Source organism: Lissotriton vulgaris, chromosome 2_1, assembly GCF_964263255.1.
Source record: "Lissotriton vulgaris chromosome 2_1, aLisVul1.2, whole genome shotgun sequence".
Classification (NCBI taxonomy): Eukaryota; Metazoa; Chordata; class Amphibia; order Caudata; family Salamandridae; genus Lissotriton; species Lissotriton vulgaris.
This window is the reverse complement of record NC_141687.1, coordinates 1,330,934,437-1,331,006,525: the sequence shown is the minus strand read 5'-3', so window position 1 is coordinate 1,331,006,525 and position 72,089 is coordinate 1,330,934,437.

The following is a 72,089-nucleotide window of genomic DNA, read 5'->3' as shown; positions in this document are numbered from 1 at the left end:
GGTTTAGATGAGTCTCTGGGTGTTGTTGAATATTGTCTCATCGCCTTCTTTTTTCTCCAACCTTGCTCCCCCATGCTTTTTCGCAGACTGACCTGAGCACATTTTTCAAAGAAACGAACATTCCCACCAACCAGCATCATCATCAGATGGTAAGTTACCCTCCAGGGACCCCTTGTGTGCCGGCTGTGTGGGGGCGGGGGTCTGATTTGCTGATGTAGCAGTGGGGTATGTTCAGCTGGATGTCACCACTGTTCCCCTCCCCCAGCCGCTGTCTGTGGTGTGGTGGAATGTCCACATGCTCTGTCTGCGCAGCGATGTTTGTGTTTTGATGCAGCCTGCAGTGGGGGAGGGCTCTCTGGCAGGAATGTGCTTTTGTGTTCAAGGCTGCTAGCCCTGGGAAAGCCATTTTGAGGCAGATGGAGCGCTCTCAGGCAGCAGCAGCAGACACTACAATCCCACAGCCAGAAATGGCAGCACGCCTCTACTTCCTCGTGTTCCTGTGATATGTGGCGGCGGGCCAGCGTCGTCCAGAATCGATGTTTTTCAAGTGAACATTGTTTCGCTGTTCACCAGCCGCACTTGGAGGGGTGACAATAAAAGAGTTCGTGAGAGACAGAAAGAGGAAACATGAGGATGAGAGAGAGTCTAGAGAAAGAGAATGAGAGAAAGAATCAAGGGGATAAGAATCCAATGAGATAGAGAACAAGAGAAGCAAATGAAGCAGAGAGGCGACTGAGGGAGAATGAGTGATAGACGGAGATGAGGAGAAGAGGAGAGGAGAGAGAGGAGGGAGAAGTGGGCAGAAAAAGAAAGGGAAATAATGAGAGTGTGATAGAGACACATTGACCTAAGTGCAAGAGATAGGACCTAATGAACGAGAGGATAACATTAAATAAATGCACGCACGGAGACAAAGTGAAATAATGCGTCACCAACACGTACCTGATAATGCAGAGCGGCCGGGAAACTGAAAGTACGGCCGGCCAGCCATGATTAATTAGGGGAGGAGAAGCCGCAGAGCGCACGCTGGGCGAAGCCCTTTGATGTGCTGTGCGGCTGTGAATGCGCGTGCTTGTTTGGTCAAGTGATTCACGTGAACTTAATGAAAACCGCACCAAGAAGCCCTTGGTTTGACGAGGATTTCGAGCACTTGAATTCTCGCTCCGCTCAATGCGCTTGCGCGCATTGATAGGTCGCGAGACCTAAAAACGTAATATGGGTGGACTTGTAAAAAGAACATTCCATTATAATATGACCTAATGTACAGTTCATATTTAAAAAAGCACTCCCATATGCACCCCGGCCTCATTTTCAAAATTCCCCAGGCAACTGGGTAAGGTATAGGAAACCATCCTCATGTCCCAGAGTGTTCGAGGTAAACCCTATTGAGGTTTTCCCCGAGATATTGTGGCAGCATATTATGGGCTAAGAAGTTTAAAAGGAAGACTCTGACACGCTTAATATTTTTTTAATACACATGCTTTATTTAATGGTTTATTGACAAACGTAATGCTTGTTATTATGCTTACATTATTGTTCAAATGCTTGCATTTGAATATGGGTTTAGATTCTATTTGGTTTAATGTTTAATCATAACATGATTGCTGTTTTATTATGAGGTTGACCCCTTGATTATTGATATGGTCACCCCCTGACACAGCCAAGAGGCTTGACTTCGTATAATGATGTGGTGAATTCTTGACAAAGCCAATAGGCTTGCCATGTATATTGATGCGGTCATCCCTTGGCAAATCAAATAGGCCTGCCTTGTTCATATCAATGTGGGGAGTCCTTGGCAAAGCCAGTCAATCTGCCTTATTTCAAATGCCACCCCTTTATATTGTGATGAGCTCTGTCATTGACTGCCTTTGCACAAGGGGAGTGTAGGGGTTAGCCGTCCCCGGTTGGCTTGGATGCTGAGCCTGTCTGCCCCAGGCCCGTGATGTTATAGTTAAGTATAGTAGTAAGATCATACTTTGCATAAAACCCTAGAAATTCACAGTAAAAAACAACAGTTACATAGTGATTTATAGTTAGGAAGCGCAAAAGGATCTTAATTTATGTTGAAAAAACTCAGAAATTCCCTGAAAAAACAAAGGTTAAAGTGACGTTATAGGTAGGTCTAGTTATAATATGTTTCTTTGATTTAAAAAAATGCTATACATTCACTGAAAAAGCAAAGGTAACAGCATTATAGTTGGGTGAAAATGTCAGTTATAACATACCATTTTGAACTAAAAAAACACTGACATTCACTAGTTGTGACCACACACATTACATCACTCATGACATGTTCAAAGACATCACTGATGACAGCTCAAATTATATCATACATAATGCGACAATAAGTTGAATGTCAAGAAAAACATTTTAAACAGGAGCAATAACCTCTTATTGTGAAAGGAATGGAAGCTCGCTTCAACAAGGCTTTAAACAAAAACTGAGCCGGCTCAGCGGACTAATGCATCCACATCAGAGGCCTGTGTTCGACCTCATGGTCACAGGTTCAAATCCTGGCGGGTCCACTCAGCCTTTCATCCATCTGAGGTCGATAAAATGAGTACCATTGAGTTGGGTAACAACAAACATCTGCTATTCAGCGCCAAGATACCCTTCTGGGTGAACCAGCGCTTTACAAATACACAAGTTATGTTATGTATCAGCACAGTAATAGCTTCTGCACGTGAGCAAGCAGATCCCTCCTAAACCACATAATTCTTAAATTCTATTATTTTCCAATGTGTTACTTGCAGGCAGATTCTGTTTTTGACTTCTTAGTGATTTGAGGAATTGCCACTCGAAACAGAGTTGTATGTCATTTCCCTATTTCCTCACTCCAGCAGTAGTAGTATGAATCAGCAAAGAGAAGAGTGTCTTCCATTTTGACATCAATTATGGGATTAGGTTCTGTGATAGCAGCAAATTAACAATATTAGCAGTTTCATGGCAGGGGCTCTCCTCCTGCGCCCTTCACCACAGCCTTGACCTTTCGCTTTGTCTTTAATCTCATGCCCAGAATAAAAGAGAATGCTCTGAGCACAAACGTGTGGAGGAAATCGGCAGTGGGGTACCTCTTTCTCTTTCTGCCATGTCCTGCATCCACAGACTTCACTCGATACTTTTGTCACTTACGTTTTCCCTGTTGCCAAATCCCGTTTACTGCACTGTTTCTTGTCATACCCCTGGCCTTGTCTCCGCCCCCTCCTGGTGCATATGTTGAATTGCTTTAGTATGTAGCAGCCCTGCGAACTCAACTGGAACTACGGAAAATTGACACAGCATTTGCAGCGACTACAAGTGGTAAAAGGTTTGGCATACACAGCCCTGCCAAGTGCCACGCATCACGAGTTAGACTAACACAAATCGTTCATCATTCCACATTCCCGCACTGGAACATTCTGTCACGCAGTTTGGAGAGTTGCTCTGCACTAGGAACTGACGTTTTTGTTTTTTGTGCCATGTATGTGAAAAGTTGTTTGTCAGCACGCTAAGAAAGGCTCCGAATTTCAGCATTTACCTGCTACCAGTGCCTGCAGCCAGGGCAGAAGAAAAAGGGTCAAGAAAAGAGTAACAGATGTCATGGTTAAACCTCGGGATAGTGTGCACTGTTTTAGGAGGCTGTTGGTGAGTGGTTCCTGCTCTCTGCAGACACAGATAACCTCAAATTCAATGGCAGTAAACCACCAGTGAGCGGCACTACCTCGGTGCAAATACATTTGAGTAAAAAGAGACACTTGCTTCTAGCCGAGTGGGGTAATTTCTGATATTTATTTTTACAGGGATTTTTCTACATGGTTTTAATCGCAATTAAGTTTTGCTCATACTGTCACACATAAAGCATGAAATGTCGCACATAAACATTTAATCCATGGTAGTATCACACAAGAAGCAATCTGAAACTTGGCATCTATGTGTTTAGGATCTACTAGTCTCGCACTTCCTTCCTAAAATAAAACATTTCCTACAGAGGAGTAAAGTGTGTCCAAAACGTTTAAGTATTGAGTAAGTATCACATGTTTTTACATTTATGGTGCGTGCAACAGGGCCATTAATGATGAAACAGGATGGCTATCTTTTGAAAGGCCAGTATCCAATCCAGCAAGAGAAAACATAAATGCTTCAATCAAAACGAGATTTAGCTCTGTCTTTTAAAGGTAATAAGCATTTAATCTGACAGGTTTTTCTAGCCTTGAGGTAAACCTGGTGCAATCTGCATACATTAGTCCTGTTACACTTCCTCAAAACACCAGCACCATGTAAGGTCAGGTCTGTACATTTTCCATTTTTAACATGTCACTCTTGGTTTTGAAGAATTTCTTCATGCATTACTTTAGAAAATTTAAACTCTGAAAGGGAGACACTTCAGAAAGAGAACTGGTCATTAATCTACATCTCCTGCTCTAGATTCCATGCAACCTATTGGTTCCTTTAATTCCATGTGTGACTTAACCTTCTGATCATTAAACAACCAACCGGTTCCCTCAGAGTGAAAACACTCTTTGATGCTCACAGAGGTCGCCACTGAACAATTTCATACAACTCAAATCTGAATAAAGTTGACTTGAATTTCTGTCCTGTCCCTCAGCTACCTTTCTTCTTTTACACTGTATTGCGAGTCACTATCACAAAAGTCTAACACACACAAGTCTTTTTTCGGTTATCCATTTTGTTCTCAAAATAGATGACAACACCTCTCCTGCTGTCTCGCAGAACTCTCCAACCCTCTCTTGTCCAATTTAGGCAGTTACCACTTCAAAGAAACGACTTTCAATTATATCAGCAAAGTTCTCACCTCGAGCCACCATTTATATAAATTCTACATCCTTGTTCCATACAATCTTTTAGTTTTCTGTCATATAATCGCAGACTGCACTACCTCTATATCAACATATTATTTATTTACAGTGGCGGCTCCTCTGTTAAGGTGGAGGAGCGTCGCCCCACTGCTTTTCGAAGTGAAGGAAAGGGAAAATATAAAATGATAATAACTCGACGTTATTATCATTTTATTTGTTCCTGCTTCAACTTCTTGGCTGGAAGGGCGGATCTGCTCTGCTCTCAGAGTAGGGGGAGGAGCGATATGCACTATGTCAGTGCGCCTGAATGTTTGGCTCATGGTTGCACACTTTGCATGTTCTTCACCCAGGTGCATACAGCCTGGGTGAAGAACATGCCCAGGCTACCATTGCCTGGTTGAGCGCTGAACACCTGCACTTAGACCAATCACAACACTGAATTGCAGCATTGAGATTGACTATGGGGAGCCTGGGTGCTTACGGGCACATGCATCATTGTCATTTGCATTCGCAAACGGTGCGAATCGCAAATTTCGGCCGCTTGCGAATGCAATTGACAAAATTGGGATGCATCATGTTTTTCGCAATTTTAGAAATCGCAATCATGTTGCGATTGCTAAAATTGCGATTGCATTTAAGAAATCGCAATTTGCGATTTCTTAAATGCAATGCAAGAACATTTTAAATTTGCGAATTCGCAAATAGGGAGAGGTAAATTACCATGAAGTTGACCTTCATGGTTATTTGCGAAAACTTTCAAAAATGCACAAAAGTGCATTTTTGAAAGTTTCCTTTTACACACACACACATGCCCTTGGTGAATGTTTGTGTGAAAAATGCACTTAATGTTATATTTCAGGGGTTCATGGGGGGTCCTTTGGACCCCCCCTGCACCCTTGAAATTGCATTCTCAATTTGCGATTCGAAAATTGCAAATCACAAATTGAGAATGACTTCCCATTCATTCCTATGGGCCTCTAGGCCCATAGGAATCAATGGGAAGGGATTCCTTAATTGCGATTCGCAAATTGTGAATCACAATTAAGGAATTTTAAGAAATCGCAAAAAACATTGCGATTTCTTGGTGCATAACCGTTTGCGATTTCTTAGTTGCGATTCCTTAATTTTTGCATTTTAGAAATCGCAAATGGCAACAATGATGCATGTGGCCGTTACTGTTTTCAGAGAAGAACCAAGGAAGGAGGATGGAGGATGGAGGATGGAGGAGAGGCGGTGGTCTGCCGGTAAGTGATTTTTTTTTACCCCCACTCCCTGCCCCACTGCTGTTTCCTGGGAGTAGTTTCCACTATTTATTTAGCAGTGCTTTTTTGGCACCATATGCTGCATGCATGCCAATTCAGAGTGCTGAAAACTGAGGAGGAGGGGTGTCTCCACAGGGTGTACGATGAGTTCTCTTGTCCTGAGTGCCCGACTGCATATGTATCTGGCATCCTGACTTTTTGTGTGGCCCTGGAATTACGCTGATCTAACATGCTAACATGTGTGCAGAGACCAAGTCTGTCATGGAATGTGCAAGATCCAGGACCTTCCCTGTTCCCTGGAGAGGTGCATTTAGCATGCCCTCATGTTGGACAGATGAGCCCTGCGTGTGATATATGAAGCTGTGATGGCAGCATGCCGGGTTTTGATATTGATAGTGTCACCGGACCTTTTTACCTGAGTCAATGAGGGACCGGCCTACTGGCCCTCCAATGTAAAATTCCACAGTTATGTCAATACCCAAAATCTTGCAGTGACATCCTGTGTGTATGTTGAGTGCCTGTAGTGTGCCTGTGGCACATAAGCAGAAGTAGGGCTCCGTCTGTGCATTTAAATCGGAATAATGAAGCCAGTGGGGTCTATTTTGACTGCCTCTAGTTTAACACAGCACAAAATGGAAGATGAAGACAACTTTCTCAGTCAGTGGGCGGGTATTGTCAGCATTGCTGTGGCTGGAGGGTAAGGATCCGGACGCTACAGGAGGAGAGTGAAGACAGGGCTACCTTTAAAAATGCCATAAAGACATTGTTAGCAAGGAGCTGATTAAATCTGTGAGAGCATTGCCATTTGGTGGTAGGCATTAGTAGCCAGTGAGATCCTGACCATGTCGCACCTGCAACAGGACATAGTATCTCTACTGTATTAGTTAGGCCTGAACAACCATTTACCTGTGGACTGCCAACTTTATTGTAAGACTGCACACACTGGGCATGTGTAGGATGGATCTAGAAGTGCCCAGGGTGCCTGAATATTTATGCTCTGTCAGAGCCACATATGACCGGTTCCCTTCTGCACAGTGGTTTCCCACGTGACGTGACGCTGCAAATCTCAGCCTGAAACACACCCCAATAAAAAACTACAATACCCTCTCCTTAAGAACTGGGCAAGATGTCTCTAATCTCTAAAAGCTATTTTACACATGGACAATGCTATCCCAGGATCAACAGTGAAATAAATGACTGCCCTTCAACATCCTTTAAAAAGCCATCCTTCAACATCAACAACCGATCCTTCATCTAAAGCTCCACCCCTAAGAGAATTAGGACTGGACACATCAAGTTCCTCTTGATTACATTCACCTTGGACCTGGATGACCTTGCATACTCTCATCCAATCATTCATCTGCCATTTCTATTGAAAATAACTTAGGAAGCTATTACCAACCAACGTCACAATAAGATCGTATGTAAAGTACTGCTTTAAAACTAAAGACTAGGTCCAAATCACAGGTCATCGCTGAAATGGAAAACACTTTGGGGGGCAAATAATATTTTACAGATCCATGATTACTTTCACCAGGTGCCTCCTGATCCTGCAGACCTCCCTGCGGTCTTGAACTCTCTCAATCATTGAGTCCTAATTCATTTTGTGACAACCAGAATGGGCTTTCTTTAACACCATTCTTCCCTTTATGGTTAAAGCCGCAAATGGAAAATATAACGAACCATGCTCACACGAACTCCTCCGAGTGTGAACTCATCCCATTGCTCTAGTAGTCCCCAAGATACCATCTTCTCAATGGTGATGCACCTGGAGCCTGTGTAAGTCTTGTTAGCCACATGTTCATAATCCCATGGAACATGGATGACAATTATCTAAAGGTCTAATATGGCCACTACATCCACCAACTAAAGGATTGCTTCACCACAATTATAGCCTAGACATCCATGGTCAAACTAAGCAATTTGATTGCAGCGAATGCTAGCACCACCATCGAGAAGATTGGTTCTTCAGTATGAACGTCAATGGCTTCAACTTTCCTGATGTGTTGAGAGCACAAAGTCCCTGATGTTCAACATAACCATCAAGCTCAGCTTCCAGAGCCACATCACACTCAAGTAAATACTTCAGGACTAACAGTGGCCTTATATCAAGCAGGGTCTGTTATTCTCCTCTCTAGATTAAGGTAATGCATGCTCTGTGGGTCAGCAAACCAGAAACTCCCATGAAGTGCTGTGTCCATTTAGTGGTCTACCTCAAATATCTTTATATGTCCAACAAAATCACACCCTCTGAGAGCTCAACTAGCTTCCTCTGTTCACCCGCATCATATTCCAAGTCTGCTGCACATTTTATAAAGCCCTCAATGGTGGCAGATAACTTACCTGATGTCCATGACGAAAACCTCTGGTGGAACACACGACGCACAGCAGTATTACTAGATTGGAAATCAAAAAGTGCAAAAAGTGGGAAGACAAGAAAAAAAATTTGGTGTGCTCCTAGGATCTGGAGCATCATTCCAGTTCATAGAAGCCAATCTGCTTCCCTTTCCCACATCGTCAAGCAGCTGAAAAATCGACTCACCAAGCAACATCAAAAGAGATACCATTCACTAATTCCACGTAATCCCCAAAAACTACCTCTCCCAAGCGTCCCTGCTCTCCCCTCCCAGGCTCTTCCCTTGAAGCCGTACCACACCTCCTCTTTCAGGTTTGGAATACATCACCTGTGTACCCTCCTGCTCCCGCCAGCCTCTCCCGCTGCACGATCCATTGTAGCACCACCACATTGTGTAGCCATCCGTTTGTAAAGCAGCCTGTTTTGTAGCTTAATTCATATTAAACACTGTTGCAGCATGCATACATAGATAGGAAAGGTCGCATTCATACCTGGAAGGGACGAAACTTAAAGGTGAATGTCAACATGTTTAACCGGTGGTGAGTTCATGGGAAGTTTGAAAGTGGGTGGTGAGATTAAAAAGAAGATGACCATCAGAGAACTGTATGTACCTCTCACGAGAATCACCCTCCTCCCTCTTCAGGGTCCCAATCTCAAGGAAGTAGGTAGGAGGAGAAACCATCGCATGGAAGGCCGACCTCCTCTACATCATCTTTGGTTGATGGACAGTAATATAAAGTGGGAATAGAGACTTCCATCTTATCAGCCAGAATGCAGCACTAATCTTCATGTGGAACAAACTATTACCGCCTGGAGTTAAACCAGGTTTGCCCTGCAAGTTACACCAGTGTAATTCGGCGAAGGGGCTAAAGTTTAGAAACATATTTGCAGCACATCTACTAAGCGCTTTGAAGTCAGGGCAAAAATGAATGATCCCCTAGAATGGGATGGCCCACCCTTTGCAAATGATCCTATCTGCAGAATAATGTAATATATCTTAGGTCACTTCAACATCACAAAATATTTTCAGGGAGCTCTATCTGTGGCATAAATTGAGACTATAATGCAAATGGGAAAGAGCTGGTAAATCTGGCCAGCAGGAACAAGAATTGCTTAGAGATAGGATGCACAGCAACCGAGGCAGTAGCATAACTTAAAATAATACCCCACCCTACAGAAAGTGGTGAGGTGTCCTGAGAGACTCCCATATCTCTCAGATATTCATATGCCTTGGGTTGGATAGACGCACTGAGCCTGGACTGTTTCTTCCGATGGAATAAAGCCAAGCTGCTTCAATAACAAATTGATTGCAGAGGTAAGTGATTTTTAAAGAAGGAGCTAAAAGCAATTGTTCAATGAAATAGAGGTGAATGATTTAAAAAAAATCAGCTTTTACGAAGCTTTGGGGTAAAACAGTTAAGCATGTTAATCAAGTCTTATTTCACTGTTTCACCAGTTGCCTTCCCACAAAATTTCCTACACTCACTTCTTGCAACCTCAACCGCTAGTTTAAAAAGTTAACACAATGCTAAAGAATCTGTAGCCACCGAGTGCTGTTAGGCAGCTGGGAGGCAAACTAACTGGCATGTCCTCCTCCAACCCATGGCACCAGCCATAGTCAAGTTAGATAATAGTGTGTGGGGGGGGGCAGACTTGTAGAGGATCCGAGGCGGCTGTGTGGTGACTTGAGGGGGACGCGGCCTGCTGGAGGCGCGGCCTCGTCTGGAGCCAGGGAGTCGCCTACCTCCTTGGCCGTAGAGGCGTGACTTTGCAGCAGCGGCAGATGCGGCAGCTGCGGCTCCAGCAGGTGTCTGCAGACCGGGGCTCTATTCCCGAGGGTCGGTTGCCCCCTGGTCTTTGGGTCTCCTGCGGGGTGCGGTTTGGCTCAGCGGCCGTATCGGGCCACGGCGGTGTAGTGTCGGGATGAGTGCGCAGCGCGGTCAGCTGGCCGCCGCCCCAGGGCTACATTCCCGTGCAGCAGTGGTCCGGCCAGATCTCGGAGGTGAAGGGGGCCCTTCATAGCAACCGGAGCCTTCCCTGTCCCGGCAGCCGGCTGGGGCGCATGAGTACCCTTGCGATCTTAGGGTGTGAGTCCTAGCAGCGGCCCGCACCCCCTCACATATCCTTGGTCCCTGTCTCCCCCCCCTCTTTCTGTATGCATACCGGTTGGGGGTTTGGCGGTCTTATAGGGCCGCAGGGGGGGGAGTGCACAGCGGGGACACCTTGAGGGGGGCACATGAGGCCTGCAGGAGAGGGGAGAGGTTGAGAGGTGGCCCACCGCTGGGGCCCGTTGCTGTGCCTTCTCCCTCTCTCCCACCTTCTACTGAGTACTATTGATCGGCGGTCGGCTGGGCCGTGTGGAGGGACCCAGTTGGGAGCGGGTCTCGCCTGTTGAAGAGGCGCTAGTCTGGGCTCTGCCGGTGGTGCCCCCCCATATCAACTTGCTGTCGAGCGTGTGGCAGGCTGAGAGCCTCGTTCCCCTCCACCCTCACACTGGGGGCTCCTGTCGGCGGTCTATCGGGCCGTATGGACCCTCAATAGGCATCCTGGTTGTGGCCTCAGTCTGTTCTGCGGCTTAAGTTACCTTTGGTTCCCCCGGGTGAAAGACCTCGGCCCCCTCCTGAATAGTGGGGTGCCCCTCTATTGCAGGTGCTGGCGAGACTGCTGGGGCCGAGTTCGTGCGCATTGCCCTTCTCTGCTTGGCTGGGATATTTTTGCACGCTTTAAAGGCGGTACATTGATTGGTGGTGGGCCCTGTTCAGGGGTGGACGGCGGTGAGCAATTTATCATGACCAGGGACAAAACCGGGCAGTGGATCGACTAAGCAGAGCATGATTGACAACTTTACAGGCAATAGGGACCCTGCTGCAGCGCCCGGGGGATTTCAGAGTGCTGTGCCGGACAATGCTGCCCTTATGGCCCCCATTACCCAGTCCAGGGACGCCCTGGAGGCCAGGATCTGGGCTGTCGGCTCCAATGTCATGCTGCTGCGTCAGGACTTGTGGAATGTGGCAGCCCGCTTTACAGAGACGCAGACAAGGATTTCAGGAGTGGAGGATGTGGTCGTCACACTGCAGCAAAGGGTAACGTCTCTGGAGACCGCGCAATGGGGCCTTGCCTCACGGGTGGAGGATGCCGAAGGGAGAGCGCAGCGCAACAACTTGCGCTCCGTTGGCTTCCCGGAGGGCTGCGAGAGTGAAAACATGGAGCGGTTCCTTACAGAGTGGCTTGAGGGCTGGCTTCGCCCTGGGGAGTTTTGTGATGGAAGGTGCACAAAGGGCCTTGATGCAGAAGCCCCCACCGGGAGCCCGCCCGAGACCTATTATCGCCAAGCTTCTTAATTAACATGATCGGGACGCTATCCTGAAAGAAGGCCCGGGCCAAGGAGCCGTTGCTATATGACAATTCCTGCATTTTGATTTTCTCGGACTACACAAAACAGGTCCAGCAACGGTCTTCTGGGGGGGTGTTTGCTATGATTGGTACTGTATCTCTTCAGCTCTGATATTTTGTCTATAACTTTCCTTTTTGGTTCTATGTTATTGGCGGGTGGGTGGTCTTCAGTGGGAGTTGCGCAACTCGGGCGTGGGAGTGTGAGGGGTGGAGTTGGAGTGAGTGGGGTTGACATCCGGAACAGCTCTCAAAATCAAATATTTTGGCTGTTTTGTTTATAAAAAGGTCACTTGCGGTCATGCAAATGCTTTATCCAGCTAAGTTGCGTGTGGTATACAGGTCCCACACCCACTTCTTTGATTCACCGGAGGAAGAATTCCTGTGGACTGACGAGACGGTGCAGTTATGCCCTCATTTGCCGCCGGGGAGGGAGTCAGATTCCTCCAAGTGCGACTATCCGGAGTCAGCTCAAGCCGAGGGGGAGAGGTGGCAGGCGCTCTAAGTGCAGGCGTCGATCCAGGTCAGGTGGTGCCTCTGCGCGGGAGGGGTCGATTTCGCGACAACATGTGTCGGCAGACTAGCCGTAGGATGATCACGTAATTCCATTGACCTGAACTTTTTGCCATGAACGGAGAAGTACAGATGAAGGCCGATCTCTCGTGGGGTTCTGCATACGGAGAGAGGACCAGCTGACATTGGGGTGTGAACTGGGGATCCATTGGCGGGTGAGGGGTGGGATCTCCTGTTGGGGTCAGCCTGCTCTGCCTTCCGCGACAGGTACTTCACTTTTCTTGAGGTCCAGGGTGGGGGAGGGGACTGTTGGGTTGTGTTTTGGGGGGGAGATTTGTTTTGTAGCTGCACTGTCCGAACGTGTTCCGGAGTCTGTTAGAGTGTATGGAGATTTGTTGATAAAGTCATTAACCTACATGGGGCCTGTACAGGGTAGTAATGATCGATAGTACACAGTAGACCTCTGGGTTCCTACGGGTCATCAGCTGGAATATTAGAGGGGCACTAGACAAGATTAAATATGGGGCTATTCTGAAGCAAGCCAAGCGCGCCCACGCTGGCGTATTGATGTTGCAGGAGACACACCTTATGGGGACGAAGGAGCTGTGTTTTCAGCACTTTGGATTTGTTCATGTATTTCTCTCAGGGTTCGTGAGGGGGTCCTGGTGGGTTGCTATTCTGATACATCGTAGAATTACATACACACATGTCAAGACATGGGGGACATGCAGGGCCGTTTCTTGTTCATGCAGGGTACGGTGGGTGGAGATACCTTCATTTTAGGGAGCGTATATGCCACCCGTCTCTTTCCTGGGGGCTGCGGAGAAAATTATGACCGTGTGGGCAGACATACCCAAGGGCCTTGCTGTTGTTGGTGGTGATAGGAACGATGTGATGGATATGGCCTGGGATCGGTGGAAGCTGGGGGGTCTGCTGGAGGTCCACCACCCTACTAAACTCTATTCCCTAATGACGTGTCTGGACTGGGTCAACCCCGGCGCAGGTTACATGGTGCGACGAAGAGCTACACTTATCTCTCGGTGGCTGACATTCTCCCACAGGGACTTTCGGAAAATTTACTGGTTGCCCTCACTCTACAGGCCAGAGGGGCCCGTGGGCCTTTCCGGTGGTGCCCCTCGGCCTGGAATCTCCAGAAGGGGGATTACAGGAAATGGTTGGAGGACGCCATTGATCAGTTCTTAGTGATTAACATTGGCTCGGTACGAGGGGCTGAGACTCTGTGGGACGCAAAGAAGCCCACTATTCGGGACGTAGATATTTCTTTTTGTGTAGCATCAGAGAATTGCGTAGAGAGGCCCTTGTGCGGACGGAGGCTGCTATCCTCGGGCTAGAGGCGGGGAGGAGGGGGAGAGACAGGTTCGCCCCAGTTGCTGCTGGCACAGTAGGAATACTCTCATATTCTCCTAGATGAGGCTTGTCAGGCGTGGCTGGCTACCCATAGCAGGATTTATCAGTGGGGCAATAAATCTGGCAAGATGTTGCATAGATTATGTCAGGGGACACTTCGTCCCCAGGCTCTCCCAGGAGTTGTGGGGCCGGATGGATCACCTCTTTCTGATGCGTCAGCAATTTCTGCCAGCTTCGCCGAGTACTACGCGGAGTTGTATGCCCCCAAGGAATGCCTAGCAGTAGAAGTTATTGGTCGCTTTTTAGTCGACCTTCCACCCAAGGCGCTCTCTGATGAAGCACAGGAGGAATTGGAGGGCCCACTCACAGAGGAAGAACTGGGGCAGCATTGGGGGATCTGAATCCTGGCAGGGCTCCAGGCCCAAACGTTTTCCCGTGCGAATTTTTAAAAAAATACTTTCTGCAGTTGGGGCACCACTACCGTGAGGTAGTGGAGGAGGCCAAGGACGGGGGTAGACTGCCCAGTGATTGGAGACACACGGAGCCTGGCAGACCACCTGAACAGCACGCCTCGTATCGCCCTATCTCCCTTCTGAATGTCGAAGCCAAGATTTTGGTCAAGGCGCTGGCAAATCGTCTTCGACCCCATACAGCTTCGCTCGTACATCCAGATCAGGGCGGGTTTATGCCCCAACGGGCGACCCGCCACAATATTCGACAGGCACATGTTGCAGTGGTGACTGTCCAGGGGTTGGGGGTACGTGCAGCGCTCCTGCTGGTGGATATAGACAGGGCATTCGACTCTTTAAGCTGGGTATATCTATTTGCACTCTTGCCAAGGTTGAACATAGGACCTCGATTCTTGTCGTATTTAACCCTGTTGTTTACAGATCTAACGGCATTGGTGCGAGTGGCGGGCTCTGTCTCCTCTACATTCTCTATTGGGCGGGGTACAAGGAAGGGGTTTCCATTGTCGCCATATTTATTTGCGCTTGCAGTGGAGCCCCTGGCCGCCTGGGTATGGATGGACGCTCAGGTGTCCGGTTTTGAATGGGCGCACTGATTGTCCGATCTATCGTATAGGACTGTACGCCGATGATGTGCTGTTCTTCCTCGCCAATTTGGATAGGACAGGACCCCGGCTGCTGCTCATAATGCAATCCTTTGGGGAAACCTCAGGCCTATACATGAACCCTCGGAGAGCCACCTGATGGGTCTTGGGAGGCGGGGGCGCTCTAGGTTCCTGTGCGTCACCGGTGCAGGTGGTTCAAGGAGGAGTGAAATATCTGGGAGTGTTCCTGTCCAACTCTCCTACCACGGCTTGGGATCGGAACTTGGCACCTGTATGGGATTGTGTGCGTGAGGACATTAAGACCTGGTCCCACATGCCCTTGTCTATCTATGGCCTGTCAGCCATTTTTAAGATGGAATCTCTCCCGCGTCTTCTGTACCAACTGCAGAATCATCCATACCCGTTTACCCCGAGGTGGTCCCGTCAGGTGAATGCAGCCTTGGGCCAGTTCCTCTGGGATGGTGGGGCAGTTAGAGTGGCGCTACGGACTTGCTTTCAGTCTACATATTGCGGAGATTAGCATCCTCAGATGTTTGGTCACATTATATGGCATCGCACCTGCTTGTCTTAAACGAGTGGTGGTATGGGGACAGGACAGACAAGGCCTATGCCGTCGAGCCTCGGTGTATGGGAGACCACACCTAACATACAATTCTCTACTCTGCCCTGCTGGGACGCTCCTTGCCACCTGCCACGCGGATTGTTTTTCAGATCTTGAGGCAGAAGCTATGGAAATTGGGTTGGTGGAACAGACTGACTGGGGCGTCCCTGGTTTGGCATAATGGCCGCTTGGCACACCTGACAGCTCTACCTGGGTTCCGCGACTGGGATAATATTGTGATCTCCACCTTGGGCGACGTAATGCGGGGTCCTGTTTTGAAATCCTTCCAGGATATCCAGAAAGACTTCCAGATGCCGAAAACCCAATTTTTTAAATACTTACAGTTCCAACATGCTATTTCCCCTAGCTTGGAGGGATTGGAATCGCTGGCGGAGTTCAGCCCGGTGGAAGCCAAGGTATTTATTGGGGACCTTCAGGATCACACGATCTCTAAAATCTACCAGTCCCTAGTTAAACATTGTTCCCCTTAACTGCAGAATTTAAGGGAGACCTGGGAGGGTGATGTTGGTCCAATGGAGGAAGAAGACTGGTCAGAGGCTCTGGCATCTCCGCAAGGAGTTGCCATCGCGATGAGCCTACGGCTAATCCAATTCAAGTACCTCCATTGAGTCTATTATACAAGGGTCAGGCTCTGGAGGGCGGGTTTAGTGGCCTCCCTGGTGTGTCTCCGGTGCGAACATGAGGATGGGACTCTACTGCATACTGTCTGGCACTGCCTGCATTAGCAAGAATCTGGAGGGGGGTGCTGGCCTGTCTCTCTGCGGTGTTGGGGTGGGAGCTCCCCAGTTCGCCAAAGCTGGTCCTTCTGCACGTGATGGAAGGGATCGGGGCAATATCTATAAGCACCATCTCATGCTCCTGGGCTTTACCCTGGCGAAGAGGGACATTGCTAGGGATTGGATAGCAGCAGTCACTCCCTCTGTCTCTGCATGGAAAAACGGTCTAGATTTTTCTGTGGGACTGGAGATCCCAGTATTTGAGGGCAGGGGGTGCCCCCGGAAGCACTTCAAGATCTGGAAGCACTGGGATGACTATCGGGGTTTGGAGCTTGAGCTGTCACAGGGGGACCAGAGCCGAGACCCAGTGTGATCTCCATATCTTTTGCTGTTATTTTTCTTTCTGTTGTGGTCTAACTTATGCCGTTTTTCTACAGCCCATCGGCAGAACAGTTGCTTTGTGGATGATGATGTCTTATTTGGTACAATGGCAATGTTTTGAAAGTGATATGTTGTTCTGGACTAAATGACAGTGCGCTGGGGGGTGGGGTGGTTACTGTTCTGAGGTTCTGATTTTATATGTATCGCCTTTCCTCTTCTCCTGAAATTTCACGAAAAATGGTCAAATTCAATTGATATATCTTAATAAGGCAGCTGTCTCTGGGTCACAGAGCTCAGCATCATATGTGAAGTTTTGACAAATAAAATGTGTTTTAAAAATAAAGTTAGATAACAGTGGATGTAGACTAAGATTAAAGACTTATATACTGAACACAACATTACAAACTATACTTCACAATTGTACATACTGACTCAAGACATAGGACCTCATTACGATGCCGGTCAGACGAACGCCAGACCAACATCCTAGTGGAAACGGGACTGCCAGACAAGAAGATGGTGGTCCTGCCACCATTATTTGGATGTCATAGCCTTCAGGGGGGCCAGCAAGTGTATTCTTCCGATTGTGGCTTGTGCTGCAGGCTGTATCAAGCTGCAATAGAAGAAGAAAAAACACTTTTAAAACATCCATGCACTGTGTGGCAGGCACCTGCTAGGGGCTCTTAAAGACCCTTTCTGACAGCCTGTTCATGGCAGAAGAACCAACATGAAAAGGCTGTCGGAAAGGTGTATCATAATCCTTACAGCACTGCCTGAGCAGGCACTGCCTCCATTTTGGGGACTACGGTCATCCCGCCGCCCTGACAGGCTCCTTCAGCCTGTCGGAGGTGGATCGGATTCTCCCCGCAGGCATCAGTCAGACTGCTTGTATCCTAATATGGCGGTCGGACAGATGCATCAGATGTCAGGCGGACCACCACCAACAAGCTGTTTGATGGCCTTCCGATCGACATCATAAGGAGCCCCTAAGTCTCAATTAAAATAGAGATTAATGCTCAGTGTATTTAGTAAAGTGATATTTAATCTGACAGCTATGTGAAGCCCAGAATAAAACTGTATGTCAAAGTTGTGAAATCAGCGTTGACCCTTTTTTAAAGTTTCTCAAGGCCATCATTTTGAGACACCCACAAGTCCAGGGTCTGAATGGACTTGTCCGTGCCCTGCCTTTGCTCTTCAATGAAGAAGATTGCTGCATTCACTCAAAGTTCTTTAAAAAATTCTACAGAACCCGCAATGGCTTTGAAAGCTGGAAAGACCAACCCAGCTACCATTTCTCATCCATATTCAGCATCTATAGATACCCGGCTTGCTTCAATAGAAAGGAGGAATTAATTAGGTTATGTTTTTTAAGACCAGGAGGTACAAACTGAGTGCAATATATTATTTGCTGGACTCCGTGGGCCTCTTATTCAGGATGGTCTATTGGATGATGTGCCATTTAGGTGAACACAAATCAGAAAAGCACATTGACTAGTTTGACTATTAGAACAACTGTGTTTCTGTTACAGAATGGTACCACTCTGGGGGACAGAAGTCACTAGGCAGTGGAAGGGCTGCACTGACTGACTGAGGCTACAAAAAAAACAGACAAGGCCAACAATATAGGGGAAATGGTCTTGAACTGACTTTTAGAAATGATATTTCACATTTATCTGTACAAGCACCTAATCTTTATCCTCAAACTCCTTAGATTAAGTGGATACATCTGTAACAAGGAGCCCACAAATTCAGAGACACTATAACACAAGGGACAACTTTTTTGACACCTTGTCCTGGATTCTAGCTCCAGTCACTTCTACCACGGCAGGACCAGCATGCAAACTAGGCTGAGTTGTCATTTATGTTTTACAAGATGTGGGTGGGAGTTAAAAAGTGTACTATGGTAATGAAGATCAACATTATATCGATGGGAAATGCCTCAAGCCTTTAGGTTTGTATCACCTCTTACACCACCCTTGGCCTTGCCTAGATTTTCTTTCAAGGGAGGATGAGGAGGTTAGTGTTCAGGAGCGGCATGTGCTGGTAAAAGCGGTGGAGTGGGTGGAGGGGGTGATTTGACAAACGACCACAAGGAAAAATCAAATAAATAAATAATTTTTCTTCAACGTCGTCTGTCAAAATCCCCACCGCTCCACCGCTCTAACTTGCACGGGCCGCTGCTGTTAGTGTTGAGTAGGATCAAGAGGCAGGGGTCACCAGGCACAGAGGAATAGAGTGTAGGTTGAAGTTAACACATGGGCAGGACTTGGGATCCACTGCTGCCTGTGGCCAAGAAGCTTCAGGCAGTATAGGTTGCATCTGCAGTCCATAGTTAGAGCTGACTAGGATGATCTTTAGTTCAAATCTCAAATTTGTTTCCATTCATTAGTGTTATTATGGTGAGGATTTTAGAGCTCTGACGGAGGATTTTCTCATCACATCATTTATTTCTTCATCTGTGAATTAGGGAATAATGCCTCACTATCTTTTCCAATACATTGTAGGTATAAGCCTGTAGAACCTAATGAGTTTCTTTTGTGTGCATATTGCCAAATTTTGACTAATACAATGCTTTTCTCAAAGATAAGTACCTATTCAAACTGCATTTAAGCATAGTAAGAATAATCATCATCACTAATGTGCAATTCACTAACAGCGTCTACACCTGAGGGTTGATTACGATGTGGTAGTATACGGCTCAGACCGTCGGTCATAGCAATTCCAACCGCATCGTAATCAGCTGGTCACATTCCTTTCTGACCGACCCATTAAGATGGAGAGCCCGTCCGCCAGCCGGAATGACTACAATAATCGCAAGGGCGGCTCTTTCCGCAATGTGGGATTCCTACAGCCTTTCTGTGCCGGCCTCTTCGACATAGAAAGGCTGTAGGAAGTCGACTTTGGGGGCCCCCATGGGTGCGCCGCCTCCTGTTGATCCAGACAACCCATGGCAAGCACCTTGAGGTGCCTGCCACTGTGTACAGGGATGAATTGCACCTCACCGTTTTACAATGAGAGCATCCATTCCGAACAGTTTTCGGTCACATCCTAATCAGTTGGTTAGGACCGCCGACAGGAGGTCAGTCGTTCCCAGTACCAAAACGATGTTGTGCAGACTTGAGTCTGACCAACATCGTAACTAGGCCCTTAGTTGCTTCAACAATTCACTGCCACCCTGCTCAGCAACAGGTCACTGAGAGACTGAGCTCCAGCACTTGTTACCAAATAATGTTACCCTCCCATATGTTACTAAGTGCCTGCTGGTAGCAACTGCGTGCCATGCCTTCCTTAGCGGACCAATACCATATCCAAGCACAAAAAAGTTACTTACCTTTGTTAACAATATTTTTGGCACAATCCTCCAAAAGAGTCCTTGCCGTGTGATTATGCTCTAGAATGAATTGTAAATGTTTTCCCCAGCAATAGTTCTCCAGCATTACCAAGTGAAGCCATGTGGCCTCAGCCATTACCCTACCCGCCACAGATGTGATGACATTGGAGACTATGAGGCGCTTATCAGAACACACTGAAATGTGTCGGAGATTTGAGGACTATGCCATCTAAAGTGACCTTTATATGTTTTACATAACGGTGAAGACAACAGGAAGCACATTTTGAACTTTTCACACGAAAGACGCCTTTTTCAGGTACGATTAGCCCAAGAAAATCAACAAGCCTCCTTGCCAGAATTTAAATAAATTTTTGAACAAGTACGCAATTGTAAAATGATGATACACATTGTTTACTACAGAAAACAACCCACTTTGAGCCAGGAGTCCAGTAGACAACAAGACCCCTTTCGGGGAGGTTCCACATTCGCAGAAGAATACAAGTAAGCTACCAGACTGCTTTTACTAAGACTCATTTAGTTTAGAAGCGACCCTTTGAGAATTTGGTTATATATGATTTTAAAATGTCTTTATTTTAGGGTGCATGTGCCAGTATCCTTCAAGAAATACATTTGTAAAGAATTAAGGTAAGAAGGCATGAGCTGCCTGACGAGATAGTGTCCAGAGATGTTTTGCTTGTTCTACTTTAAGTAAGACAAATGTTTTCTTTTTTTTTACAGAACTATGAGGTCCTGAAGAGAGTTCCCTACAAAAGGAACTCGAAACGCGTCGAACATTTGTCGCAAGGCCAATCTAGCAAAGTGTTTTAGGCTTTTTTTTTTTTAAAAGTGTACATTCAGCAATAAAATTTAAGATGGCCTTTTGCTAAAATAGTTTATTCGAATTAGTAACTTTTCTGATGAAAATAGTTTGGATTGAGAAAATTGATTCACAGTTTTGTAATTGTTTGTACCCCAATAGTGAGTTGAAGAGTTTTTGTTGCATTTTCCTTTTTGTTTTTGTTTGTATGAGCACCTTTTAGAGCGAGTTTATGAATGAGTGAAGAAGCAGAAATTTGAGTATGATTGAAGAGGTGGTGTCTGAGGCTGAAAGAATGAATGGAGTTGCATGGATCTGATGCGGAATTTAGTTTGTTGAGAATAACTTGATGTATATAGGGTCCGTCGTAATATTTGTAGTGATGATCGAATTCTAAAGTTTGTTAAAAAGAACATGTTCTAAAATCACAGCGTGAAAAAGAAATAGATTAAGTCAAACTGAAAAAGCGGTCTCGAAAGGCCAGTTTGATTGTGTCCTAACTTGTCTATTATTGATTAAATAAGTTGCAGTATTGGCAATTGGTAGTTGTTTCTTGTATCAGAACACACTGGCATCAATTCTGGGACTTTTTCCAAGCTCCATTAGATCATGGAGAAAGAACCCAGAGTGACAGTACAGTAAATTATATATTTTCACACACAGGGAACTTATTAATCATGGCACCAACTCACTGGGAGGAAGAACTGAGGTGAGGCATCAGGAGGAAGATTATGTCACCACCAGAAATATTGTTACCGAAGGTAATTAACTTTGCATTCTGATGGATATGTACAAAACTGAAGATTTCTCAGCATATGCTTGAGTCCAAAAATAATACCTTCTGGGTCGCGAGACTGAATAGTTAAAGAAGCTTACCAAGGAAATCCCACAACCCGCTCTGGCAAAGTATTCTTCGCTACATGCTTGGGGTGTGAGGCAGGGAAGTTTGGCAAAAGTTTGTAAATATGACCATGCACACCAATGTCATCTACTAGAACACTTCTGGTGTGGGTGATGGAAGCAGCCATTGACTCTGGTGGTGAAGGCATTAATGCCTTGTAGGGAGTTTTTCTTGGCAAGGAGATCTTGATACACTTAACAGAGTGTGAAGGGTTGCATTTGGGCATCATTTTGCTCTTCTCAGTTGCAGTGAAGTCCACAAAGAGCTGATCATCTATTGTGTCCTGTTGAGTGCGGTAGATGTAATAGGATACCATATGTCTCAGTCCAATCTACGTAGCTGGGCCTCCTTTTTGGTGAGATGAGGAAAAGGAAAGACATGTGAAATAGTGATGGACTGGCTCATTTGAAAAACAAAATCTCTCTTTTGGTAGAAAGAATGGACAGGTGCGAAAAACCAATTCATCCAGGTAAAATACTGGGAACTGTGGTCAAATTGATGGGCCTGAATTCACTGATCCTATGGGTAAAGGCACAGTGAGAAGACAATCTTCAAAGTGAGAAGTTGGAGGGGCAACTGTGCATCAGCCCAAAGGGGGATTTAATGAGAAAAGTCAAAACAGGATTAAAATTCCAACGTTTAACAATGAACACAGTGGGAAGAAACAAAAAACCTTCAGAAAACATGCCATTAACTGCAAATTAAACAAAGAAGTCTTCCCAGCACACCCAAACTTCATTTAAAATAGCCATATCTAGACCTTGATGGACAAGCAAAAAGGCAAAATGGAGAACACAAGAGAGACAAGAACTGAAGGAGTCAGATATGCCCCTGTTTCATAGCTGCCAAAATGACATCCATAGCTTCAGGTAAGTTAAAAAGAACTCCTGTTGGTACCACTAAATCTCCATACGAGCAGCTGCAGTGCTTGAAAATTAAGGTAGAGTACCCAACCAACGTGGCAAGAAGAGGTCCACTCTTTGAGGGAGAGGAAAAGGGGTTTGAATGCATAGTACCAACAGATTTGTGCATTAAATCTCCCTCACCCAGTCAAGGGTGATCAGAATCAGCTGTGCTTGATCTGGAGTCACTCTTCACAGGGCTTTCAACAGAAGATGAGTCAGTGGAAACTCATAGAGCAGGCCTTCAGGCAGATTGTGTCCAGGACCGTCCCTCTGAATGTTAACACTTATATGTGTATAAGATAGGATTTCTTGACATTGATGTTAAAACCCTAGCCATGGAAAAAAGTGATAGCACCTTGAAAATGTTCCTTACCAAGAGCTGGTGGCCCCCACCTTCACCCTCCAGTCATTTGAGTATGGAAATACATGTACTCCTGACGTCCATAGTGAAGCTACCACAATTGCCACAACTGTCGGCACTCTAATGAAAACATGATGGGACCCCACAATTAACCTTGGGTAATATCTGTGGCAAGGAGGATTGGTAGGTGAAAATAGGCAACCTGGTGGTCCAGAGGAGATACAAATGCAAAAACAACAATTGATGGATGGAATGTTGCACAATGGCAAACCATTCACCCCCAGTCACAGATCTGGGTTTAATCCATCGTTATTTTGCTCACCACACCAGCCCAGTTCAGACATGGCCATATGCAAATCAGTCTTGACCCTGTGCCTCATGGGAACAGTCCAGCCCAAACTGCCAAGCCATGTCTTCCCTGGACCGGAATCAAGCATCTTAGGACCGGTTTCTGGCTATCAGCCGTCATTAGCCAGGATAGCTTGATTCCAGTGGCATGGAGAGCACGGGACTCACGTCTGAGCATACCCGTCCCACTCTGGGTGACAAATGCAAAAACAATTGATGGACGGAATGTTGCACAATGGCAAAACATTTACCCCCAGTCACAGATCTGGGTTTAATCCATCGTTATTTTGCTCACCACACCACCCCAGTTCAGACATGGCCATATGCAAATCAGTTTTAACCCTGTGCCTCATGGGAACAGTCCAGCCCGAACTGCCAAGCCATGTCTTCCCTGGACCAGAATCAAGCATCCTAGGACCGGTTTCTGGCTATCAGCCGTATCAGCCAGGATAGCTTGATTCCAGTGGCATGGAGAGCACGGGACTCACGTCTGAGCATACCTGTCCCACTGGGGGTGACAAATGCAAAAACAATTGATGGATGTAATGTGTGCACAATGGCAAAAAATTCACCCCCAGTCACAGATCTGGGTTTAATCCATCGTTATTTTGCTCACCACACCACCCCAGTTCAGACATGGCCATATGCAAATCAGTCTTAACCCTGTGCCTCATGGGAACAGTCCAGCCCGAACTGCCAAGCCATGTCTTCCCTGGACCAGAATCAAGCATCCTAGGACCGGTTTCTGGCTATCAGCCGTATCAGCCAGGATAGCTTGATTCCAGTGGCATGGAGAGCACGGGACTCACGTCTGAGCATACCTGTCCCACTGGGGGTGACAAATGCAAAAACAATTGATGGATGTAATGTGTGCACAATGGCAAAACATTCACCCCCAGTCACAGATCTGGGTTTAATCCATCGTTATTTTGCTCACCACACCACCCCAGTTCAGACATGGTCATATGCAAATCAGTCTTGACCCTGTGCCTCATGGGAACAGTCCAGCCCGAACTGCCAAGCCATGTCTTCCCTGGACCAGAATCAAGCATCCTAGGACCGGTTTCTGGCTATCAGCCGTCTTCAGCCAGGATAGCTTGACTTCAGTGGCGTAGTGAGCACGGGACCCACGTCTGGGCATACCCTTCCCACATAGGGTGAACAGCAAAACACACAAGATGATGGACGGAATGTTGCACATTGGTAAAACATTCACTTTCAGTCACAGATCTGGGTTTAATCCATAGTTATTTTGCTCACCACCCCAGTTAAGACATGGCCAGACGTGAGTCCTGTGCTCTCCACACCACTGGAGCCAAGCTATCCTGGCTGATGACCGCTGATAGCCAGAAACCGGTCCTAGGATGCTTGAATCCGGTCCAGGGAAGATATGGCTTGGCAGTTCAGGCTGGACTGTTCCCATGAGGCACAGGGTGAAGGCTGATTTGCATATGGCCATGTCTGAACTGGGATGGTGTGGAGTGCAAAAAAAAGATGGATTTAGGCCCAGATCTCTGTACTGGGGTTAATGTATGACATTGTTCTGCATTCTGTCCATCAACTGTTGTTTTTGCATTTGTCACCCCAAGTGGGACGGGTATGCTCAGACGTGAGTCCCGTGCTCTCCACACCACTGGAGTCAAGCTATCCTGGCTGATTACGGCTGATAGCCAGAAACCGGTCCTAGGATGCTTGAATCCAGTCCAGTGAAGATATGGCTTGGCAGTTCGGGCTGGACTGTTCCCATGAGGCACAGGGTTAAGGCTGATTTGCATATGGCCATGTCTGAACTGAGATGGTGTGGAGTGCAAAAACACGATGGATTTACGCCCCGATCTCTGTTCTGGGGTGAATGTATGACATTGTTCTGCATTCTGTCCATCAACTGTTGTTTTTGCATTTGCCATCCCGAGTGGGACAGGTATGCTCAGACGTGAGTCCCGTGCTCTCCACACCACTGGAGTCAAGCTATCCTGGCTGATGACGACTGATAGCCAGAAACCGGTCCTAGGATGCTCGAATCCGGTCCAGGGAAGATATGGCTTGGCAGTTCGGGCTGGGCTGTTCCCATGAGGCACAGGGTCAAGGCTGATTTGCATATGAACCGACCTTTCTGATGCTCGAGGAGGAGCCCTGTTGTTGCTGGACGATTGAGGAGGATATTACCCACGCCTTGCCGCACCCGTTGTGTGGGTGCCGCTTCGTGCCCTCGACTCTGGGGAGGTGCTGCCAGTGGAGCAGTTGTTGTTGTGCTGCAGGGTGAAAAGGGCACTGAGCAGGCTGCGCTGAACGCCGCAGGAACTCAATCTACCAGGAGTCCCTGCGTGACCGGCAACACCTGGTCCGCGTTTGCCGCTCAGCCCCGCCCACAGGACCTTGTGCTCTCTACATAATTGACCCTGGGCCCCGCTGCGCAGGAGCGTCCCGGGAGAAGAACGGGCAAAGGGCGGGCCATCTGTGGCCATCCGGGGCCGGAGGATGCCGGTTCGGGCAACCCCCCCTAACATTTTCTATACGGACTGTGGCGTCTGCAAAGACTGTGGGTCAGTGAACTTACTTTGTTGTCTTTTAAAGTCGTCCCACAGTCTTCCTGCCATCCGTGGCAGTAGTAGGGGTTTATATTTATTTTTTCTTGTCGCCTACAAGTGTAAAAGCTAAAGTCGGCTAATTGCCTGGGATTGCAGGTCCATTTGGGGTTATTATTAAAACATGTCACCCAAGGCAGGGAAGGGGAATAAAAGTGCGACTGGCAGCACGGGTGGGTCCTTGACAAGAACTATGGACCAGTTTATAACTAGGGCTGCCGTAGCGCTGGAACGCGAGATAGCCATAACGGAGAAGAGATTGTCACTAGAACCTATCTTCTCTAAGCGTTCCTCACTGGGTATCATTAGGGACTCCATCACCCCAGAGCTGCTGTCCGCAAACTCATCTAAGGTCGTCATATGGCTTGATACGAGTCGGGATATGGAGGCAACCAATGTATCTGATACATGTTCTACGGTGGCCCCTACTATCTCGAGTTCAGTCTCAGAGGATAGCCCCTTAAAACCACCTACAAATGGGAAAAGGAAATGAAGGGGGGGAGGTCATAAGGGCAGATGCCCCAAAGTAATTACACCCACCATCCCAGGAGGGGCCCCTGTTACAAGGCCCCATCCTGCTACCGATAGAACGCTGCCTACCACCACAACTTCAGGGGAGCAGACTTCTGTGTTGCCTCAAAGCTTGCCGTTGTCTGCACAGCCCCCAGATAGCTTCTTCGGCCAGATAGAGCATTTGATGAAGTCGCTGATGCTACCCTTATTCGAAAGAATTACATTAGTCCTTGAAAAATTGGGGAAACTGGAAAATATTGTAACGACTAATACTACTGTCTTGGAGAAGTGTGTGGGCTGTTCTATGACCCACAATAGTGTATCCAATGGAGTTGTTTTGTCAGCTCATATTGGTAACTCTGCCGTTAGCCCCAACACAACACACCCCAACCTCACAGGCTCCCAAGTCAACAAGATGAGAGGGGCACTTCTGGGGCACTTAAGACAAGCCTCACCACCAGTAAGAGAGCTGAAGCACAGGGGCGGAGGGTAAGCAGGTGATAGAACCCGGCAATGTGGCGGTAGAGTCAATCCCTAAAGAGAAGGAGGTGGCAGTTGCAGAAGATAGGAAGAGGAAGCTTCCCTGTATTGACCTTCCCCCTGACTCAGGGAATTGAAAAATAAAGTTATATTTTGGCTCAGCAATTATAGACCACTGCCAGGATATATCAACAGTGAAATCCTTTATGTAAGGAGAGTGAGTTGGTTGAGTAGCAGACGTAAGGACTTGGCAGGGGATTGTATAATTGTAAATTTTAGAGACCCCAGAGCAGTCAGGTTCATCTGCGAAGGAAAGGTACCTAGAGGGGAGGGTGGGATCTTAACACTTGATCTGAGCTACTTTTATCCTCGCCCTAATACAGGTATCTCTCTGTTTTCATGAAATTGGTACTAAACACCTTCTAGACATCCTACTTCTGGTTTCAGGGTGGTGCGTTATTTTCCCCGGGGTCATCAATTAGACACCCCTTTCAACCACCCCATTTTTACAAATAATCGTTTTGCTCCCCTATCTACCCTAGAGGAAAACGACTGACTTGGGGATGGTAAGGTCTCGCACAGGTCACAGAATAACGGGGGTCAACCTCATAGTTTTGGGGTTTCCGCCAGTAGTATTGTATCTCCGCCTCATGACTAGTCCCCCCCTCCTGCCTTCCACTCCTATTAACAACAGCGTTGTCACGGGGAACTCCTTTCCTCGTTACATGGGGGGGAAGCCGGAGGTGAGCTCTAGTTACGAGGTCCCTTTGGTGAAGGTCTCCTCATGGAATATTGCGGGCCTGGAACAGAAATTACATGTACCACACTGGGCTAGCCTTATCGACGAGTCAGACATCTGGTCTTTCCAGGAAACTTGGGCATTAGTCCCTCTATTTTGCTCTGGTTATTTAAATTTCTCTAAACCAGCAGCCAAGGGTAGTAGGGGAAGACCGGTGGGAGGCCCGACGATATGGGTACGTCAACGCAAGGGTGTCTCAGTGGTTGAGATTCCGATAGACAGCCCGGATATTACGGCAATAAGGATTACCTCCACAAAGGGTCTTAACATTATTATTATTAACATATATATTAGGGGGCTCCCAGGCAGGAGATGTTCTCCAACAGCCCTCTTATTAGAGGAATTTCTTTGTACCATTTCTAACAACGGTAATAGGGTTGTGGCTGGGGATTTCAACACCTGTTTTGAGCTACTTGGTCTGGTTGATGGGAAGCTTACAGAGGCAGAAGACTCTATGTGGGGTATTCCACAACTGGAGCTGGTGCCCATTAAAAAATGGACGCATGCGGCTCTGTTTATGAAGGGGTTGTGCCTTGAAAAGGGCCTGCGGGCTGTTAATGACAGAACAAAGTCACATAGGGCAGGCGTAGTTACGTTTGACAATGGAAGATCTCGGTCTCGCATCGACTATATACTGGCCAATTTGGAGTTGTGGTCGGTTATTGACGATATGGTGGTCACGTGTAGATCCGAGAGCGACCACAACCCCCTAGTCCTGTCTCTGACAGATAACAGCTTTATTGCCTTAATCATGGCAGATGTCCCTATGATTCAGGGAAAGGTAACCCTAAGTAACGATGAGAGAAGGGTACGTTGGCCGAAAATAGCTATGAATGAGGGTTCTTTGACCAGGATAAGGAACTTGCTTATTAGTAAGGTGGACAGATTAAACAGTTTTGAGTCACAGGTTGAGATCAACTGGAAATTCCCAGAAATCCACAATGGTTTCTTTTCTGAACTTAAATCTCTTTTTGTTAAGAGTTTACCCCTAACAATAATAATAATGAGTTGAGACCCTGTTCCTGGTATGATAAAGGCTGTAGACAGGCACGAAGAGCCCTGATTACAGCCATTAAATCTAGACTTCCAGAGGACATCCGTAGTTGTAGGGCTTCTTACAAACTCGCCCAACTAACTGCTAAGAGGAACTGGGATGAGGACCGCTGGAGGGGGTTGCTTCAGGCTTGTGAGGGGCAGAACATGACTCAATTCTGGCACCTGCTCAAATGGGGCAATCGCTTGCAGGATTCGGTTCCCGCAAATCATGTGGAGCCACAGGCCTGAGTTTCGCACTTCGAAAACCAGTTTAAACTAAAGAGTAGGCCCTCAGTCGAGACTCAGTCTCCTTTGAGTGAGGACTCCCTGGTTTTTGTACCAAGTGAGGTGAAGGCTGTCCTAAAGTGCATTCCGAGCAGCAAAGCACCTGGCCCAGACTGTATTCCTGCTGACTTATTTAAACATGAGCAAGATCTATGGGTCCCATATTTGACCATGTTAGTCAATGCCCTTTCTAGTGGAGCATTAGTTCCTGATTCATGGTTAGGGGCAGAGATATTGCCTATCTACAAGAAGGGCGATCGCTCTGATCCGGCGAACTATCGTCCAATTAGTTTTATAGACGCGGTACAAAAGATTGTGGCCCGCATTCTTATGGGTCGCATTCAGGGCTGGGTGGCTGATTTTGATGTATTAACACCCCTCCAGGCGGGGTTCCGGTCCCACATTGGTACCCTAGACCAGGCGTTTAGGGTTATGCTCCTATATTGGAAAGAGGTCCTCCTGGGGGGTGGCATGCTATTTGCAGCCTTCGTGGACCTAAGGTACGCATTCGATCTTGTCCCGAGGATTAAGTTGTGGGAAGTATTATTGGGGATGGGTATGCCTAAAGAGTTGGTAGCTTTCCTCATCAACCTGCACGAACAAACGTATGCTAGAGTTCGATGGGGTAAGCCTGGGGAGGTGACCGACAGTTTTGAGGTCTCTAAAGGGGTCAGACAAGGGTGTGTGCTAGCCCCTACCTTGTTTTCTCTGTTTATCAACGAGGTTATGAATTATTTTCATAACCACCCGCCTGACGCACCCTCCCTTGCTGGCAAGAAAGTTCCACTGCTCATGTTCGCGGATGACACGCTCTTAATTTCTAAGACGAGACAGGGGTTACAACTTGCACTGTCTCGCTTTGAGCTCTTCTGCCGCGAACATGAGCTGGAAGTCATCGTTGGGAAGACCAAATTTATGGTCTTCCGTGGTCCAAGACCAGTGAAAGCTAGGGTCAAAATGGGTGGGGTCATCCTAGAACAGACAGCTGTCTTCACATACTTGGGTGTCACTTTTAGTGAAAACCTAATATGGAAATCGCAACTAGACCTCCTAACTCTTAAGCATGTCCAACTTGGTGGTGCTCTGTTGAAGGAGCACAGAAACTCCCTAACCAAACCTTTGGGCCCCCTTGTTAAAAGTTATGGTTCCAAAATATTACCGGCCATTATGTACGGAGCAGAACTGTGGGGGTTTAGTGACACTTCCCAACTTAGGGTCGCACAGAACAAATTCTTCAGATCGGCAATAGGGCTACCCCAATCAATGCTTCGTATTCCTCTATTATATGACCTAGGATGTGACCCCGTTGAAGACGTGATTCGGTATACACCACTGGCATTTTGGCGGCGCTGTGGACGCCAACGGAACTGTCATTGTATGCTAAGGCCCTTTTGGAAGTAAAGGGGCTTCGGGGTGCACACAGGATTCCCTGGCTATCAGGAATAAAGGCTTGCCTGATAGATATGAGGCTGGGATCATTATGGGTGGATCCAGTTACTGCCGTTTTCCCCTCTAAGAAGCGTCTTAAAGAAATTTATTGGAGCAGGATCAGGGAAAAGAGGGTGGCATCTATTATGGGAAGCTGTATGACTGCTTTATTCCTTGCTATCAAGGACTCTCCCCATTATGAGGAATATTGGGACATTATTACAAAACCGTTAGATCGTAAACTCTATCACCAGTTAAGAGTAGGTTCTCTCCCGCTCAGAGGGTTAACCTGCTCTTGGAATTCTGGTAGTTCTGACAAATGTCCCTTTTGTGTGGAGGAGGTGGAAACAGTCAACCACTTCCTCTTTTGTTGTACAATGTACTCACAACCCAGATAAGCCTGGCTGAGGCCGGTATGTCGCTCGCTGGTTACCAGATCCGCATTGGTTGCTAGAAGAATTTTGCAATCTGAAACCACAAAATGTATTGTTATATGCGTATCTGAATTTGTCAGTTGGGCAAGGACAATTCGGTTCCGGAATATGAGATCTTAATACACTGAGTATTTCATGAACCATGTAGATTAGCAAGATTGTCTACCCCACATGAATTTCGCTTTTAACCACTACATGTTTTATTGATTGCTGAGGCCTGTATGTCGCTCGCTGGGTACCAGATCCGCATTGGTTGCTAGAAGAATTTGACAATCTGAAACCACAAAATGTATTGTTATATGCGTATCTAAAATTTGTCAGTTGGGCGAGGACAAATCGGTTCCGGAATATGAGATCTTAATACACTGAGTATTTCATGAACCATGTAGATTAGCAAGATTTTCTACCCCACATGAATTTCGCTTTTAACCACTACATGTTTGATTGATTGCTTCAGTCGCGAGTCTTTGTATATACAATTTAATAACTTTGTATCCCTGTTTTTAATATGTTTTGTATTTATGGATTGTATCACGATATTTTACTTTGGTTTGTGCTGTATTTGTATAGTATGTCTTTTATGATGCAAATCGAATAAAGACCTCTTTAGGTGATTACTACCTCTGTGTAACGCGCTGAGAGGGAGCCTTTGCTTGTCCTGCTGGAATTCATTGCAAGGACGCAGGCAATATTAATCTGTGACTTTGATCATTTTTTAAAAAAACGCTGCATATTTTGAAATCGCCGTTTTTTACCAGGCTCACATCCCCCACTTAATTGCACTTTAAAATTTGATCTGGGCACCCGCCACTTGAGCGGGAACACTCCCTCCCCCCACACAGCAGCTCCATCTTGGCTGGTGAGGCAGGCCTTACAACAGTGGCCGCCATAGGCTGGGAGGCGCTCTAGTCTTTGGGCCGGGTTTGCAGCAGGCGCTATAAAGGTGAGACCTGCTCGCTCGCTTGTAAGGACTCCAGAGGTGATTACGACCTCTGTGTAACGCGCTGAGCGGGAGCCTTTGCTTGTCCTGCTGGAATTCATTACAAGGACGCAGGCAGTATTAATCTGTGACTTTGATCATTTTTTTAAAAAATCGCCGCATATTTTGAAATCGCCGTGTTTTACCAGGCTCACATCCCCCACTTACCTGCACTTTAAAATTTGATCTGGGCACCCGCCGCTTGAGCGGGAACACTCACTCCCCCCTCACAGCAGCTCCATCTTGGCTGGTGAGGCAGGCCTTACAACAGTGGCCGCCATAGGCTGGGAGGCGCTCTAGTCTTTGGGCCGGGTTTCCACCTCCTATATATTTAATTGGCCATGCTGGCGCAGAGCGACGGCGAGTAGCGGGCGCACCGATGGCGCGCCGGAGATGCGCCAGAGGTATGCCCGTCTGCGCACGGTCGCGCACGGTCGGGCCCAGTGACCAGGACCTCTATCTTACCAATTGCCCCCCCACAAACATACTCCCGCTCGACACTCCTTGCCCAAAAGGGGGTAATCCCATCCTCATGCAGCCATTCTGTGGACCTTGCGCTCCACCGCTTTTTATGTCAGCACTGTCCTTTTAGGGCGACGGAGGTGGTCGAAAACAAAAGGAAAATTGAGGTAGATCTGAAAATGGCATTGATAAACTGCCGTTCATTACCGAAACATGCCATCGAAATCTCTCTTTTAATTCAAGACCTGGACCTTGACATCCTTTTTATAACCGAAACGTGGCTTGGATCCAATTCTGGCCCAGATATCGTCCAGGCTCTCCCGCCTGGATACCTGATCAAACATAGGTACAGAGTGTCCAAGGTTGGAGGAGGGATTGCCATCCTTTATAGGGATCATTTAATTTGCCGTATGACTGGTAGCTCTATTCCAGATTGTGAGAGTGCGCAGTTTTCTATCACATTATCTCCAGAACTGTCATTCTCAGGTCTTTTGATCTATCGTCCACCTGGCCCGATAGGACAATTTCAGGAAGGACTAATCGAAACTATTCTAGATTTAGCTAGTACGGTTTCTAATTTTATAGTGCTGGGAGACCTGAATCTCCACTTTAATAATTTCTCAGATCTCACCGCAATGGAACTGACTAAGGATTTAGCCTCCTGTGAATTGAGTTTAATAGTCTCACATCCCACTCACTCCAAAGGGAACCTTCTAGATCCCATATTTTCTAACATAGCGGAGTTAACTTCAGCTGAGCCATATTCGATCCCTTGGTCAGACCATATGGTTATTCCTTTCATATGGAAGGCATACAGACCCAGTCCAACTATACCTTCTCACAAAGCATTAGGTAGGCGCTGAACGAAACTAGTGCTAAATGAATGGCTAGACATATTGAGGAAGAGCGAGCCTCTGGGTAATCAGGACATAGATAGGGCAAACAAAGACTTCAATCAATGGATTGAACAGTCGTTGGATACCGTGCTCCCAAAAAAACTTATTACAAACAAGAAAGGCCCTACTAAACAACCCTGGTTTAATTCGGACCTAAGGTCCCTTAAACAGGAATGTAAACGGGAGGAGAGGCAGTGGCGGAAACATTTTGATGAGGAGAAGAAAAATAAATACAGATCCACCATAAAAAAATATAAATCTGCCCTTAACATGGCCAAATCCACTTTTTATGCAGGAAAAATTGAGGCTTCCGCAAATGCCCCGAGAGAGATGTTTAAGATAGTCAAATCTCTGCTGAAAGCACCGGACCCGCCATCATCTTCTGATGAATCTGGTGTTCGCTGTGACGAATTAGCACATTTTTTTGCCACCAAAATTCAAAAGATCCTTCTCTCCCTTCCCCCCTACCTATGGGTGACCTAACTCCCACGCTGGTAGGTGGCACTGACTCTATCTTGCCTCAGCTTCCTATCTTCTCCCCCCTCAGTGTAGAACTTCTACCCCCTCTCATCAATTCCATAAAGAGTGGTTCTCCGCTCGATCCTGCCCCTATGACCATCTTAAACTCGGCTTTGCCCCACATTAGCACGCCCATTATCAACTTAGTCAACACTTCGATTGAGTCAGGCACTGTGCCCCGAGATTGGAAGTTGGCTAAAGTCAGGGCTTTGTTAAAAAAAAAAAAACCTTGACCCTGAGGATTTTTCTAACTATCGCCCCATTTCCCTTCTCCCTGGCATTAGTAAGCTGACCAAAAAATGTTTGAACAAACAGCTGGCGTCTTTTTTAGAGACCTACAACTTGCTCCACCCAACTCAAACAGGGTTCCGGAGAGGGCAGGGAACCGAGACAGCACTGTTGAGGGTGGTCGAGGACACCAGGAGGATTCTGGATGCTGGTGGCAGCACGGCCATTATCCTCCTGGACCTCAGTGCCACCTTTGACACGGTCAACCACCGTGTCCTCCTATCTCGCCTTGGAAAGATCGGGGTCACGGGCAAGGCCCTTATGTGGCTCGAGTCTTTTCTTAGAGACAGATTTTTTAAGGTCTTTTCGGAGAACAGTTGTTCCCTTCCAGTACCATTACAGCAGAGTTCTTCAAACTGTGGGGCGCGCCCCCCCAGGGGGGGTGCCACTCCTCTCTAAACCCTTTGTTCCCTGCGTCCATCGAAACTCTTCCTGGAGAACTCTGGTATGGTTGGAGGGGGGAGGGGAAATCGACGGGGCACTACCTGCCTGTGCTTTTGTCTGGGTAATTCTCCCAGGAGAGGGTTAATTCACGGAGTAGACAGCTTCAGTTGCAGTGGGAGGCAAGGAGTCTCCTCTTTTAATGGTTTTAGCAGAGGAGACCCCTCGCCTCCCACTGCACCTGAAGCATTTCAGCTCTAAATTAACCCCCTCTTGGGAGAGTTAGATAACAGAGGCACAGCAAGTGCTCCATGGACCCTTGTGACTCTTAGAGTATATCCATTTGTATCTCTTCCTTGAGTGACTTTACTACTTGTACATTTGCAATTTTTCTTTCTGTTTGTTTCTCTTCCTTGTGTGACTTTACATCTTGTACATTGGCAATTTTTTCTGTTTGTATCTTTTACGTAATGCATGTAATCCTAAGTCCATATATTTTGCAACTGGTTCTTATGTAAAGCGCTCTGGCACCTTCGGGTAAAGTTTGCGCTATATAAAATCGCATTAAATAAATAAAAAAATAGAAAATTAGCTGGGTAGCTAACAAAAGGTGGAATTGAGGTGCAGTAACCAGCAGATTTAACACAGGTTCAGAGACCAATGCTACCGATACTACACCACTGGGAGCTAAGCTCACGTAAGATAAATAAAAAAAAACGTACATATCCCCAAAAGTCAAGATGTACATTCGGAAAGGAATGTGAACACCTGTATTGGATGGAAGAGAATGTCAAATATTTGCAAATTGGCAGTTTCAGTTAAAAGTGCATTCCTGGATATCAAAATCCCAAAATAACTGCCAGAACTAGGAAATAAGAGACAGAGCAATCATTTCTTAAATTGTACATACATCCATGCTGTTGCCCACATTTGTTTAGGTGGCTACTGCTGTATGTTGTAAATAGCGTGTTTCTATCATTCACTTTTAATGTGCAAGAGTCTATTACAGACATTTTGCAGACAAAATGTTTATGCATCATGCAACATCCATGTAAAAAGTTTATTTTGGATCACATGACCTCACATATGAGAAATGGAAGGGTGTGACAGATTATTTGCAATAATATTATTGAACTGCTGTTGTGTTACATACTGAAAACTGAAAACACACATCACTATCCCTGAATATCCAATGTTCACAAAGAAGGCATGAAAGAGATGAGACTGGATCATAAAATCAAAGCTGGTCCGAACAGGGACCCCGAAAATAAATTTGGCCCACAGGCCCCAAAATCCTTGAAACGTCCCTGAAAGTTTCTTTTAAAATTGCACAGGCTGGCGCGCAAAATGCAAGCCAGTCATGTGTTGTTTAAACAGCCTGCAAATTGCTAAATATGGTTATGAATAACAAGTATGTATTCATTTGTAATGTGGCTTTTCTGTCTGTGTTCCCTTTTATTATCAGTCATGGATCATTCATGCAGCTCTAGAAAACAATTAAAAGTTCTTTCTATTTATATTTGCTGTTCAAAGTCTGCACAGACAAGTGCTGAAATATAATGAGCTGGCAACCCTAATCATAAGACTGGAAGTTTGTTGAGGGATCAGCACATTATTTATTTCCTCCACCCTGATCCCTGGTTACTGCCATATTAGCAATGGTTTAACACATTTGAAACCCTATGCTGTCGTCAATAACATGCTGAGTTACTTCAAGTGTCTGGGAATGCACCCTGCATTCAGACCACTCACTCCTCATTCTCACCCTCCACTTTCACCCTCACCCAGCACTCACATAACAGTGATCAATCTGCACTCGCAGCGATCACAGTGCGCTCACACTGATCACCATGCACTCGCACCATTCACCCGCTCACCCCACCCTCACACTGAACACCATGCACTCACATCATTCACCCACTTACCCTCCACTCACAGTGATCACTCTGCACTCACAATGCACTTGCGCTGTTCACCCTGTACCTCACCCCGCAGTCACAAGAGCACACTACTCACCACTGCACTTGTGACACTTCACTCACCTGTCCCCCTCACTGCTCCATCTGCAATCTCACTCCAATAAGCCCACCACTAACCATACATTCATTCGTCCCACTCTGCACTAACATGCACACCCAAATTCATATGGTCACCTCACTCACCCCTGTACGGAATGTGCGCGTGGCGGTCAATTCCAGAAATTTCTGTCAGGTGGTGGGGGGGCCCAACATCTAAAAAAATTCAGCTGGGGGGGCTCAACCTACAAAAGTTTGAAGACCTCTGTATTACAGTGTGGGGTGCCACAGGGCTCCTCCCTCAGCCCCACACTGTTCAATGTGTACATGGCGCCTCTGGCATAAGTAGTGGCCTCCTTTGGAATCCAATTAGTAAGCTACGCTGATGACACCCAGCTAGTTGTCTCTTTGAATCAGGTAGAGCCCCTTCCGAACAACCTTTGCAACTGCCTGGAAGAAGTTGCAAAATGGATGGACCTATCCCACCTTAAGTTGAACGGGGGAAAAACTGAGCTGATGCTATTGGGGAAACGAGCCACATTTAACAACCTGACACTCTGGCCTTCCTGCATGGGGCCTGGGCCCACTCCAAAGACCGAGATTAAGAGCCTCGGATTTTGGCTGGATGCGGAGCTGTCATTCAAAACCCAGGCAAGGAAGACAGTAGCTACTTGCTTTGGGTTGTTGAAGACAATCCGCAAAATCCTTCCTCAGCTACCTGAAAAAGCCAAGAAAACCATAGTCCAGTCCCTCATTTTATCTAGGCTGGACTATGGGAACGTGCTTTAGCTAGGAGCCCCTGTCTCGGTTATTCAGCAACTTCAGGTTGCCCAGAACTCTGCAGCGAGGCTACTTACGGGTGCTAGCTATCGCTCCTCAGCTAGACCCGCATTGAGTGTTCTGCATTGGCTTCTGGTAAGGGAGCGGGTTCACTTCAAGACCCTCTGCACGGTCCACAAAACACTCTATGGGAGAGTTCCCCCTATCCTGGATGACATGATTAGGCCCTATAAACCATCTAGGAACCTTCGTTCCAATCAGCAAAATCTATTAGCAATTCCCAGGATTAATAGGGCCCGCACAGGGGGCCGTCTTTTTTCGTATAATGCGGCTAAGTTATGGAATGCCCTTCCTCCATCCCTCCGACAAGAGCCTAACTTACTTGCATTTCGAAAGAAGCTGAAAACTGTTCTGTTTCCCAGGATCTAGAGTCTGGGCTTCCGCATTCCTTGCAATCCACTTCCCTTTGGTCAGTCCTAAGCGCTGGGATGCTCCCGAGTAGCCATGCGCTATAGAAAAGCCTATACATTACATTTGACTGACTGACTGCATATGGCCATGTCTGAACTGGGGTGGTGTGGAGTGCAAAAAAAGGATGGATTTAAGCCCAGATCTCTGTACTGGGGTGAATGTATGACATTGTTCTTTATTCTGTCCATCAATTGTTGTTTTTGCATTGGTCTAGAGGGGATAGGCAATCCCCATACTGAAGGCCACAAGGACTTGTCTAAAGGACCACATCTCAAACATGTTCTGCGATATAAACAGTTTCAAATGGTGAAGGTTGAGGATGAGTCTCTAATCCTCATACTTCTTGGGAACAAAGAAGTAAAGGGAATGGACCCCTTTGCCCTCTCCTTCAGATGTACCAGACCCATGGCCCCATCACGCAGTAGGGAAAGAACTTCCACCTTCAAAATTGAGGCATGTGCTGGAGTGCATGTTCTGCTGGAAGAAGTTATAGAGAGAGGTGAATAGGAAGGACAGGGTTTATTCCTTGTGGATTAGCTTGTTCCTGTTTCCCAAGTGGTGGAGAGCATGATGCCTCGAAGGGCTAAGTGAGAGAGGTGTTTGAGGGAAAAGAACCAGTGGAAGTTGGCAGAGACTGGATCTGCTGCTTTTGTGGTTTTTGGTGATGATGGTGACCTTTAGATCTACATTTATTGAGTCATCTGGATTGGCTTGTAAGAGTCACTCTGTTGGAACTATTGTGCCCTGGAGTAACCTCAACATTTCCTATGGTGGAATTGCATTGCTAAGGAGGCTAGGCCCAGTAAGAGAGCCATAGCTCTAAGTGTCATAAACTGTCCTTAGGGAGTAGTCGGCCTTCTCATAGAATAGTCGCTCACCACCATAGGGCACATCCATGAGTGGGGCTTGAACATATCTGGAGAAGCTCATGAATCACATTCAAGTGTGTTGGCATAAGATGACAGCTGTGCTTGCAATCTTTGCCTCTCTCTCTGCAGAATATAAGCCGCACTTCAGGATTTTTTTGGAAGTATCTAGACCATTCTCGATCAGCTCAGAGAAGGGCTTTTTCAAATGGTCTGAAAGACCGATAATCAGTTTTGCCAGTTCCCACAGGGCGTTGACTTAGCTCCTGGAAGGCACATGCCATTCCGAGTGCAAAGGGCCAGAAACAGAGACTTTTAGTTGAACAGTTCAGTCTCTTAGACTTTTGGGGGCTGTATACAAAGCTACATTTACACAGGAGTAAATCTGCATGTGTCAGTTTACTCTTACACTTTTGAGTAACGTTGCTACTTTTGGCTATTCACCATTGAGTGTAAAGTTATTCAAAAGTGTAGAATAACATGCCCCAATCCTGTGAAAGGGCGGAGTCTATAAAAACATTGTACACGAAAAGCAGTGACTTTAAGACTACATTTGATGTTCTACTCTCTTGGTGGAGACTTCTGCATTCAGAGCAGAGATCTCCCTATGTGGAAGTATAGAGAAACGTTTTTAAATGGATTAACCTTTTAAAAAAATGATTTAAAATATCTGTAAATTAATTGTTAATGTAAAATATTTTTATGTGTATTTCAAATGTAGAATCATTTCTAGAAAATGCTATAGCACTATTACTAATTTTTAATTATAAATGTAATTTACTTAATTATAGAAAATGTAAAAAAAAAAAATTTAAATAACACCCACCTAATGTACAATTACATTTGTTTATTATGTTATAAAATTTACTATAAGCTACACATAAAATTCATATAATTTTATTCTCTTTAAAGGTATATTTAATTTTAAATTGGATTGAAATAATTACATTAAAAAAAATATGTATGTATAATTGCACTTTAATGTTTTCAAGATTAAAAAATATGTATAGATTAAAAATTTGGTAATTTATTTTGAACTTTATTTCCTATGTTAAATTTTAAGACCCTGCTAAAATTAATTTCCGTGGGAGGGTTTTGCAGTACCCAGGAGTGGCCACAGGTGGTGCTGGATTTACTCTAGTTCTGAGTTGGAGTACATTTATCACTGTTTCGGGTTCTTTTTGGCTGTAGTTACTATAGAAGTGTAGTTTGTGAACTTTTGTGGGTGGGTGCATGTTACTTCCAAACCCCCTCCCGTTTAGTCATAAACGTAACCCATTTTTCAGCCACTCCCCAACTATCCTCCCCCCCCATTTACAACTAAAATGCATAGTTAATTGTGCAGAGATCTCTGCAGTCAGGGTGATCTTTTCACATAAAAGATAGGAGAGGTACACTCAGAGAGTGTACCTCTCCGTTAGTGAAGAGCCTTTTGTAGAACTTTAGTAGTACTACTGTGGTGATGATAAACATGCCGCAAAATGCAGTTAGTCAATAGGTCCCTCAGTTCTGGGGGGGCCATTGGAATACCATTTGTGTTCAGTTTTGCAGAGGAGGCTTGCACCACCAGATATTCTGGCAAAGGCTGTGTCCACAAGAAATTCAGATCACACAAGATGAACTGTGCCAAAGGCTGCTTCTCCAAACAGGCCTTCATCTTTCTCTTGTGGCACTTGGATGATTTATGTCGACTTTACCAGTAGCATAATAAATTATGTTATGTGAATTTGTAGAGCATGGCTAATCACCCATGAGGGTATCCAGGTGCTGAAGTGAGTATTAATGAGGCGAGAAAGCCACAGGATGACGTTCACCCTCTGGCAGTAGCTCAAAGCATGGGCGTCCGCAGGGGGAGGCAAAGGGGGGAGCTTGCTCCCCCATGGATCGCCGGTCCGTCCGGTGCTGGCCCAGTGACAATGTGGTCTTCTTATCACTCAGGCAGTGCACGTTGCTGTAGCAGACGCCGATGTGATCTGAACAGGGAGGCCATCAACATTCCTTTTACGGACGCCTTTGGTCCCCTTAATTTTCACAATTACAGCAGGCTGTGCTGTTCCCCTGCGAGAAGCCCCAGGAGTTTAAACGTTCTCTCACTTGGGGCCTCTCGCAGCCAGAGGTGGTCATTGGGGCTAGGACCCCACCAGTGTTAAAGCCGGCCCTGCAACTCGTAATCAGGGCCAGGGAGTTTTACTGAGGCAGAGAAGCCCTGTAGTGTAGGGTGCTGCTTTTAGGATCAAAAAGGTTTAGATCTGCGCCAGTTAGACATCGGTTTGCTCCTCCACACTGGAGTACCTTTATGAAGTGAGTTCATTGGAGCAGAGTAAGTTTGAGGATTAGGAAAACTGCTGCTTCCAGGGCCATTACATCAATTATGTATTAATATGTTATACTTTGAAAAAAATCACATGTTGATATGAGAGCACATCCCTAAATACATCTTAGTGAGAACACTTTAGCGAAATGCTATTTAAATAGCTCAGTGAGTTAAACACTCACTGCAAAGATGAGTGTATGTCTGCAGGTTACACGCTTCAATCCTGGCAGGGCTTAGTTTGCTATGGTCGATGTAGCAAAAACTGTGGAGACGAGTTTAGAGTGCTGCTAAATGGCAAAACATGTGTTGGAAGCATTGCACTGTAATGTACAAAAAAAGTGAGAGAGCGCAATTTGAATAAAACGCATATCCGAGCCATATTTACAAGCATATTGTATAACGTAGGAATGAAATGTATATCGTAACGTGAAGTTAACACTTATAGCATAAAGTTAACCGATGTTATCAAGGTAATATAGGAAATGTAACTGTATTTACTCTTGAACATATATTAGATTTAGAAGGCCCGTATACGTAGTGGGCTAATGTAGAAATGTGTAGAAATGCTTAGGAACTGAAGAACGTGCCAAGTAGAATTCATGTACGTGTATAACTTTAAATGGAGAAACGGCGAGGAATGTAACGTGGAGAGATGTGCAGAGAACATATATGGCGATGTAACAAATGAGAATATAAAGTTATACTCTATGTAATTTATATTCTATGTACAATGTATTCACTTATACGTAAAGGATTTGCTAAATGTGATTATATATATAAATGTGTGTTAAAGGTTATACTGTGTAGAAAGCTTCTTGTAAGAATGTTAGAAGGGTTTAGGTCATGTGTGATTTTAACCTAGCTGACCAAGGGTTCGCAGGAGGGTAGTCCGCTGTATGTAATTTAGTGGGCTCACAGGAGTCGTGAATAGCCTTGCAGTGAACGTGAGAGCCAAGGAGTCTAGTTCTTGTTAGATTTAAGGTGACAATGTCGGACGAAGTTTATGGCCTAAACGTGATAAGAGGCGCTTGGAAGTTGAGTCTTGTTTTGAAAGGACCATTCACAGGACCAAGAAAGGTTATATACATAGTCATAAAGAGTAAAGTTCTGCTGAGGTTATAGACTTTTGATCCGAAAGTGTCAAATGAAGTCACCAACAAGAAGACGAAGATGGCGTCTAAAGAAGAAGGGTCAACTTAACGGACGACGGAAGAGATGAAGCCATAGAAAAGAGCAAAGAATGACCTCACGGGGAAAGTCCGTGGTGGGCGTCGAAGGGGCGTTCCACCCACACTGTGATTGTGTATTTTAGGGACAGCACCCCGGAGATAAGATACCGAACAGCTCCGAGCCGATGCCATCATAGGAAGCTCAGAGCGCAGAGAGAGATCAGAGCGCAAGAGAGCAGTAGGCCGAGGACCCTTAGTGAGCGGATGGGTAGGCAGTAAGGATACTGCTTCTTAAACTTAAGTTACCTTTAGAGGCTAAGAGAGTTTGAACTTCTTTGGGAGTCAAACTGCTGACACCTTTTTAGGTAAGGAACTTGCGAAGTAGGGATGTCACATAGTACAGAGTAGGGACAGAATTAACTTGTTATTCTCTTTTTATAGATGACGCAACGGGATCACATATTGTATATGCTTTAATCTGCTGAGATTTGGAATTGACTTTAATTGTATTCTTTTGTATACTTATTGAATTTGATCCTGAGAGGATTGTATTTGCAACTTTCCTTAATTTTATATTAAACCTTTTAAACTTTATCAGTTGTAAGTGGTTCTTCAGAGTGGCGTCAGTTTATGGGGTTTATCTAACCTATGCGGGGTTTGTCTTTTACTCAATGACAGATAACAAGCGATCCAAAATTGACGAATGAGATAAGTTATTAAATTGATAAAATTGATATTAAAATCTCATTCCCCGCAGTTGGTAGCAGAGGATGGTTTTCTTCTTGATGAAGACAACCTAGGTCAGGTCTAGATTACCCCAAGGTCCCTAGTCATCGACGACCAGAAGAAGAATCCCTGCCGAAGACGGTGCTGACGGTGCGTCGAGAGAAAAGCAGCAGAGTCGGTCGAGAGTGAGTATAAGGGTCATGCGTTGTAAGATTGCGGTATTTTATGTTGTACCTGTGTTGTAATGTCAAGCGGAGTTGAATGCCTGTAGTGTGATTGAGGGAAGGTTGTGAGCGCGCGCAACCGGATAAAATCTTAAGTTCAAGGAGAGCTTAAGTGGTTCGGGTGTATCGAACACCCAGAGTAGTTGTTCACCATTGAAAGGGGGTCATGAGGTACCATTGATCGCCCGACAGACCGATGATAGGGGGAGCGTAAGAGTGAGTGAATGAGTAACGGACGCTGGTCGTACGTTTACTGTGTGTAAGTAACCTATCAGTTGAGGCAAGCGTCTGACCGTAAGAGGGAAGACGTTTCGCCAGTTGAGGTGACAATTACAGTTAGACTGTGGCCGTACAGTCAGAGAAAAGTGATCGCTTGGACGGAAGTAGTCATTTTTCAGCGTATGAATGAAAACGCATGCGAGATCGTGAGACGAGTTGAGAAAGGAGGGGAACTGCTGCAGAGGGGACGAGTGACGTCAGTGTAGAACCGCGCTGAGATTGGTCGGTCAGTGTAGAACCGCGCTGGGATAGGCCGATTAACGAGAGCCGCGTAGGGATTGGTTGTTTGTCATCGGGACATAAACAAGGAAGAGAATTAAAAGGAAAATTGTAGATTATCAAAAATGAGGTGTTTTAAACGTTTAAGGGCGATCTTTAAGAGAGATAGAAGAAACTTGTATGCCGGAGAAGAAGCTCCACCAGAAGGCACACCAGCTTATCATATGGCAGTGAATGTAGGCTTACACTCGATACTATGGATCTCCGAGTGGAATAAGCTAACTGAAGGGAATAAGGAACTGACGTTTCCAAGATTCGGAACGTTTAAGCTAGACGTGTTGAACGAACTGAAAGCGGTAATGCTCGCAACGAGACCTCTACCGAGGCCAACACAGTTCGAAGCCCTTAGTGCATGGTTTAGAGCAGCACACGAAAAGAGCGTAAAGAGACGCCAGGAAAGAGTGAGGCGATCAGTAAAGGCAGTACAGGATGCTAAATGGGACGATGAAGCCAAAAAGTGGAGGGTACAAAGGATAGAAGCAGACAAACTATACCCGATGCTAGAAGTTACGGGAGAAAAGAAACCTCTAGAGGAAGATGAGGAAAGCGAGACGGAGGAGGATCTGATAGAGAGGCTATTAACAGATAGACCACCTCCGTACCACAGCGAAACCGCAAGTCCCATACTACAGCAAGGGGACGGAGCTAGATGGGGGGAATATAAATCGCTCCCAGTATCAGAGTGGGATGCCAAGAAAAGTGAGGAAGGACCTCAATCTAGTTCCGAACAGAGAGTAGTAGGAAGATTCGTGGTCCAGAAGGTGCCAGAAATGCAGTATGCAAGGTCGTATCAAATGCCAGATGCTCTGCAAGTACCTGTTACCATAGGGCCTATAGTGTCAATCTATAACCCGGAGGGAGTCCAGCAGGAGGAACAGGCACAATGGGACAGGGAAAGGGCAGAGATGGAGAATAGGAATAGGACGATGAATCCTCAGAGGCAGATACTAGCACCAAGGAGTCGGAGTACCCCATTAGATGCCGCAACAGGTCCCTGGGTAGAACAGGGGGGTCAAAGAGGGCCAATGGACTTAAGGGGACCAAAACCGAAATCCCATAAGGAATTAAGGGAATACCTGTAAGAATGGGATTCTGCCGAAGAAATGCGGAATAAAAGTTTAGAAACAGGAGCAGAGTGGAGAGACCAGGATAACAAGATCCTCTCTCATTGTGGAGCTGGCGAAAGCAGCCCGGAGTGGGAGAGAGGGAGCCAGGAAATCAGGGGAGATATTTGCCATATTACCAGCGGCAATAGGGAAATGTGTAACGACAGAAGTACAGGGTGTGGGGAGGTGCCTCGCGTCACTTTTAGTGAGGGAGAACGAAGGACGCAGGAGTATCGAAATAGTTTCAGATGCACTCACCATGCCCCGGAAGAAAATGCGCGACATTGGAATCACGGAGACATGAAGAGCCGCGAAGGGTCTCGCCATGCATCCGGCGACCACGAACGAAGTCATGAGAATATAGGGAGTCGCGAAACGTCTCGCCATGCATCCGGTGATCACGAACGAGATCGCGGGAACATGGAGGGCCATGAAGGATCTTATCGGTTGCTGAGTGACACCAGACAGCAAGCGAGTTACAATGGTTTAGAACAGCACGGTGGATCCTATATCGTATCTGGAGACACCGAGCCAGAAAGACGGAATGTAGTGATGGGGAATGGAGCAATGTTCCACCACACCCCAAGGGAAGATGGAAAAGCTTGGGATCTAGAGAGGTGGGAACAAAGAGATGGAAGAAAAACTCCTCATAACTCACCTGTGCTTAGACGTAGGGCGCATAGTGGAGGTGAGAGGGATATAAGAGAACAACCTAGGACTGATGTACTGAGAGCTGAAATCAAAGCAAGACGGATTGATGTGATGAGTTTAAAATCAGACTTGGATGAAATAATAGACGGCACAGTGGCAATAGAAAGGTTAGAGCTGTACGAACCAGATGAAATACTGTTTTTATCTAAAGATGTTACTCGAAAGGCAAGGGCAGCTCATGAAAAATTATCTGAATTAGCAGAAAAGTATATGATAGACATGTCACGAACTAAAGCCTTACAGGCCAACCATAGGCTGAATTGCACAGATCGAGATCTAGATGAGCGTAGGACGATTGGGCTAAGAGTACACATAAGGGAACTGATCATGTGTATTAGGATATGGAAAGATCTGGATAGATGGGAGGAAAAATGGTCCAAGAGGGGATCTGTTAGAAGGAGTACACTCGTGAAGACCCAGGGTACAGACCTAATGCGAATGGAAGCTTTCCCTTTGCGAGAAATCGCGAACGGAAACTACGTTCATGTACCTTGGAGCAGGGGGGATTTAGCGGCATTCACTAACTCTTTCCCCAAGCTTAGAGAGAACCCTGTAGAGTGGTACAAGCAGGTAGAGAGGTTCGTGAAGATCTCTAAGGTGTTGTGGATCGATTTGAACACATTGTTCGATATCGTAGTACCCGGAGATTTGTGGACAGCATGCAAACTTAGTATCGAATGGCCCACTTGTGAGCCTCCGAGAGATACCCAGACAAATGGCCCATCAGATAGAGTCATGGAAAAGTACGAAAGAGTAATTGCCTGGTTAAAATAGAAAGTGCCAGTGCAAGACATAGACTGGGTTAAGATAGATCGAACAACTCAGGAACCTAAAGAGACAGTCCACGAATTTTACGAGAGATTGCTGAAAGCATTTAAACAGTATAGCGGGTTGGATGTCATGGATCCTAAAGACATAGGACAGTTTGTGTCGAAGTTTGTTCTAGGATTGAGACCAGACATAAGCTTAATGATCCAACAGCATTTGATTTGTTGGCAGAACAAACCGTTAGATGAGATTCTGAGGTATGCAAGGTACTGTAGCGACGAGATAGACTCAAAAGCAAAGAAACTTAAAGAAAAGCTGATGTTGGTGCAGATGCAATCAGCTGGAAAGGGTGGACAGCGGCAACAGGGAACAGGAACACCAGTAAAGAAGCAGAATAATCAGAGCAGAGATGAGGAAGAAAGACCGAGACCGAGAATGGATATCGCGACACTGAAAAAGACAACGAGATGTCATCAGTGTAACGAGGTGGGACATTGGAGACGCGAGTGTCCATATAATGTCGAGATGGGGGAATTAGAACAGGAGGAGGAGGAGGTTCAACCCAGCATGGTAAAGGGAACAGCAGTCCCGAAGGGAAAGTTTATCAAAGGGGGGAATCAGACTCCTCGAGCGCCATTTCCTCAACCGCCTCGCATTACAAATGGAGGAAAAACCTATAGACAAATGCCATTGTTCGTAGGAGGAGAAGAATGCTACTACGTTGATCCTCTTACAGGGCAACGAGTGAATAGAGAAGAAGACTGTACTCTAGGTGCAGCCCTGGAAGTAGATCAGAGAGGACCCTACGTAGAAGCTGAAGTAGCTGGATGTCCTACGACCTTTTTGGTAGACACGGGTGCCACTCGATCCACGTTGAGATCGGCGGTAGTCCCAGGTTTGCCAATGTCGGGAGAGACGATCCAGGTGGTAGGAGTCGCAAATAGGAGAATGACGAATCCTCTAACAGAACCAGTGTCAGTAAAGATAGGGAATTACAGTGATGAACATCAGTTTGTAATCTGTGATTCTAGCCCTGTGTGTCTGTTAGGAAGAGATCTGTTGTGTAAACTGAATTGCACAATACATTGCATACCTGAAGGAGTAGAAGTGCAGACCAATGATGAGGATGCCGATTTTAAAGTCGTAAACTCACAGGAATGTGTGGAACTATATCCTACCTTGACAGTGGAGGAGCTTCCACAGGATTTGAGGGAGAAAGTGTCAACTGAAGTGTGGGATTTTACTGGAGAAGAAATAGGATTGATCAAAGGGGTAGAACCAGTAAAGATCATGGTAAGACCCAATGCCGAGTATCCGAGAATACCACAATATAAGTTGACACCGGAGACGATTGCAGGAATAAAGCCTGTGATCGAATCCATGATTAAGCAGGGAATACTGAAGGAGATCGTGGGAAGTCCATGTAACTCCCCGATTATGGGTTTACAGAAGCCTAGTGGAAAATACAGAATTGTGCAGGATCTGCGAAAGGTTAATAATATCGTTGTCTCATGTTGTCCAGTGGTACCGAATCCATCAGTGATATTATTCCAGATACCGTTCCAAGCTGAATGGTTCACCGTAATAGATTTGTGCCAGGCTTTCTTTTCGATTCCTTTAGATGAAGAGAGCCAGTATCTTTTCGCTTTTAAGCTGGAAGATCGCGTTTTAACATGGTGTCGTATCCCTCAGGGGTATACAGAAAGCCCATCGATTTTTAACCAGCTATTGAAGAAGAATCTTGAAAGTCTAGTACTGCCCAAGAACTCGGTTCTAGTCCAGTACATAGACGACCTCCTAGTTGCGTCAGAAACTGAGGAAGCTTGCAAAGTAGACACCATTACCTTATTAAATCACTTGGCCGAGAACGGACACAAGGTGTCTCCAAGTAAATTGCAGTATTGTAAGACTGAAGTGCAATACTTGGGCCATAGGATTGAAAAGGGAAAGCGGAAGGTGTCTCCAGACAGAATAGAGGCGATCATGAAAATGAACGCGCCTACAACACAAAGAGAAGTCAGGATGTTTCTAGGCATGGTCGGTTACTGTCGGCAGTGGATAGCCAACTTCTCACTGAAGGCAAAACCGTTACTACAACTGACGCACAAAGGAGTGAGTGATCCGGTACCATGGGACAAAGATTGTTTGATGGCGTTTTTGCAGCTGAGGGAGGACTTATGTCGTGCCCCGGCTTTAGGAATGCCTGATTACACAAAACCATTTTTGCTTTACTGCTGCGAAAGAGAGGGATGCGCTTTAGCAGTTTTGGCCCAGTTACATGGAGATGCGCGTAGGCCAGTGGCGTATTTTTCGGCTACATTAGATCCAGTAGCCGCAGCGTTGCCCGGATGTCTCAAATCCGTTGCTGCAACGGGTGTCAGCATTGAACGTTGTGAAAGTGTGGTAATGGGACATCAGTTAGTGGTGTACGTACCGCATTCTGTAGAATTGTTAATGACCAGGACTAAGACTCAGCATCTGACGAATAGCAGGCTCACACGCTACGAGCAAGTCATATTGGCTGCCGAGAATGTGACCCTAAAAAGATGCTCCGTCTTGAATCCTGCAACTTTGATGCCACTCCCAAATGATATTGATGATGAAATTTGTACAGATCATGACTGCCTTGATGTGACTGAACTATGCACCAAACCGAGACCAGATATCGTGGATGAGCCATTGACTGACCCCGATGAAATATTCTTCGTTGATGGTTCATGCGTAAGAGACGATATTGGTCAGCTGAGAGCAGCATATGCAGTTTGTACTATTACCAGAGTTGTAGAAGCCGCCTGCCTGGAAGGAGTACATTCCGCTCAGGTAGCTGAAATTATCGCTTTGACGCGTGCCTGCTTAGCAGGTAACAAAATTCGAGTCACCATATACACCGATAGCCAGTATGGTTTCGGGGTAGTTCACGATTACGGGCAGTTATGGTCTCAAAGAGGTTACATGACCTCCTCGGGTTCTCCAATTAGGAATGGAGAATTCGTGAGACTCTTGTTAGAGGCATTGCAAGGTCCGACAGCCATTGCAGTTGTCAAATGTGCTGCGCATACGAAAAATGTAGATTTTGTGTCCCAAGGTAACCGCTATGCGGATGAAGTAGCGCGTTACTGCGCAGAACAGGGATATTCTCACACCGATGTAAAAGTGGGGGGAATCCAAGAAAGAACGGAATTGACAATGTTGTTAGATACTGTAGATACGTGGGATGAGTTAAGGAGTGTTCAGGAGAATGCACCAGATGATGAGAAAAAGAGTTGGGAAACAGCTGGATGTACTAGAAGTGAGATGAATTTTTGGATCTCTGCAGATGGGAGAGCAGTGTTACCAAATGAACTTGTTAATCCAATGGCAAGGAAATTGCATGGATCAGCACACATAGGTAGAGATGCTATGGTGAGAGTATTCAGACAAACGTGGTTTAACCCGAAGTTTAGAGTAGCGGCAGAAGCAGTATGTCAGCGATGTGCGATCTGTCAGAAGATAAACGTAGGAAAGAGAACACCAGTCACGTTGAGTCACATTGGGAGGTCTGGGGGGCCTTTCAATAGAATGCAGCTTGACTTCATAGAAATGCCTAAATGCAATAGACTCAGATACGTTTTAGTGATTGTTTGCATATTTTCTAGATGGGTTGAAGCTTACCCTACACGTAGGTGCGATACACTTACAGTAGCAAAATTGTTACTTAGAGAGTTAATACCGAGGTTTGGGGTGCCATCCTCTTTGGAATCGGACAGAGGAACTCATTTTAACAGCGAAATAGTGAAGATGCTATGTTCAGCTTTGGGTATTGATCAGAAACTACATTGCAGCTATCGACCAGAAGCTTCAGGGATTGTAGAGCAAATCAACAGTACAGTCAAGTCCAGACTTGCCAAAGTTTGTTCAGCAACATCCCTGAGTTGGCCAGACGCACTTCCAGTGGTTCTTATGAGCATACGTAGCACACCAGATAGAAAAACAGGTCTCTCTCCTCATGAAGTGCTAATGGGGAGAGCCATGAGATTGCCATCGGTTCCGACTGCAGCCCTAGTGAACATCACAGACGATTTGATCTTGGACTACTGTAAGGGACTATCTGATGCCGTTAATTCTGTGTCCCTCCAGGTCCAGGCTGCGGAGGTTCCATCAGCACAAGATTTGTGCCATGACCTGAGTCCGGGGGACTGGGTTTTGGTGAAAAAACACGTCAGGAAGAACTGCTTAGACGTGCGTTGGAGAGGACCGTTTCAAGTCATACTTGTGACGAATACTGCAGTAAAGTGTGGAGGCCTGCCAAACTGGATACATGCCTCACACACCCGAAGAGTGCCAACACCTCTAGAAGAAACAGCTCCTCTCTCGGATGAGAATCCAGCAGAAAGCGGAGAAGCCATAGAGGGAGAAAGCCAAGCTGTGGAGGTGATCGAAGAGACTGAGACGGAACAGGCTGACGATGGTCAGGACACCAGTGGGACCGAAGTCGCCTCAGAAGAAGAGAGTACATGGGAGTTCGAATCAGATAACGAACAAGCTGTGAGCGATCAAGAGACAAGTCCAAGAACAAGGAGCAGGAGGGCAAGGAGTGACGAAGCCAGTTGGCCGGAGAGAAGGAGAAGGCCAGGCTTAAAAGAAAATCAAGAAGGAACCCTTGTCCCGATCGCTGAAGAATCGGATCAAGACGAAGAAACTACAGACTCAGGCACTGAGAGTCCAAGAAGATCGAGAAGGGTACGTGTGCCCTGCAGAAGGTACGCCACCCCAGAGTGGACTTATCTAGCAGATGTCTTGGGGACAGAAATCTGGGAGAGTGAAAGAGGTGAAGGTAATCGATCTCGATCCATTTGTGGCAGTGGAGATATGGATGTTGACGCCTGGGCTCGAGACTGAGGGGTTACTGACTTTCACACTTCCCATACCCCCATACCTAAGTCGGATCAAAGATCTAGTGCTAAATAGATTACAGTTTCCAACTTTTGGTCATCAAATACCAGAACAAGAAGAAAAAGTCATTCGTTTGGAATTATTGGAACATGTTATTAAAGCTGCAGGTACGAGAATAATTGTAGATGCATAAAGACTTTTGTGTTTAAGCTATAAAGAAGAAGATAACCTAGCGCCGAGTGGAAAGAAGAATAAAATTAGGGATTACATTTAGAGGACGGAGAAGGGTTAGGGTTGTCTGTTGCTAAAGAGAAAAAGACATTGTTGCGAAAAAGAGACTTTTGTTGTTAAATAGCACTTTCAAAGACTGAAAAGAAAAACTTTCCTCGCAAAGGAAGGAGTTGCGCTGTTTTGATGACATGGAGAACGGCAACCCAAACCGAAAAGCCAAATGTATAATAGGTACACTAATAGCAGTAGTAATTTTTCTTATTATTACAGTAGTTACCACATCATACATGGTAGGACATGAAACTGAAAAAAGAATAGAAAATGTAAAGCCTGTAACGACTTTGAAACCTGCTCTTGTTGGGAAGAAGGAGGAGAGCAATGTCATCCGTGAAAAGGCGTTACTGGCAGATGAAGCTCGTAGGTAACACGTAGACGAGTCACAGGGAAATTTTAGGTCAAATGCATATGCCAAACTATTGTATGAGTATATCGATGCCATGGAGGCCAAAGAATGTTATGTATGCATGCAATTGCCGGCTTCCGTAGACGAAGGCATCAGATATTATCATCTCCCACTGACTTATGGGATAACATGTAGTTTATTGCTCAGTATATTTTATGGTAGAGAAGGGTTCGAGTACTACTTTTCAAATTATGATTCGGTACTGCCTGAAGTCCCGAATTATAAGCAAATGAATAAGTGGGACTATTACAAGAAGGAAGATAGATTAGCCAAGTTCTTTCTTCCTTGGGATACACTAGATACTTCATATGCACGCAGGAATAATCTGACTTGCAAAGTGTCAGAGGTAGAGAAAAAGTTCATAGGACAAGTAGACGATAGATACAGAAGGCAGAAGATTCTGAAAATGTCAGGACAGTGGAAAACGGATTGGACCGAAGAAGAAAAAGCACACAAGAAGAAAGGTAGCAATGGTCCAATAGCTTTGGATAGAACGCAGAAAGGAAAGTTATGTTTAACTCGAAGCAAGACGTATTATGAGAGTGTATTTGTAGGTGAAGTGAATTGCGAACATGCTTTTAGGTTAGAGTACTACACGAAGGATTTTATGAAAGGGATGCAAGCGATTCCTAATGTATATTTTGTATGTGGAAGAAATGCCTATGTAAAACTACCTGACAATTGGTATGGTTCGTGTTACTTGGCAATTGTCTTCCCCAAAATATATCATGCAAAGGATTTAGCGATCATAGAAGGAAAGGCTTCGACAAGAGTGAAAAGGGAAGTAGGAGATGCAGAAGTAGTTGGAGACATATTTGGAGCGATGTTTCCTATGTTAGGTTTAATACTTAACGATGTTAAGATCAGGAGACTAGCTACAGTTGTAGATAGATTATCTGCAAGTGCTGCAAGGTCATTAATGTTAGTAGAAGGAGAGATGCAGTCGATTAGAGCAATGGTTCTTCAGAACCGACTTGCTTTAGATGTACTGCTAGCAAAAGAGGGCGGAGTTTGCAAGGCTTTGAAGGTCCAAGAATGTTGTACTTACATTCCAGACAATTCAAAACCACTTGAGAAAGTCATAAAGAACATTACACAGATTCATAAAGAAATCGAACATTTATCAAAAACAAATGTTTGGGAAAAAGTAGGTCATGGAGTAGGAAAGGTTGGAAGTTGGTTTGCCAACCTTGGTAAAAGCATTGTGTGGTACATATTAAAACCTGTTTTAATAGTATTGATTTGCATAATCACATTGTTGGGTTTAGTGAAATTGTACAAATGGTATAGGTCGAACCAGTTACAAAGATCCATGAGAGAGCAAGAAAGGAGATTAGCTGCTTTACAAGATCAACAGTACAAAAGTTTAAGAGCTCTCGAAACGATAAAAAGAGGGAATATTGTAACTAGTTCTGTGTAAGGGTGCTATTCAAATTGTATTTAGTGATGACTCCCAGAAGTCATCAAAGGGGGGAACTGAGAGAGCGCAATTTGAATAAAACGCATATCCGAGCCATATTTACAAGCATATTGTATAACGTAGGAATGAAATGTATATCGTAACGTGAAGTTAACACTTATAGCATAAAGTTAACCGATGTTATCAAGGTAATATAGGAAATGTAACTGTATTTACTCTTGAACATATATTAGATTTAGAAGGCCCGTATACGTAGTGGGCTAATGTAGAAATGTGTAGAAATGCTTAGGAACTGAAGAACGTGCCAAGTAGAATTCATGTACGTGTATAACTTTAAATGGAGAAACGGCGAGGAATGTAACGTGGAGAGATGTGCAGAGAACATATATGGCGATGTAACAAATGAGAATATAAAGTTATACTCTATGTAATTTATATTCTATGTACAATGTATTCACTTATACGTAAAGGATTTGCTAAATGTGATTATATATATAAATGTGTGTTAAAGGTTATACTGTGTAGAAAGCTTCTTGTAAGAATGTTAGAAGGGTTTAGGTCATGTGTGATTTTAACCTAGCTGACCAAGGGTTCGCAGGAGGGTAGTCCGCTGTATGTAATTTAGTGGGCTCACAGGAGTCGTGAATAGCCTTGCTGTGAACGTGAGACCCAAGGAGTCTAGTTCTTGTTAGATTTAAGGTGACAATGTCGGACGAAGTTTATGGCCTAAACGTGATAAGAGGCGCTTGGAAGTTGAGTCTTGTTTTGAAAGGACCATTCACAGGACCAAGAAAGGTTATATACATAGTCATATAGAGTAAAGTTCTGCTGAGGTTATAGACTTTTGATCCGAAAGTGTCAAATGAAGTCACCAACAAAAAGACGAAGATGGCGTCTAAAGAAGAAGGGTCAACTTAACGGACGACGGAAGAGATGAAGCCATAGAAAAGAGCAAAGAATGACCTCACGGGTAAAGTCCATGGTGGGCGTCGAAGGGGCGTTCCACCCACACTGTGATTGTGTATTTTAGGGACAGCACCCCGGGGATAAGATAGCGAACAGCTCCGAGCCGATGCCATCATAGGAAGCTCAGAGCGCAGAGAGAGATCAGAGCGCAAGAGAGCAGTAGGCCGAGGACCCTTAGTGAGCGGATGGGTAGGCAGTAAGGATACTGCTTCTTAAACTTAAGTTACCTTTAGAGGCTAAGAGAGTTTGAACTTCTTTGGGAGTCAAACTGCTGACACCTTTTTAGGTAAGGAACTTGCGAAGTAGGGATGTCACATAGTACAGAGTAGGGACAGAATTAACTTGTTATTCTCTTTTTATAGATGACGCAACGGGATCACATATTGTATATGCTTTAATCTGCTGAGATTTGGAATTGACTTTAATTGTATTCTTTTGTATACTTATTGAATTTGATCCTGAGAGGATTGTATTTGCAACTTTCCTTAATTTTATATTAAACCTTTTAAACTTTATCAGTTGTAAGTGGTTCTTCAGAGTGGCGTCAGTTTATGGGGTTTATCTAACCTATGCGGGGTTTGTCTTTTACTCAATGACAGATAACAAGCGGGGGGCGTGGCTTGGTAAGCCACGATGGCGGCGGCGTTTTGCTGAGGCTCCGCGATCGGGCCCGCATCCTGCCCATTACCAGGGATCGCCGTGAGCCTCAGCCAAAGCAACGACAACTGACAGAAGTGGCAGCACCAGGGGCTTCACCCGAAAGAGTCGTGACCGCTGCTGAAGTGCGGTACCGACAGGAAGAAGCTTTGTTTGCCGGGACGAGGAGCCGGACCGCAAGATGGCGGCCGCGTCCCCGGCCACCTAGACCCTGAGTGTCCGCACCCCCGCAGCCGGTCCGGAGACCCTGGGGACCGCGCACACATCGAGGCGGCGGAAATCTTAACAGGTCGGCGTCCCTGATTACTGAAGGCTTGTGCGACACGGGACTCGCCGCGACGAATGCGCATCGGCGCACAAGATGGTGGACGCCAGCCCGGAGCCTCGCCCCACCTGCACCTCTACCCGACTGGTTGCCGGTCTGGCCGCTGGGCACTGAGGGACGCCAGCCAGCGCACCACCGTCGCGGCGCCCGGATCCCTCGGCGGCGGAGCAGCTCCTGACGAGTGGTGAGTGCCGGCTCCCCCCCTCCCCCCTGGGGGCCCCCACCACTACCTCCACAGCGACCTCCAGGCCCCCCCTGAGACCCCCAGCGGTCATCTCACATCCACGCCGTGGGCCGGGGACCGAGGCTGCATTGACCCCCCTGGCGCAGCGGACAGCACTGCTATTCGAGCTGCCTGACCTCGGCATGGCGCCCGGAGAGGCCTAGGAGCCTCGCCCCACCTGCACCTCTGCCCGACTGATTGCCGGTCTGGCTGCTGGGCACTGAGGGACGCCAGCCAGCGCACCACCGTCGCGGCGCCCGGATCCCTCTGCAGCGGAGCAGCTCCTGACGGGTGGTGAGTGCCGGCTCCCCCCCTCCCCCCTGGGGGGCCTCCACCACTACCCCCGCAGCGACCTCCGGGCCCCCCCTGAGACCCCCAGCGGTCATCCCACATCCACGCCATGGGCCGGGGACCGAGGCTGCACTGACCCCCCTGGCGCAGCGGACAGCACTGCTACTCGAGCTGCCTGACCTCGGCATGGCGCCCGGAGAGGCCTAGGCGCCGAGCCTGCCCCGGGCTTCCCTACAGCAGCGACGCCGGCGGAGTCACACCGCATCAGGAACAGCGCCTCACCACCACGGTCCCACGGGAACCCTCCAAGCAACACACTTTACTTCGACCCCCGCCACGGCCTGTTCACGGCTTTGGGGGAAGGGGTGTGCAGCTGGCCCTATACCACGTCCATAGCCTGCTGCCTTGGACCCACGCAGGCCCTACCACCGAACCGGAGGACCCCGAGCGAACCCCCGGGGGCCCTGACTGCCACAAGAGCCTGCTTGCTCGACCCCCACAGGAGTGACCCTCGACCCAACTACCCGTGGCCCCCGGACCCCGAGACGCCGCAGCGCCCTCTTCCACAGCCCAATGGGGAAACCAAGGGGCACGCAGGTGACCGCCGTCCCTGAAACGGCCATCGAGAACATGCCGCACACAAGGACATGGACTCAGGCGAACACGTCGAACGCTGATCCCACGCTATCGGCGAAACTGGATCAGGTGCTGGCGGCTATCGAAATGTCCCGGCTCTCTATGGAGGAACGTCTAGGCACCCTGACGACGGACATCAACCTAATACGCGACGATCACCGCAAACTGGTGGATAGAGTGAAGGAGGGAGAGCGAAACGTGGCGGCGCTTCAGCCCACGGTGAAGACGCAAGAAGCAGACATGAGGGAAGTCATGCGCCGAGTGGCGGCCCTCGAGGAGCGCACTATCGATTTGGAAGGGCGCTCAAGGCGTTGCAACATCCGCGTCCTGGGTCTGCCGGAGGGTATCGAGAACTCGGACCCGCTGACCTATATGGAATCATGGACCAGGTCGTTTACCCCCGAATCGGAGCGGTCAGCTTTCTTCTCCATCGAAAGGGCACATAGGGTCCCAGCCCGGAAACCCAAACCGGGCCTGCCCCCACGCCCTATGCTGGCCAAGTTCCTGCATTTCCGAGACCGAGATGCGGTGCTCCGCGCGGCCCGGATGGCGGGCCCCTTGCAAGTGGAAGACCAGCAGGTCATGGTGTTCCCAGACTACGCCCGCGAGGTACAACAGCAGCGCTCGACCTATCTGGAAGTTAAGAGGCGTCTCCGTGAAAATGGTCTTCAGTACTCCCTACTGTTCCCGGCCCGCCTCAAGGTGCTTCATAACGGGAAATCCATATTTTTCACCACGGCGGAGGAAGCACAGGACTGGGCGGAATTCCACTGTCCGTTGATCCCTAAGCCCGGTCCCCAGCGGAGACAAAACAATGACTCACGACGTTCTAGAAGGCGAGGCATGAATCGCACCCGAACAGACAACTCCAAGAGTCAAGCATCCTCACCCTCGGGCTCACCCGATCTCACGCAAATTATGCAAGAACGACGGGACGCCCTACGGGCAGTGACTGAGCTACACACTTCTCCTCCAGCTTCGGACCTGGAACACCAACCACACCTGTTCACCCCCGAGAAGGACCGGGACAGTGATGGCACAATGTCAGGATTTGGACCGATTTCATCTCCCCTCCTTGCGGTACACACCACGGACACCACCCGTGCAGGTCAACCAGGCACCTCTTCAGGGTGAACAATTGGACGATTGCTGTATCCTCTTTCCTTTTGGCTGTTGATCACGCTATGCGTAGACTGCGCGCCGAAGAGGCATAGTTAGTTGGCTGTACATACACACGCGCGAATGTCATTTTTCCTACAACAGCCCGATCTGCGAACAGCCCAGCAGTAACGCACGCTACCACCCCCACAGAATTTTGTTATATTTCTCCCCTAGAGGGACACTAGTTTGGATATGCCACCTCCGGTGATATATCCCCGGCATTGGGACTGTTCCCCACTTTTGGTTCTACACGTTGTAGCCCCCGTTAGACCCTCCCCCACACATATGGCAGCATGGCGCGCAGGAGCACATACGAGACACAGGCCCACACGGTCCTTGGGAGGTACAAGGGTTCCCCACTCGCAAGCACGAAACCACAGCAATGGCGACTCCACGGTCAGATGTTAACGTCCTCACGCTGAACGTACGGGGCCTCCACACACCTAGCAAACGCTATTCCGTCTACTCTTACATTAAACGCATGTCAGCTTGCATAGCACTGTTACAAGAGACACACACCAACGCTACCGAGCTGGCCCGATTACAGGCCAAATGGCGGGGGACCTTTTGCGCCACGACCTACTCAGCATTCGCTCGTGGCGCCTTAGTGTGGGTTAGGCCAGGCACCCCTTTTCGGACACTTAGACGGGTGGTTGACAGGGAGGGCAGATACGCATTGTTAGAGGGAATCTTAGACGGGCAAGGGGTCCTCCTGGGCAGCATTTACGCCCCTAACACCGAACAAGATAAATTCTGGGATCACCTCACAGTAGTCCTGGCCCAATTCGCTGCCATTCCATGGATTTTGGGAGGTGATTACAATTGCACGCTGAACCCCGCTCTAGACAGATCACACCCCCCTCCCACAGGCTCCCCAACCCCCCGACAGGCGGAATTCTTCAGGGCTTGGACCACACACTGGGCACTCACCGACGCGTGGCGACACTTACACCCGCTGGCCCGTGTCTATTCGTTCCACTCGATTCCACACAACCTCCGGGTCCGTTTGGACAGGTTCTTATGCTCGGCACTTATCCTCCCACGGGTCACGTCCTCGGACTATCTGGGTCGGATCCTCTCGGACCACGATGCCCACATCTTACGCCTGACCTGGCGCCCCCCACCCCCGCCCGTCCCCACCTGGCGCCTCCCTAAGGACTGCTTGTCAGACCAAGTCTTCAGAGACACACACAAAACCAGTATCCAGGATTACTTCCTACACAACGCGGGTACGACATCATCGGCGTTAATGGAATGGGATGCATTCAAAGTGGTGGAGCGGGGGGAATGCATACAACAAATCGCAGGGGTTCGTCGCACACTAGAACAGACGCTCCTCACATCAGAACGGCGTCTGGCTACGCTTACGAAACAAACCGATGACTCGGAAGAGAGCGTTGCGCTCACGGCCGAGGCGAAGTCGGTATACCAGGCTGCTTGCGCCGATCTCCGGAAGTATAATTTTCGCGCCTATGCCTCCAGAGTACACAAAGAACGGGACAAAACGGGGGCACTGCTTGCCTGGATGGCACGACCGGACGCCGAGACCAAGCCGATTACGGATATTATCAATCCGGAAGGCATATTGGTGCGATCCCAGGCCGAGATTCTCCTGGCGTTCCAACGCCATTACGCACAGGTATACGAGGCCCCAACCCGCTACGCTCCATCATGCGTGGATTGCTTCCTCGATTCGCTGACGCTGCCCACGATATCGGACGCTGACAAGCGCACGGTTGACGCCAAAATAACACCCTCGGATGTCACTCAGGCATTACGTGCCCTCTCCCGGAATAAAGCCCCGGGACTTGACGGCTTCCCACTGGAGTACTACTCGACGTTCTCTGCCCTGTTAGCTCCCCGAATGGCTCGGATGTTCGCAGCGGCTCTCCATCTGGGAGTGCTTCCTCAGTCACTACGGGAATCCGTTATCGTGACCTTCCCCAAACCTCACAGGGACCCGCTCCAACTAGGGTCATATCGTCCTATCACGCTCCTCTCGGCGGACTGCAAGGTCCTCGGGAAGATCCTGGCTGACAGATACACTCAGGTCATACGCCCACTGGTCCACCCTGACCAATGTGAGTTTGTACCGGGCAGGAACACCTCACAGAACATCCGCCGTGTCTTCCATGTACAGGATCAGGTTCGGGACAGATTCCCGCGCGCCGCTTGCCTGATCATGGACTTGGAAAAGGCGTTTGACACTCTCACCTGGCCATACCTATTCGCGATCCTGAGTCGTCTCAACGTCGGCCCGACACTCATGGCATACACTCGCCTCCTATACACCGACCTAACCTCGCGAGTGCGGATTGGGAAACACATATCCTCTGCATTCGAGGTCCGCCGAGGCACGCGACAGGGATGCCCCCTATCACCCCTTTTATTCGCCCTGGCCGTCGAACCGCTGGCGGTTAGACTGCGTCAGGAGGGAACCCACTGGGGCATTCCGCTCGCGGATGATATGCATTGCGTCTCCCTGTACGCAGATGACCTCCTGATATATGTCCGAGATATAGAGGCGGATCTAACCCCCATAGGGGTGGCGCTGACAGAGTTTGCGGACGCCTCAGGACTCCAGGTGAACTGGGACAAGTCCACGGTCTACCCATTCCACCCACGCTTACCACCCCGAGACGTCGAGCTGGGAACCCGCAAGCTCTCGTGGTCTGCGGAGGCCCCTCGGTACCTTGGTGTCCGCCTGTACCACTCACCGGCGGACATCTTTGACGGCAATCACCGAAAGGTGCTTGCTAATCTACGCCCGACTGTAGCCTTCTGGAACAAGCTCCCGTTGGCCCCGATAGGACGGATAGCCCTGGCAAAAATGGTGATGCTCCCCCGACTTCTCTATCACTTCACAAACCTGCCGGTGGTACCGCCCAGATCTTTCTTTCGGGACCTCAACTCTCTGCTGGGCACCCTTATCTGGGGCACGAATCGACACAGAGTGGCCTTGAAAACCCTTCAACTTCCCACATCACAAGGCGGACTTGGAGCTCCTTCCTTCGAGTCCTACTTCCTGGCGGCACAGCTCCAATGGTTATCATATTGGACAGCGGACCGCTACACCCTGGAGACCGCTACCCCGACCGGCAGAGTTCCGACCCCGGAGCTCATCCGTCTCCTTATCCCGGGCACCAAACCCAGACGGACATACCCCCGACAAGTCACGATAGCGCGCCAATGTATGATGCGGATCCACCGGATGGCCCCAAGTAGGGCCCCATACTCCCCACTGCTGCCGCTGGTGGGCTGCCCCAGACAAGACTCCTATTTCTCGGCGCCAATGTTAGCTGAGTGGACTCGTTGCACTATCATGGATATGGAGTCGCTCTTCGAGGAAGGACAACTGAAACCAATCACTCAGCTAGCTGCAGAATACGACCTCCCCCCAGGTCAATTCCTTAGGCACCGACAGCTGCTTGAGGGATTCCGTCCCCACCATAATCTTAGGGCAGGGGAACCGGATACGCACCCAGTAGTGCACACTATCCTACACATGGGAGTGGGTCGCCATCTGATCACCTGGTTGTATAAATCTATCCAGGAACTCTCACACGCCCCCCTGGCGGCCCTGCGGGCCACATGGGAGGAAGACATCGGTCGCGCACTACACGACTCAGAGTGGACCAAGGCGCTCGAGGCCCCGAAACGCGTCTCCAGAAATGCCAGATTCAAAAACATCCAATACTACATACTGCACAGGGCATACCTCACGCCGGCGCGCCTACAACGGTTTTACCCATCCACACAATTCCTATGCCCCAGATGTCGTTCCCCCGACGCAGATTTCCGTCACATGTTCTGGGACTGCCCCGGCCTACACTCCCTGTGGAAAACTGTGCACGACACACTGGCGGATCTCACAGGCCTCACAACACTAGCTTCCTGGGAATCCAGCGCACTGGGCATCCTACACATCCCTAAACAGGAACCTGTACACAGGCGGTTCGTGTCCTTGGCGCTGCTGCTGGCAAACAGATGCATAGCTATGCATTGGCGATCCCCGGAAGGTCCCCCTATAGCAGCCTGGACAGGAGCAGTTTGTAAGTGGGCGGCAGCGGAGGAGGACGCCCTTAGGGAGGAAGAGGCCAAGGGCGCGCGTAAACATCCCATTTCCATGGAATGGGCCATGCTCCTACACAGCTTCCGGCAGTCCCTGCGCACAGAAGACCCACCCACGCCCCCCCCCTCACCCCCACTCCCTCTCCCGAATGAACATATAGCTCCTGTCCAAGGCCCAGGCCCCACACTGTAATCCCACTAGGCTCTAACATGGACTGCCCCCGCTATCTGGCTACACTGCCCTGATATAGACGCACTTTGAGGGAACCCTTCGTCTCCCGGCATCCGACACCTGCTCCTCTTCTACCGTGCACCTGCTAACGCCCATATGCTCCCCTCCCCAGTTGTGTTTCCCCAGTTACCAGCAATACAATCATAAGAACTGTACAGACTCTGACACTACGCCATCAAGGCGGGCATTCCTGTATCCTCTAGTATCCACCCTTCTCCCTTATGGAGCACGATAATAGGATCCCAGCCTGAGACTGTATCATGCCAATCTGTACTGTTTCACAGAAGAAATGTCATAAATTCATAAGTTTGCTCACAGAAAAGTTGCGCGCATGGCTGACCGTGGCTGAATGTTGAAGCCACGCCAGCAGCTGATTCTCTGTGTACCCAAGTATTATGATGCAACAATAAAAACACATTTAAAAAAAAAAAAAGACAGATAACAAGCGATCCAAAATTGACAAATGAGATAAGTTATTAAATTGATAAAATTGATATTAAAATCTCATTCCCCGCAAAAGTGTTATTCATTTTTGAAATCCTGCTCATTCATAGGTTGTGTCACTTCTCTTTGAACTGTAGAGGCTGCAGCAGCCCCTCCCCGACCTCGAGCAGACTGTGGACAGGCCCATTGTCATTCTGTCTGCTGCTGATCATCACATAAAGAATGACAATGGGGCATCTGCCTCTAACGTGCCTTGCAGACATCCTACCTGTGTTTTAAAAAAAAAATGAAAGAGTGTCAGCAAACACCGCCGAAGCAGCGCGGCCAGACACTCTGCTCTATGGGGGCCGGCTGATTCACAACAAAGCCTCATTATCAAGTAATGGTCTTTTAAAGACCTTTGAAGTACTCGGGTGCAGCTGTGTGTATGCCTTGGAAGCTGGGGTGAGGTGACAGAGGGTGACAGACAGAGGGTGACAGAGGGAGGAAGACAAAGGGAGAGAGACAGATGGAGAGAGGGAGGGAGACAGGGACAGACAGAGATGGAGACAGACAGAGACAGATGGAGGCAGAGACAGGGACAGGGGCAGCCAGGCAGAGACAGACAGAGAGACGGAGAGGGAGACAGAGGGAGGAAAACAGGGACTAACAGGGACAGATAGAGACATGGACAGACAGAGAGAGGCAGAGACCGGGACAGACAGATAGAGGCAGAGACTAAGACAGACAGAGAGACGGAGAAAGAAACGGAGAGGAAGACAGATGGAGAGAGAGAGAGAGGGAGAGAGGGAGACAGAGGGTGGGAGAGGGAGGGAGACAGAGGGTGGGAGAGGGAGGGAGACAGAGAGGGAGAGGGAGGGAGACCGAGATAGAGAGAGAGAGAGAGAGAGAGAGAGGAAGACAGAGGGAGACATAAAGAGGGAGACAGAGGGAAACAGAGGGAGACAGAGAGAGGGAGACCGAGGGAGACAGAGAGAGAGGGAGACAGAGAGAGGGAGAGAGTGGGAGACAGAGAGAGGGAGATAGAGGGAGGGAGAGGGAGACAGAGAGGGAGGGAGGCAGAGGGAGGGAGACCGACAGAGGGAGGGAGAGAGAGGGAGACAGAAAGAGAGAGGGAGAAGGACAGAGTGAGTGAGACAGAGGGAGAGAGAGGGAGAGGGGGAGAGAGCGAGAGAGAGAGCAAGAGAGAGAGAGAGCGAGGGAGAGAGAGGGAGAGAGATGGGGAAGGAGACAGAGAGGGAGGGAGGGAGACAGAGACAGACAGAAATAGAGACAGAGAAAGATGGAGGCAGAGACAGGGGCAGACAGGCAGAGACAGACAGAGAGTTGGAGAGAGAGACAGAGGGAGGGAAACAGGGACAGATAGAGACAGACAGATAGAGGCAGAGACTAAGACAGACAGAGAGACACGAGGGAGACAGAGGGAAAGAGAGAGGGAGGGGGACAGAGGGAGAGGGAGGGAGACAGAGAGAGAGAGAGGGAGACAAAGAGGGAGAGAGAGAGGGAGACAAAGAGGGAGAGATAGGCAGACAGAGAGAGAGGGAGACAGAGTGAGAGGGAGACAGAGGGAGGGAGACAGAGGGAGGGGGACAGAGGGAGGGAGGGAGACAGAGGGAGGGAGACAGACAGAGGGAGACAGACAGAGGGAGACAGAGAGAGGGAGACAGACAGAGGGAGACAGACAGAGGGAGACAGAGAGAGGGAGAAAGAGAGAGGGAGACAGAGAGAGTGAGACAGAGAGGGAGACAGAGAGAGAGGGAGACAGAGAGAGAGGGAGACAGAGAGAGAGGGAGACAGAGAGAGAGGGAGACAGAGAGAGAGGGAGACAGAGAGAGAGAGGGAGACAGAGAGAGAGAGACCGACAGAGGGTGGCAGACAGAGGGACGGTGACAGACAGAGGGAGGGATACAGACAGAAGGAGGGAGACAGACAGAGGGAGGGAGACAGACAGAGAAAGGAGAGTGACAGAGGGAGGTATACAGAAGGAGGTAGACAGAAGGAGGGACACGGAGGGAGACAGAGGGAGAGAGAGGGAGGGAGACAGAGGGAGACAGAGTGGAGACAGGGAGAAAGAGGGAGGGAGACAGGGAGAAAGTGGGAGAGGGAGGGAGAGAGGGAGGCAGAGCAAGAGAGAGACAGACAGAGTGAGTGAGTGAGACAGAAGGAGACAGAGAGAGAGGGAGAGAGATAAAGAGAGGGAGGTAGACTGAGATGGAGAGAGGGAGGGAGACGGAGACAGAGAGAGAGAGAGAGAAAGAAAGATGTGTGTATGCCGGATATGGTGGCTTAGTGGACGAAGGCGTCCGCTGCAGGGGCATGTGTTCAACCTCATGGTCCTAGTTTTTTTTGTTGCTCTAGCTTATCCTTTTCAATTCCGGAATCAAATCCATCAATTAGTAAGAGCCCGGTGTTGGAGAACGATGTTGAGGCATTGAACGGTCCAGACAGTTAGACTGTTTATCAAGAATTTGAAGTCAGAATTTCAACTTCCTATTACTTTTTTGTTCTTCCTGGGGGACAATGTTTTAAAACAACCTTCCCTGTCTAGGGATTTACATTTGGGGAAGGGGTCCACTTCTTGACAAAAATAACGTGGCCTCCAATTCACTGATGGCTTTAGAGTGCAGTAAGGAACAGGAGTCACAGCCGTGGGGCTGTGATTGGATCCGAGACATGACATGCAGATGTCAAGTGAGTATCACAAAGGCATCTTTTTGTGGCATCTGCAGCTGGTTTTAAATTCTGAAATCTTAAGATATCATTGACCTACTTGCAGTCAGAAAACACAGAGGGATTTTGGTGGTGAAGCAACATGTCAAGTTCTAGACCTGCGCCGGTAAGACACACGAAAACAGGAATTGATGAGAGTGTGCATCAGCCATTATGTCTTTAAATCTCATCACATCTGCAGAGGGTGGATGGCACCACACAGCTAGGCTGGAAATCTACAGCTGGGGAAATATTTTCAGATGCAGTCTGGTGTCTAGAGGATATTTAAAATGTGAGGGACACTTAGGAAGATGTTTCACAGGCTTTTACACCAAAGGATGAAGGTTAGCATTCTCCAAGGTGAGTCTACATGTGCTACAGCTGAAGCTGCAATAATAACTTGATTCTGCATCCCAATAAGTCGCTCAGTTTTGATCATTGATTACTAGTAGTTCTTGGCACTCCTGGGCTCTGCATATCAACCATACATTTGCTTCCATTACAGTATATTCCGCACACCCAAGATGCACAGGAATATTTCTACTCCAATCGTTTTTCACCTATCATATGCTGTTGGATGGACCCCTTACCTCTATCTTTTTCCAAAGCCTGTTATGAACTAGAAATATTGAATGCAAACAATTTAAAGTTATTCACATCTCACTAAAGCCTTAAACCGAGGCTGGCCTCCTACATCCTAAATCAAGAATGTGCAGCTTTCGTCTCAATATACAAAAAGAACAATTCTCCTGAAACCTGTCCCAGGATGCCTGTTTCCGGTCCAGGGAGGACCAGGCTTGGCAGTTCAGGCTGGACTGTTCCCATGAGGCACGGAGTCAAGACTGATTTACATATGGTTGGGTCTAAACTGGGATGGCATGGTGAACAAAAGAACTATGGGTTAAACCCAGATCTATTGACTGGAGGTGAATGTTTGATTAGCTCTGCATTTCGTCCATCATCTGTGTGTCTTTTTTTTGTCTCAATATACGGCACTCGACCTGCTTGCAGATGGTCAACTTCTTTTGTATTTGGCTCTAAGGCCATGAGTCTTAACAGCACTCCTACTGTACTCTTGGACAAGCACACCAAATGTCCCTTAACATGCACTCTTCACATGAACACCTCAGCTGGAAAATGCCTAATCTTTCCAAATGGGCCTAGTGTTCGCAGTCTGTCTTCCCTTTTGGAGGCCTGTCTGAAAAAACAGTTTATGTCACCATTGACAACATTTGTGATGGTGAAACATCTGAAGCATCAACAGCAACCCTCCTAACTATCTACATCATACACCCAAGCTCTAAAGGAATGCAGACAGCTCTCAGGATAGAGTAGTTTGTGATATAACAAGCAGAACATCTTTCAGAAAATTATGCGCTAGTGGTGACTTAAACAAAGAAGGCTGGTCAGAGACACACATGTAGGTGGGTAGACTAGCCAATTAGTCTTTTATAGTAGTCACTGCCAGGCTTTGCTGAGCAACAGACAGGGCAGACCATAAGAAATCATTGAGGTAGGACTGAAAAGGTTCAGTCCTCCCAACTCATGCATAACATAACGTGTATTTGTAATGAGCACGTTCACCCGTAGGCATCTTGGCACTGAATATTAGATGTTTATTGTTACCCAACTCAATGGTACTCATTTTTTTGACCTCAGAAGGGTGAAAGGCTGAGTGGACCACCGGGATTTGGACCTGTGACCATGAGGCCGAGCACAGGACCCTGCAGTGGACACATTAGTCCACTGAGCTACCAGACCTGGCACTAGAACTGGCTACTATTGAACAAATCTGGCCCGGCATCCCACAGAATGGAATTTTGCATCCGGTTTTCCTGGCTGTCAAAATGACATCTGAAACTTCAGACAGAGACAAAAATATTCTACCTGGCACCACTCAATCTCTACATGGGCAGCCACAGCATTTGTAGATAAAAGTATATGAAGAGGGGTGTAGAAGAGTGAGAGAAGCCCAAATATTGAATGCGAAACAATCAACATACCAAATCCTCTTCACCCAATTTGGGTAATCAGAATCAGCTGTGCTTCATCTGCCCAAATCTTCCTTAGGACGTTAATCAGAAATGGAATCGGTTGAAATACATTTAGCAGGCCTCCTGACCCTAGTAACCTAAAGCTGCCCCAGGTAGACATTCACAGAGAAGTGAATGGCACAAAACTGAGAACTCTTGCTGTTCTGGGCTGTAGCAAAGAGATCAATGCATGAACACCCCAGTCTGAAGACGATCATGTCCATTACTACCTGGTGTAGCTCCCATTTGTGGTCCTCCAAGGAGAGGTGACTTAGAGCATCCGTAACCTTATGGAGGGCGCCTTCAGGGTGTGCTGCCACTGGGAAACTCGTCCATTGCTGAGCCCACTGCTAGAGGGAAATAAACTCCCAACAAAGGCTCCATGAGCCCACACCGCTCTGTCTATTGATATAATGGATGGTGCAGTATGACAGGCCCTGAATGTTGCTCCCCGAGATGGATGGGAAAAATACCTTCAAGGCAAGGTGGACTGCTGCAGCTTGACCATGTTTATGTGAAGGCACTAATGCGACTTTGACAAAAGGCATCATGTCAACATCTCACTCAGATAGGCAACCCAACCCGTCAGGTTGAAAGGCCCATCCACAAGTGCATATCCGGATTAACAGAGTGGGCGATTTGCACCTAAGCCGTGAGACTCTTCTAATGCTGGAGTCACTTTGAGTACAGGAACCACTGAAAGCACCAGTCTGAGGCCAAGCAGAAAAGACCTGGAGGATCAGGATTTGGGTCTGAATCAGAGATCCCACAATCATCTCCTGAATATCCACAGTCCTCTGAGAGGGAAAACCCTTAATGTGGGCCATGCCCAGCACCAACACAATGAAGGTTAGCATGTGCGAGGCAAGGAGTGGGACATTTGGGCATTGATGAATACGCCTGGGTTGTGGAAGAGGCATTGTCCAATGAAGGTGAGTTCAGACGAGCACATTGACTCCATTTCACCTGCCAGTCAGCCAAACATGTAAACGACTGTCTCAGTGAAGCTGCCACAAATGCATGCACATTCATAAAGGCGTGTGCAGAGATGGTCAGCCCAAACAGTGGCACTGTCAATAGCTAATGCTGGGATTCCGTTGTGAACCTCAGGTAATATCTGCAGGTGGGAAAAAGGAAACGGGTGTTCTGGATATCCAGGGACGTCATGCAGTTATGGCCTTCCTGGCCAGTGGCACTTGGCTCAGGGAGAGCATCTTCAACTTTTCCTGAGGAATAGACAAGTTCAAAAGGAAAGATCCAGACCTCTCTGTCGTGGGCACCAAGAAACTGGGGGAACAGTATTTGTGCCCTCGGCACCAACACTGCTACCCCTTGCTCAAGAAAAAAAGGAAACTCTGAATTGGTGACATGGCATCTAGGGCATATGTCTGACCCCCGATCCCCTCAGTCTGTGTGAGCTCGTTGTACTGCGTAAATAAGAATTCTGTGTTGCTCATAACTTTAATGCATTGTATTTTCATTCAAATTGATTCCATGCATATACTCTTGAAATGAAAACAATGTTGTTTTACAATGCCAATCACTCGTGGTTCATAGGAATTTGCAACACGTCTTGGTAGCATTGAGAAAATGTAAAGGATGGCCAAAGAATATGAATCGGGGTTCATGCCACTCATTGCATCTCCAGCATTGATCATCCTGTGTCATTTGTGCCTAGAATAACTTCTCGGGTCTCTAGTACTAGTCATGAATTATTTTGAAATATAGAAATTTAAGATGAGCCTCTCTCAATTGTTTATGACATGTGGCTAAGAATTCTGTCTATTCCTCTGGTGTGTACTACTGCTTTAGCAGTTCTTGCCAATTTCACCTTAGGTAAGACACCAACGTATGTGAGTGTATATGAAAATCTTATATAGGCCCGATGTAAATCCCCTGTATAGTCAACATTTTAGTTATGCATGTTCGAATGGGTCATTCCTGCAAAACAATGTGACCATTTCTTAGATTGTCCAGCAAACAGTGTCAGTTGTTGCGGTCGCCATCTCTGTGATGTGTGTAGAATGTATTCCTATCCAAGAGAAGCGACTGTTCCTCGTGAATCGTCCTCAAGCAACTCATCTACGGTAAGAATGCATTTACCTATCCATGGTCGCCATCTGATTGGGTCATGTCCTATTTGTAATTCTGAACTGCCCCATAAAGGGTCTCATTGGTGCATATGTTGGTTTACTTTACGCGTTTGTGGTTGTCTGTAGGAGTGTACCACAGCTTGGCTTGTGGGGGGAGAGGCAGATCTCGAAAAGTTTCTAATAGTATAATCGGGACACATTTCCAGGAAAAGGTCATTTCATTTCACTGCTGTCCACAAAGATTGTTTCATATAGATAGGGGCAAGACAGGATATTTGTGATGAATGATGTGCCAAATGATACAAGAACATGTCTGGAAGTCATATCCTCCCCCCCCACCCCATGTGGTGGCTGTATGTATCCCTGAAATGCACAGTCTCAAGTTTCCTGCCTACTCAGATGAAGTGCTCTATTTTGAGCACAATACGTTTCAGTACCTTAATGGGTATTGGAATTGAGAGCATGTCCTGGAAATATTGGGAGACACGACCATTTTCACAACCTGCACTCTACCCCACAAGTTTAGGTGTACTTTTCATTCAATAAGCAGATAAGGGTGGCGCGATTGTGGTTATGGATAAGGAGTTTTATATACGGAAGGTTAACAAACATGTCACAGATGCATTTACTTATCTTCCAATGAGTCAAGATCCAACTACTAAGTTGATTGAAACATTAGAGACAATTTTGAATTACCCAATGGAGATGGGCTGGATAACGCCCACTACCAAATCTTACCTAACCGTATATAACCCAAGAAGACCACGGATGTACATGCTTCCGAAAATCCATAAGGACCTTCAAAATCCGCCTTTTAGACCGATTGTCACTGGTTGTGGCAGGATTTTTTAACCACTGGGTCAATACATGGACTACTTTTTGCAACCGTTTGTTCAAAAATGGGGGTCTTATGTAAGAGATAGTACGGATTTTCCACTAAAATTACTATCAGTTACACCGAACAAAGAGATTATACTATGCACTATAGATATGACATCTCTTTATACTCCAATTCCCCACTCAAGAGGTATGGAAGCTGTAGAATGGACCCTTTTAGAGCAATCAGAAATTAGCGCAGACAACGTTTTTTTGCTTGAACTTTTACACTTCTGCCTCAATCACAGCTATTTTTAGTGGGAAAATCAGTTTTATATGGGACTAACTAGTACATCTATGAGCTTCGCGGGTGCGCCTTAGTATGCGAATACCCACACGGCTAAATTTGAGAATGACTTTGTGTACAAGGATAAAGAATGTACAGAAAATCTTCTACTCTATTGCAGATACATTGACGACATCTTTGTATTGTGGACAGCGCCCGAAAAGAATAGCTGCTGAACATGGACCACTTACAGATGGTAATAGCGGCTAAGAATGAAGACTTACAATTGAGATTGAGGCGCGACAACAGCAGAATACTTGGTGTGGCAGAATCCACTAACACCGCTAAGGTGGACGGCTTTGTAGAACGCCTTCCAACTACTGTTTTTGAAAAAAAGGTATTCTCAACGATGTTCATAGTGGAAAGAGCGCATCGATCACTTGCTAACCGCCATCCACCTGGGGCCCCACCGAGGCCAATCATTGCTAGGCTACTAAATTATTGATTCCCAAAACCCGGGACTGGCGTTAGAAATTATCTAGCAGGCATGCGACTTTGATCCACCTAAATTCTCAGGAAGTAGAATTTGGGAAAAACACCCGGTATTATTTCTACATTAAGGTGTTTGTTGTCTCTAATGCCTTACCGTCCTGAAACAGACATTCTAGTCTTTCGTTTTCGCTAATTGTGGGGGGTTCATAAATTTTCAGCTCGGCGCAACCCAAAAAATGTCAGCCCTGTCTAGGACCATACACAGAACCACACATGTACCAAAAATAATAAGTGAAAAAATGTGACCAGCCGTTGTTCTCCAGCACCACCACGGCGGTTAACACGTCCGCGACCGAGCTGAGGTTGGTTCTGCCATTAAAGAAATGGGGTAACCCAAAAGGTACTGGACCTGGGTATTATACTAATATAAACAAACAACGGTCCGAGACCTATATATTTCCAAACAAGCAATTAATCAAAACTTATTCAATTAGAAGGCGTATGTTATTTAAACAGCCCTGCTCAATCAATGATGAATATAAAAGAGATAGGCAACAGCAACAAACTCCATATATATATAGTTAGTGGTCCAGGTTATTAGTAAGTGTCGACGTTTCGACTCGTCTTGCGGCCTTGCGGTTGATTATGCCTGGGCCATGCGAGTCTTCTTCAGGACATATTGGACGGGGCAACACAGGGATCTCATTGTTGTAAATGTGGTAAAATGTCCTTGTAAATATGTACATTGATAAATGTTTTTAACTGTGTATACCAATGGGAATTGTTGGTCTATAGTTGCATTCCCAAACTAAGATGGCCGCCATATTTTCTATCAGTGTTGGATACCACCTTGTGAAATCTGTGTATAATTTGCGAATACTTACACAACTGTTTATATTTAGTTAGGAGTGGTTTGTCTACAATATCCAAGATACTAAGGCTCATTTAGTGCGCTTTTAAAATAACCGGTAATGGTGGCGCAAATAACCCTAGCGATCTTCTGGAACATTAAAAAATGAGGTTTTCAGTCACTCCGCCCGTATTGGGGGGTTTTAATGACGAAAAACGTAGCTTGCTAAAATACAGGAAGGACACCGACCAAAACATAAACAAGGGGCTGGGCAACGCCGCGGTTCACCCGCGAGCAGTTGTCCCGGGTTTCCGATAGACGCGTGTCCAGTCCAAGGAACTCCGCATTACTTAACGGTAAGCACCGTATGAGGCCTCCGTTCACTCGTTATGAACACCAACCCCTGGCCTCAATCCAAAAACAGGCACTCATAATGGGTTTTTCATTCCAGCTGCCTGACTGCTTTTCTAAATATCGGCAAGTCACCAACTTTTAGCTCCTCGGCACAGCTACAGAATTGACATATTCAGGTAATGACATTCGGTGTTGTGTTTATTTATTTACTTATTTTTGAAGCGCCATAATACTGGGTGGGTTTCCTCACCTTCTGGTCCTTCATTCCTCAGGTTTTTTACTGCGTGAGGAGTTGCCTTACCAAAATTATATATTGAAACTACCCAATACTTATGATTGGATTCTAAATATAAGGTGAGCCCCCACTTTCTTTGAAATTAGTGATGAGTTACAGCTTGTTTTTCAATTTGGTTTTCAATTCCTTTACACATGCTGTTATAATTATTACAGCCTCCTGTTTTCAAGACATGTAGTGGAACATGTACATCCATTTAGGATAGGAAACCCTAAAACATTGAAGAGGTAATCATTTA